This window comes from Brachycentrus maculatus, unplaced genomic scaffold (assembly GCF_059751285.1).
Source record: "Brachycentrus maculatus isolate JH-2025_06_01 unplaced genomic scaffold, ASM5975128v1 h1tg000210l, whole genome shotgun sequence".
In the NCBI taxonomy this organism is placed as follows: Eukaryota; Metazoa; Arthropoda; class Insecta; order Trichoptera; family Brachycentridae; genus Brachycentrus; species Brachycentrus maculatus.
Window position 1 is genome coordinate 439747 of NW_028280961.1, and position 56520 is coordinate 496266.

At 32.9% G+C, this 56520-nt stretch overlaps 1 protein-coding gene across 1 annotated transcript; it reads right to left on the minus strand.

Annotated features, from left to right (window-relative positions):
• Nucleotides 1-1170: 1170 nt before the first annotated feature.
• LOC148307098 (uncharacterized) lies at nt 1171-48589 on the minus strand. The gene is made up of 3 exons (XM_088263941.1): nt 47384-48589; nt 6257-6378; nt 1171-4576 (listed from the first exon to the last, which is right to left on the minus strand). The coding sequence occupies exons 1-3, from the start codon at nt 48461-48463 to the stop codon at nt 4573-4575; spliced, it is 1206 nt and encodes a 401-aa protein (XP_088120067.1). The 5' UTR covers nt 48464-48589; the 3' UTR covers nt 1171-4572.
• Between the last annotated feature and the right edge of the window lie 7931 nt (nt 48590-56520).

Genomic DNA, 56520 nt, shown 5'->3' on the forward strand with positions numbered 1-56520 from the left:
TTTCAGGAGAACTTTTTTAATAATAACAAAACCCTTACCGCACCCCAATGGTGCATAGGGCACTGCTTCATATAAACGCAGTGTTATCTCGATTGTTTACACATGAAGGAAAAGTGATCAGCCCTCCACTTCAGGTACCAGTCCAGTGTAATATTGAATAAATATTACAGTGAAAAAATCACTTATTTATTAAACCCCCCTGGGAATCGAACCCTGGACCTCCAGAACGGTAGCCGAGCATGGTGACCATTACACTACGGAGGCGTAGAACGTTTTTAATGTTTAAAAATACAGTACAACTTTTTAAAAGTAAATATCAAGCCACTCATTGATCTTTTTACTGTGCAACAGATATTTCTAAATAAAACCTGGAGGTTATTCTCCATTTGAAAAATATTTATTATATTTAAAAAAATTAAAACAATACCTTTTCTTCAAAATGCAAAGACAACACTTCCTGCCCTGTAGCGGGTAAATATTAAGTTAAAAATATGCCGCTTTTGCTGGGATATAGTACATTTTCTGGGCATTCCAAAAACATGCACAACTGAAAATTTACAATTTTTGATTTATGACATTCTTGAAAGGAGTGAGCGAAATGTCCAATATGTTTTGCATTCGTAATGACTGCCGGTAGGAGATGTTTTGAAACGCTAGAAGACTCATGGTACATCAACGGAATAACGCAAACCAACGACATTTTACAAGATTCAAATTTTGTACTGATTTTTCTTGGCGGAACTACGTTTTATATGATAAAATAAGTACACAGTTCATTCCTCATTTATTTTATTGGACCAGTGACCGGGTTTCATCGTTACCTACATCATCAGACCGATGGGAGGCTACATAAAATTCTATGTTATAAACACAACAAAGCAGGGGTTGAAAACTATGATTTCATATTATTTTTCCAAAAATTTAAATTAAAATTCATCTTTTCAGACCAGTCCGATGACATTGGTAATGACGAAACGCGGTGAATGATCAAATAAAATATGTGTGGAGAAAACTAAATAGTTGTTGTTTTATTATATAAAATTCAGTTTCCTTATACTGTTTTAACCCATCTAGGAATCGAACAGGGACAAACCATTATTCTGATAGGGAATTGTTACTTTTTTCGGTTATTCAAATGGGAACGTATTCGTTACTTTTTCTCGGTTTACATTGCTTTACAGTTATGGACGTTAAATATATGGAGCCAGTAGTACGCACAAAAGGCATAATAGAGGGTGGAAGGGGTGTGGGCAGAAGGCAGATCTCCTGGCTCCGGAATATATGAGATTGGACGGGGATCAGGACTGTCGAGGCGCTGTTTAGACCTGCCCAAGACAAGGACAATTACCCACAAGTGAAATACGACATCAGGGGGACCTGACATGATACGCACAAAAGAAGAAATACGCAAAACGCAAATAAATTTATGCACTGATTGGTGTGTTCAGCTTTACATGATCGAATCTAGAAACCAATATAAGTAACATTAAAAAAAAAGTTATTTAAATCGATCACCTATGCGTACTTTAACCTTTTGACCGCATTAACTTTGTTCCTAAGAGACGCCCGTGCGCGTCGTGCGCACCGTGTGGTGGTATTTTGCCGTTTTTTAAATGATTAATTTTATCACATATTTAGTTAAAAAACGATTTATTTTCCTAAACAAAAACGTTCAATGGGATTCATTGTGCCTTTTTGGTACTCTATAATACACTTCTGTCACATTATTCTTGAAGTATATCGTAATATAAACAAATAAGATCGTAACATAAATAAATCAAAGCACCGTGTGTCACTCTTACCCACTGGCGATGAGACAGATATAGGGCATGATTATGGCGTGGACAATTACCAACCGCAAGAAAAATCAGGGATCTGTTCTTTTATTTGTGATGTTACAAATTATTAGTCAGATAATTCAACAGATGTCATAAGGCCAAGGATTGACGTATTATTTTTTCCAAAGTTACACACCATGAAAAAATCCCTCCAAGTTGAACTGAGGTTCGAAACTTGGAGCAAAGTAAAAACACACACGCTTATGTCAGCCGCGTATGGGGCATGTTTTGTGAAAACACATACGATTATGCGAGCCGCGTGGATCCGGTTAAGAACATTTCAAGTTTCATTTTGGCCACCCCTAATATTAATTGAAGCTTTAAGAATAGCGATGAATACAAATTTTACACGGTGTCCTAATTATTTTTTACACGCAACATACAAATTTGAAGTGTGCGGTATATATTTCAATGTGACTTCATCCATAAACACAATGTAAGAGCTATCCACTCCGTTTTATGAATAATTACCGGCACAGTAATTGAAACTTCCATCATCCATTGTTGGCAAACGGCTATATGTTACAATGCTGATAAATATTCATGAATCCCATATGGCCAGGAGATATGGTACGTGGTACATCTTACAGCATCTTAATTCACTCTTACGACTGTGGGAGAGAAATTCCTCTCAAAACTAATGCACATCTCATTATGTAAATTTGTGAAAATTTAAGGACATGCATATTAACATATACTTTCAATGGAACAAGGTTATATTATTATATTTTTTTTTTACATCTCAAAATAGATAATATGGATAATAGAATAAAAAATATGGAAGTCTGGGTATCTACGGGGCTTACGTCCTTCAGAGGCTGGTTTAAGTTATCACTTTACACACGTGTAACATTCACCAATTCTACCCATGATTGACAACCATACTACTCAAATTCTTTTAAGTTCTGTATAGTATAGTATCTGTATATTCTTCTTCATCTATGTTGAGATGTCAAAAATAATCAAAAATAACTCCTATAACACTGGCCAACACTTTACAAGTTTTGTTTTGTAACTTGTTAACGATCAGTTACCTATGCGCCATTGGGTGCGTATAAGGGTTAGAAGAAGAAATTTATTCGATATTACCCTGGACTGGTACCTGAAGCGGAGGGCTGATCATCTTTCCTTCACGTGTTAAACGGATCATGATAACACTGCGTTTATATGATGCAATGCCCTATGCACCATCGGGGTGCGGATGAGGGTTTGAAACAGTGAAGAAGACATTTATACCGAAAACTTTACACAGACTTAACTGTAAAAAACACATTTGATATTGATAACTGTATGAAAATTCAAAATTAGACAGGCAAGGGTCTACGGAGAGCAACAAAATTGACAAGCGGTCTATGCGGCAAAAAAGTTTGGGAATCTGTGATTTAAACCAAAGTGTTTATTAATAATTTTCATATGAATTACACAACATGTCGCTTGTATCTTGTGTTTTAATAGCCGGGAGTACTTGGTGACCTTAACACGAGATATAAAATTGGTCTAATTATACACGTAGCTCGTGTGATAGCTTCTAGGCATTGTCTTTTAATATAAAAAGAATGATTGAATGTGAACACCATCTGTCGGTTGGCACTTTTCATAAAACGTTTGAATATTTAAGTTTTATACCGACATTTCTTGGTGGAACCCCAATTTATATACAATATTGACACACTAAGGACGGGAAACGTATTTCTACCCATCGGTCGATTGATGCTTAACCTTTTAAACGCGTTAACTTTGTTCCTAAGAGACGCTCGTGCGCGGCTGTATTTCGCCGTTTTTTAAATTATTACTTTTATCATGTATTTAGTTATGAAACGATTTATTTTCCTAAACAAAAACGTTCAATGGGATTCATTGTGCCTTTTTGGTACTCTATAATACACGTGTGTCACATTATTCTTGAAATATATCGTAATATAAACAAATTAGATCGTAACATAAATAAATCAAAGCACGCATCGTGTGTCACTCTTACCCACTGGCGATGCGTAGCGTCGAGAGTGAGACAGATATAGGGCATGATTATGGCGCGGACTAATTACCGACCGCAAGAAAAATCAGGGATCTGTTGTTTTATTTATCCTTGTGATATTACAAATTATTAGTCAGATATTTCAACAGATGTCATAAGGCCGAGGATTGACGTATTATTTTATCCAAAGTTCCACACCATGAAAAAATCCCTCCAAGTTGAACTGAGGTTCGAAACTTGGAGCAAAGTGAAAACACAAACGCTTATGTCAGCCGCGTATGGGGCATGTCTTGTAAAAACACAAACGGTTATGCGAGCCGCGTGGATCCGGTTAAGGAGAGCAAGGGTATTTTTACCTTCTGCATTATCATTTCAAAGCCTCGTTTCAAAGTCAGAAAGAAAGAATTACATATTTATTGTTTGTTTATTAATATTAGACTACTGGGCAGACCACCAAATAAATGGTGGTTAACGATTTTCGAGTTAACGATTTTTGCCAGTACACCCACAATATATAATATTTTAATAATGTGTGCTTGTAATAATATTTATGGGTTTTCCCAATTAAATTCTGGAGTGATCATTGCCGCCCCAAAATTAGACGCTCTCCATTCAAAGTGACCTTATATTGTTGAATATATCAGTGAATTCTTGATCCGGGAGATGTGTTCCAGGATTCTTGATCCTGATGACATGAATGACGGATATTCTATAGCTGCCCCCTTTCCACTACACCGTGTCTGTCTTGACTCCACCAAATCATCTGAAAAAAAATCAGTAAAATTTTATCTAAATTGAAAGGCATATCCGTTATATTGACTCTTTTTTTCAAGTAAAGTGAGTACAGTAGAATTCTCCCTTATCCGTCCTCGGCTGGTCTACCACTTCAGTCGATTTCGCCATGCGTTAACTGACTATAACTGACTTTTGAAGTTATTTTTTACTATAAGCTACCTTAAACTTTCACATATCGCTCACTCCTTTCAACAACGTCATGTATCAAAAAACTTGATTTTTCAAGAGATCGTTTTTAAAGTTTAAAAAATAATATAAATGTATTAAAAATAAATATCAAGCCACTTATTTAACTTTTTACTGTGCAACAGATCTTTTTAGGTGAAACCTAAAGGTTCTCCAATTGAAAAATATTTAGTATCTTTAAAAAAAACAATTAAACAATACCTTTTCTTCAAAATCCAAAAACAACACTTTTTGCCCTGTAGCGGGTAAATATTAAGTTAAAAATATGCCGCTTTTGCTGGGATATAGTAAATTTTCTGGGCATTCCAAAAACATGCACAACTGAAAATTGTCAATATTTGATTTATGACGTTGTTGAAAGGAGTGAGCGATGTATATACACGCTAGACCCTATTTTCAAAGTACAAAAACTTATCCTAAGAATAATAAATAAATGCAACTCGACACACCCATCCAATGAGCTATTTACAAGCTATATGGTACTAGACGTACGGCAACTGTTCGTCAAGGAAGTACTGATTCACTTCTGGAATAAAATGGAAAAGGTTAGAATGCAACAAACTATTCGAACCCGGGCAGCATTAAATAAAAACTACATTGGCCCAGCCATTAAAACAAGTTTTGCCCAAAAAAATTTTTCTTTCCTCGCTCCAAAAATATTTAATTTGCTGCCCGAAACCATTAAGATTTCCAGGAGTGATCAGGTCTTTAAGAACAGTGTCCGTCGATGGTTACTTAACATTGGAAGGGACAAGGTGGAAAGTGAATTAATTAAAGTCCAGGTGTAATTATCACATTGAAAAACCTTAAAACATAAATTATTTTTGTATCTCCTGTATGTTATGTTTATAATCTAATCATTAAAAAATAAATATATATATTAAAAATTAAAAAAAATATATATAAACTTTGTATTACCATGTTAGTATTCGGCTCAATACAGGCCATGCCTAAAGAGCCGTAATACGTATAATAAATGTGTATATGAAATGAATATGTATATTGAATGTATCTATGTATTATGAAAATAAATAAATAAAAATAAAATAAAATAAAATATATTAACTAAAAAAAATAACAAACTAACCATCATGTTGCTTCTACGCAGGGAGGGCAGAGTGAATAGAACGCCACACCAATCTGTATTTGAAAACAATCTCCGCCTCTTCCACATTCATGCATCACTTCATACATACACGCCAATGCTATATTTAAAGATAAATATTTGTGTTTCTATCATTTACAAAAAATACTTCAATTTCATATTTCTGTGAGCCTAAGCGGCTAATTATTAGAAATAGGTATCAAATAGTGGTAGGTAGAGTGGGTTTGAACCGAGAAACTCTGACTCAAGAGTACGCGACACTAATCACAGGACCACACATTGGCAAATTGGTTAGATAGCATCTTAAGGTTAGTAATGTAAGGTTAGGTTAGTTTGCGTCACTCCAGGATTCTTTACCTCGGTAAGCGGTACATTCCCGGTGGGACTTCCCTTCTGTCCCCATCGTCACCAAGCCCCAAGCCGGCCACCATTTGTAGAATTTCCCTCTCTTTCTTCAGTTCTTCTCTCCCGCTTTCTACCTGGAATTCCATAAAACAAAATGTTTATTAAAACTTCATATACAGAAAAGAAAAAAGTACATAGGCGGGCTTATTGCTAAAAAGCAATATTTTCCAACCAACCAAAAACAGACTAGTGATATTGATCAAAACGTTTGATACCATATATAGCTGTTTACAATCAGAGGGTAAATAGTACTGGTCTTCATGTCATTAAGAAATAATAATAATAAAACCCTTATCCGCACCCGAATGGTGCATAGGGCACTGTGTCATATAAACGCAGTGATATCTTGATCGTTTTACACATGAAGGAAAGGTGATCAGCCCTCCGCTTCAGGTACCAGTCCATGATAATATTGAATAAATATTACAGTGAAAAAATCTCTTGTATTTATTTTACCCTTCTTGGGGATCGAACCCGGGACCTCCAGAACGGTAGCCGAGCGTGCTGACCATTACACTACGTAGGCGGATTAAGAAAAGTCTCATTATTTATTTAAACTTCATGTACAGAAATAAATAAGTACATTGGCGAGCTATATTATATACATTATATATTGATTATATATATATGTCCGCCTCCGTAGTGTAATGGTCAGCACGCTCGGCTACCGTTCTGGAGGACCCGGGTTCGATTCCCAGAGGAGGTAGGAATAAATACGAGTGATTTTTTCACTGTAATATTTATTCAATATTACCCTGGACTGGTACTTGGAGCGGAGGGCTGATCACCTTTCCTTCATGTATAAACGATCAAGATAACACTGCGTTTATATGACGCAGTGCCCTATGCACCATTGGGGTGCGGATAAGGGTCTTAGTATTATTATTAATATTTTCCAACTAACCTAAGATAGACTAGTGATATTGATCAAAACGTTTGATACCATATATAGCTCGGCTGTCCAAACTCAAAACACAGTAAGGGACATTTTTATAGTGCGTTTTTTTGCATTTTTGAACTAATTAGAATCTACTTAGTCCGAAAATGCAAAAAAAAGTACTACAAAAAAAGTCCCTCACTGTGTTTTGAGTTTGGGCAGCCGATATAAAGCTGTTTAAAATCAGAGGGTAGATAGTGCTGGAACATATAAAAGAGCATATTATTACAAATTGACGATAATAAGGAGGGCAAAGGAAAAAGGGAGTTTAGGGAAGGAGGTAGAGGGAAAGACTAAGAGAGGAGGTTTGATGGACAGTTAGGATTCTAATGATAGGTAGTAATGTCTCAGACGTTTCTTAAAAGTTATTAGGGAAGGTGCATTTTTTACAAGGAAAGGTAATACATTCCATAGTCAAAATGTTCATTTGGTACAGGAAAAATTACATAGCAGCATTGGCCATGGCACCTAGAGGTGCATACCCGCAATCATAGTAGCTTATAGTATAATAAGACAATATTTCAATTTTTAATTTGAGTTTTACTTAGTAAATACCACTATTTCTTAAAATCTATTGTGACGCGTGCTTCGATGCAGCCATATCATTTTCATTTTCAAAATTCGGTGTTTGAAAATGACCCAGACTTCCATACTCTTCTTCGTCTATGTTGAGATATCAAAATATAAAAATAACTCAAATAATTGGAAAAAATCCAGTATTTGGACACACTCAAAACGTTGTGAATAAATACTAAGTGCAACATTTTTAGTGTGTCCAAATACTTGTTCACAAATCTGGATTATCTGGAAAAATCTGGATTATCAATCACTGCGTTTCGAGTTTGCTCAATGTATCTTAGAAGTTCCAAGAATTTGTGTAGTGTGGTTGTCAATCATCAGAATGGTGAATATTGAACGCGTGGTAAGTGATCACTTAACCAGCCTATGACTTGTCATAATCCCTGTAAATATTCCCATATTTTCCTTCATTTATGTTTAGTAAAAAAAAAAACCCTTATCCGCACCCCAATGGTACATAGGGCACTGTGTCATATAAAAGTAGTGTTATCTTGATCGTTTATACATGAAGGAAAGGTGATCAGCCCTCCGCTCCAAGTACCAGTCCAGGGTAATATTGAATAAATATTACAGTGAAAAAATCACTCGTATTTATTCCTACCTCCCCTGGGAATCGAACCCGGGACCTCCAGAACGGTAGCCGAGCGTGCTGACCATTACACTTTAGATGTCTTTTTTTATTTATTTTTTTATAAAAAATATAAATATTTGTGTTTTTATTATTTCTACAAATATTTCAATTTGATACTATTTCTGTGAACCTTTTTCTAATAATGAGCCGCTTAGGCTCATTATTAGAAAAAGGTATCAAATTATGGTAGAGTGGGTCCGAACCGAGAAACTCTTACTTGAGAGTCCGCGACACTAACCACGAGACCACAACTCGACACAAAATGTAAAATTAATTCCAAAGTGGAGAAAATCCATTACATATATGGACAAATTCGAATTATTGTGACTCCTGAGTGAACAAAATCCAGGTATCGCTCACTCCTTACAAGAACGTCATAAATCAAAAATCGTCAATTTTCAGTTGTGCATATTTTCGGAATGCACATAACATGAACTATATCCCAGCAAAAGAGGCATATTTTTAACTCAATATTTATCCGCTACAGGGCAGAAAGTGTTGTTTTTGCATTTTGAAGAAAAGGTATTGTTTAATTATTATTTTTTTAAATATACTAAATATTTTCAAATGGAGAAAAAACCTTCAGGTTTTACCTTAAAAGATCTATTGCACAGTAAAAAGTTCAAAAAGTGTCTTGATATTTATTTTTAATACATTGTATTATATTTTCAAACTTTAAAAACGTTCTCCTGAAAACTCAAGTTTTTTGATTTACGACGTTCTTGAAAGGAGCGATATGTGAACAACTATTCACTCATAATGTTGTGAATAAACTGTTAACATTTTAACAGGTTGATGTCGCATCCTCACATTGTTTTCGTAATCAGGTAGGTACCCCATTCATTAGTATGCGCGGCCCTATTCTCGACTCGCGTGCAGTGGTCGGCATCGATAACGAAAGTCGACATCCACAAATATTTGGTGAATGGAATGTCAGGAATGTGTGTTACTATTCCACCTGTCTAGAAGGCAATGATTCTATCGCAGTGCCACCAATAGATACTTCGATCATGCTTATCGCCGTTTCATTTGCTCTTGGACAGTCTTTAAGCGCGTGAAAGAGCTAGCGCGATTCGGAATTGGTTTAGGAATGTTCTTAATAACGGTTCAACATAATAATAATATTGTTTATATATATATATATATATATATATATATATATATATATATATATATATATATATATATATATATATATATATATATATATATATATATATATATATATATATATATATATATATATAAATATATATATATATATATATATAAATATATATATATATATATATATATATATATATATATATATATATATATATATATATATATATATATATATATATATATATATATATATATATATATATATATATATATATATATATTATATATATATATATATATATATATATATATATATATATATATATATATATATATATAAATAAATATATATATATATATATATATATATATATATATATATATATATATATATATATATATATATATATATATATATATATATATATATATTATATATATATATATATATATATATATATATATATATATATATATTTATATATATATATATATATATATATATATATATATATATATATATATATATATATATATTTATATATATATATATATATATATATATATATATATATATATATATATATATATATATATATATATATATATATATATATATATATATATATATATATATATATATATATATATATATACCTGGATTATATAAGCCTTTCCAAATTTCAAACCCTTTTTCTGAGAAAGGTCCCTAATTAGTACAGGTAGACAGATAGTTTGAAAGTTCAAAAAATAGTCCTGTCTCATTTATTAGTGAAGTTTCTTGAGTTCTGGTTGTTGTTTTGTTCAGAGAGGTTATATAGTTATCGTGTCTTGTAAAAAAAAACCTAATTTTTAATTTTAGTTAATAAAGTATAATTTTTTTTTGTAAACACAAGTGTTTTTTTTGAAAAGGACAAAATGGGAAAAAATAAAGACATTTCTGAGGAAAAAAAGTCTAGTGTTATAGTGCTACTGAAATTAGGAATACTATCTAATAGAGAAATTTCAAAAAAAGAAAACGTTTCTCGTCAAACAGTGGACAGAATTTCAAAATCAATAAAAAATCAGTCACCCGCCACCAGCAATCGGCGAAAGAACTGTCGTAGGATTAGAAAAACAACACCGAGGACTGATCGAAAAATCGTTCAAAGTGCCTTAGAAAACCGTAGTGCATCAGCAAAAACATTAAAAATAAAATTGGAAGAAGAGGGTATAAATATATCGGTATCAACACTGAGGCGACGTCTTTACGAAGTAAATTTGAAATGCAGGCGCCCTGTAAAAGTACCAAAATTGACACCACGAATGAAAGCGGATCGATTAAAATGGGCCAGGCTACATCGAAATTACTCGGTAGATGATTGGAAAAAGGTATTTATTTAAATTGAATTTTCAACATATCATTTTAGTAAATAAACTTATATATTTGAATTAAACTTAAATTTCCATTATTTTTCAGATCATCTTTAGTGATGAGTGCCGGTTAGAAGCCGTGACAGAGAGCCGTCGATTCGTCAGGAGAACACCAATGGAACGTTACAATGAGGCCTGTGTGGTAAAAGTTATCAAACACCCCCCTGCAACAATGATATGGTCATGTATTATTAACAATTTACCTGGGCCGTTGTTTTTTGTGGAAGGAACAATGAACCAAAATTCCTATAAGCAGGTCCTCGAACGAATTTTATTGCCCTTCTACCATACACTCGACCCAACAGAAGGTCCATACACCTTTATGCAGGTTTGGGCACCTTGCCACCGGGCTAAATCAATAATAAAATTTTTGTCTAACAAAAATCTGCCTTTGCTCCCCTGGCCTGGAAATTTTACGGACCTTAATCCTATAGAAAACGTATGGAGCATGTTAAAAAATAAGGTATACTCATTTCCAAATCCGACAGTAGACTGTCTAAAAAAAATATTCAAAAAATTTGGTCAGAAGACGAAGAAATAAAAAACATGATAAAACAGTGCATTTTAAGTATGCCAAAAAGAATTGAGGCAGTTATTTCTGCCAAAGGTGGAAATACTAAATACTAGCTATATTTATATGAAAATATATGCATTATTTAAGCGTAGTAAAGTGTTCATGTAAATAAAATTCAATGTTGTTTTATTCAAGGTTTTCTCTGAGTTATTCCTGTTTGAATTGAGAAATTGCGCGAAATTCTGCGTGGCCCTAATTCATTGAGTAGATACTGTATATATATATATATATATATATATATATATATATATATATATATATATATATATATATATATATATATATATATATATATATATATATATATATATATAACGTGGTAATATTTTCCTTTTGAAAATTAAGTGTAAATAATATGTAAAGTGGGTGTATAATAATAAAATAAACAATGTGTTGCTTTGTAATTAAAGTTTATTCTTAATTTATCTTTATAATAATTTTTATATCTATCTATCTATCTATCTATCTATCTGATTCTGACAGTTATTTTTTCCTATCGGATCTCTTTTGTTTAATTCTGTGCGACGCATGCGGCATCTGGTGGTAGAACTGTTTTATGTAGGTACTTTTTGTAAGTACTTAATAAAATGTATAGGTAGGTACCTAGTTATTTTATTACATCTCCCCCCTTGGGGAAGAAAATTCATAGTAAAATTTTCACTCGTCCTCCGGATCATCTCCTTGAAGTGAAGGGACTGGTATAAGTTTAGTGATATGATAAAGGTTTGATTTTATTTTTTTGTGACCTGTATCAATTCTGTATATTGAGTTAGAAATTTTTTCAATAATTTTATAAGGTCCAATTTTTAGTTCATCCAATTTTTTTCTGTTTAGCTTGTTTCCATTTTCCACATACACCATGTCTCCTACGTTGAATTCGCAGCCTATTCTATTTTTGTCAAATAATGTTTTATTGTAATTATGTGATTTTATTGTATTTTCAAGCGCTATTTGCCTGTCTCTAATCCAGTCATTATTAGATTTTCCTTGTTTTAATTCGTTGGGTAAAATATTTACATCTGTACCATATAAAAGATAACTTGGGGAAAAGTCAGTGACTGAGTGATTAGTATTATTATATTTACTAACACATTCTTGAGCTATTGTGGTCCATGCTCTTCTTTTCCCTTTTTCATTTATTTTGCATCTGATTTTGTTCACCAATGTTTGATTCAGCCTTTCATTTAGGCCATTTGAGAATGGTGCATTTACTGCAGTGAAGATTATTGGGATCCGCTTGTCATTTAAGAATTCCTTGAATTCTTTCGAGTTTATTCCTGGGTATTGGTCGGTGAGAAGCATACCAATATCCTCGGTTTCTGTTATTTTCATGACTAGTTTTATAAAATCATTTGCATTCTGAGTTTTCGAGGTTAAAATAAATGCGTATCTTGTAAAGTGATCCACTAAGAGATGTAGATATTTTTTTGTTGATCTTGAACCTCCTAAACCTCCAATTGTGTCTAAAGATATTATTTCAAAAGGCTTTGTGGCCGGGCCTAGATGAGACATAAATCCAAATTTCTTTTGTCCTCTTGATTTATTTTTAATACAAATTTCACAATTTCTACAAATTGTTTTTATGTTTTTCGTCAAATTTTTGGCTGCGTAATGTGGACTAATAGTCTTTTGCATTTGTCCAATTCCAATATGGCATAGGTTTTCATGTATGTCTTTTATGATTTCGATGCTAAACGGTTCTGAAAGAATTATTTTTTCTTTTTTCTTGACCTTTTTAAAATAGACATTGTTTTTTTCAATCCATTTGTTTTTTTTCTGTTGAATTCTTTCATTTTTATTCTGATCTCTTAAAATATCTTCTAATTTAACCAAATTTACAACTTTTAATTGTTCATCTGCATTTTCCCTCGATTCTAATACTGGATTCCTGCTTAGACAATCTGCTTCTAAATTCTTCTTTCCTGGATTATATTTTATTTCAAATTCATATTGCGATAAATAATATGTTAAATCACCTAACTCTTCATCGGTCCTAGATTTCAGATTCATATTTTCCAAAGGTTTGTGATCTGAATAAACCGTAAATGATTTACCTATTAACCAGTATTGCCAGTATCTTACTGCTTCCTTAATTGCTAAACATTCTAAATATATTGCTTTTTTTTTCTTCTGAGCTTCATTTAGTTTTTTTGAAAAGTATGCCACTGGTTTTTCTCTACCATCGGGCTGCTTTTGTTTCAAAATGGCCCCAACACCTTCTAAAGAAGCATCGGTATAAATGTTGATTGGTAAATCCTGATAAAAATTTCTAGAACGGGCTGTGAGCAAAGCATGCTTTTTGTTATTTCAAATGCTTTTTGGCATTTATCACACCAAATAAATTTTTGATTTTTCCTTAGTAAGTTATGCAATGGATCTAGTATTATTGCACTCTTTGGTATGTATTCATGGTAAAAGTTTATTTTCCCCAGAAATTGTCTTACATTTTTTATCGTTTTTGGAACAGGAAAATTCTTTATTGAAATCAAATTATCCTTTACTGGTTTTATTGAATTATTTTGAATTATATGACCTAGATATTTTACCAAGTCTGACGCAAATGCGCATTTTGTAAATTTTAACCTGAAACCTTCCGTTTCGATCGCTTCCAGCAACTGCGTTAGATGTTTAATGTGCTCAGCAAAAGTTTTAGAAAATATAAGAATATCATCTATGTAATTAACGGTGAAATCAGTAAGTTTATACTTTCTTAATATGTTACCTAGTATCCTTTGAAAAATTGCTGGTGAGGTCTTCAATCCAAATGGTAGGCAAGTCCATTGGAAATGTCCTTCTTGTGTAACAAATCCCGTCTTTTTTCTGTCTTCGATTCGTAAAGGAATAGACCAAAACGCTGAGTTTATATCTAGTGTTGAAAAAAATTTGCAATTCCTGGTCTTTATCATTAGGTCTTCAATTAAAGGAAATGGTTGGGCTTGAGGCACTACTATTTTATTCAAGTCTCTGAAATCTATACACAGTCTGGATTTTTTGTTTTCCTCTTTTTTAAATGCCAATGTAACAGGTGCAGCAAATGGACTGTAGGATTCTTCTATTAGCTTATTATCCAGTAATTTTGCAATTTGTTTTTCTATCTCCTTTTTATCTTCTACAGTACATCTGTAAGGCCTCTTACTGCAATATCTGTCTACTAGTAAGTCTATCCTCGCTTCGTATCCACTAACAGTGCCGATATCATATTTGTCTTTTGCAAAAACGGATTTATATTTGCAAATCAGTTCATTTATTTTAGATTTTTGAAATTGATTTAAATGATTTATTTTTATTTCAAAATCTTCTTCTTTTACATGTTCATTATAATTTATTTTGCATTCCTCGCTGTTATTATTTTCTGTATTTTTAAATTCACTATTTTTAATTTTATATTTTGTAGAAATTTTTTCTACTTTCTTTTTATTTTCATTTTTCAAGCATTGTCTCTGTGTTATTTTTAAGTCTTCATTTTGGATTAGTTTAAATTTTTTTATCATATCTAATCCTATCAAAAAATCATATTTGAAATTTTCTTCATCAATAATATATACATCAACGTTTTTTTCCAATTCAAATATTTTTATTTTCAAAGTCGTCAAACCGTTTGTCTTTTTAACACCATTAATTGTTACTAAATCTGCTTCATTCATATTGTTTCCTTTTCCTTTTAGTTTTAATAACTTAGAATTTATTAGAGAAACATTTGAACCTGAATCGTAAATTCCAAATATTTCAATTTGATCATTTAGTAATAGTTTGACATTTATTAATGGTGTTACTATTCGTTTTTTTGATCGGTTTCGTTTAACTTAGCTTCTATAACTGAATTGTTTACATGTCTGATAGTATTTTTATTATTAAACTTATCATCCTCCTTTGTTCTAAACCAGCACGTTACTTCAGGGTGATATCGAGTTCCCTTATTTAATTTTTCACAAATCTTACATGGACTTTTATCTTTAATTTTACCACTAGTTCTTAGATTTCCATATCTTCTTTGATCCGAAAACCTTTTTTTATTTACAATGTTTTCGTGTTTTTTTACTTCATTGAATAAATCGACTGTATCTTCTAATTTTTCTCTATCAATCTTATTAATTATAAATTCTGGTAAACCAGCCACAATAAGATCTACTAAGGTACCCATGTCGATCGTTCTTCTCATCTCCAACAAAAGTTTTTCCTTCCTTATGGCATAGTCTAACAAGGAACCGTCGTTATATTTAAAAGATAATGCAAACATTACATGGTTCCATCCCTTGTTTGTAAATGTTTTACAAAAGTTGTTTTTCCATACTATCCATTCTGAGTTCATGGAAAATTTTATCATCATCGAACTGTACCAATCTTCACAACTTTTATCCATAAACAATCTTAATATTTCAATTTTTTTCTCATCCGTTGTCACCTCAAAACGTGTACATTCTTTTTCAAAAATATCCATCCACTGGTTTGCATTAGGATTTTTGCTTGTAAATTTTTCAATGATGAACTTCTCTGAAATATCTTTTAAATTTTGATGTTTGCTTACCTGAGCATTTTGTATTAATTTTTCTAGTAAGTTTTCTAATGTTTGAGGAGCAGTATCCATTTTATTTTTATTTTGTTTCTTCATTTTTGATTAACAAAATTGTCGTTTTATAACGTGGTAATATTTTCCTTTTGAAAATTAAGTGTAAATAATATGTAAAGTGGGTGTATAATAATAAAATAAACAATGTGTTGCTTTGTAATTAAAGTTTATTCTTAATTTATCTTTATAATAATTTTTATATCTATCTATCTATCTATCTATCTATCTGATTCTGACAGTTATTTTTTCCTATCGGATCTCTTTTGTTTAATTCTGTGCGACGCATGCGGCATCTGGTGGTAGAACTGTTTTATGTAGGTACTTTTTGTAAGTACTTAATAAAATGTATAGGTAGGTACCTAGTTATTTTATTACATATATATATATATATATATATATATATATATATATATATATATATATATATATATATATATATATATATATATATATATATATATATATATATATATATATATATATATATATATATATATATATATATATATATATATATATATATATATATTATTTATTATTATTATTTTTTTTTTTTTTTTTTACAAAAATACATTTTTGAAATACATAATAGGTAAATATACAGAACATCTTATATATAACGTTTCTACCTCTCTAATAAAGTAAACTTCAATTTTATTCTATTTCCGTGAGCCTAAGAGGCTTGTTATCAAAAACAGGTGTCAAATTGTGGTAGAGTCGGTTCGAACCGAAGGCAGTGAAAGTATTTTCAATTTAAGTAAAACATTTTTTTTTTATATACACATATTTTTATATTTGAAGCAATAACTTTGTGATTTTCAGTCTTGAAAAAGAAGCGGTTAGCTTTGAAACCGGTAGACATTATAATTAAGTTACAATAAAATATTTATAGTGATTTTAAAACAAAGTTATACTTTAATTGGAAAAATATTTTCACTGTCTAAAAAAATTCCCATCATGTTTGATGGCTGATAGTATCAGACCGCCATAAAAGATAAATAATACCCCCATTAATATGAGTAATTCTCTACTTTGCGCATGGCGGTGTGGCATACAAATAGTTAGACTGAATTGAGTAATGACGTAACGACCATGAACTTGGTTCCTTATTAGGAAACCGTAGATTGAGGTTCATTGAACAGACTATAATATTATAATTTGCCCACAAAAAATCATTATTTTATGAGATTTATATGTTATCTTTCATGAAGATAATAATAAATGTACAACCCACGCCATATTTTTGGAATCTCGTATTCTTTCGTTGTTTTTCTTCGAAATAAATAGAGTGGAATCTCTTATAACGAGCAATTCGCATAGCGAACTAAAAAAATTATAAATCGCTCTCTTAACGATTCTTATTATCATTTTCTATTATTATTTTGTTTGTAAATAAAAATAATACTTGTGACACTGACAGAAACATCCTTTTACGGGGTGACTGACACATAAATAAAATTAAAATAATACAAAATAAAATATACATTCTACAAAAATTGTGCGCGAACGACAAGAGCGGCTTATCGCTCAGCCGGTCGCATACTGACTTTATATATTTTAGTGTACACACTTTATATATTTGAGAGTACACACTTTATATATTTGAGAGTACGAACTTTATATATTTGAGAGTACACACTTTATATATTTGAGAGTACACCCTTAAAGTTACATGCTTACGGGGAACCATAATTAGTTTAGAAATGCATTTAATTCGAAATCATTCAGATTAGCGAACTGATAATGTTTTTTTTTTTAAATATGTTTGAAAGGCTTAACGAAAATCGGCCGAGATTTCAGATAAATGGAGGGGTTATTATAACCCATTTGTGGTGGGTTGATGACCCTTAGCGCAGCCAGCCGTGCGCTCCCACGGATGTGTGATCTGCGCGCAGAGATCAGGTGAAAGAAGCCGATGGTTCCGGCGATTCAGTCACTGAATTATGACATAAACACGTTAAATCATTGTTCAATTTTCGCATACGTGTGAACGGAGCCTAAGAAGAGGCGGTACCCCGTCTGAAAAGCCAGGAGATATATCAAAACCAACGGGAACAGCATATAAAAAAAATTACCATATTTGTGGAGGTCCTCACCAAAAGGTTACATTTCCATTATAAATGATTTTAAGAAATCAGGAATTTAATGTAATTTATATTTGAAGCACGACTCCCAGGCAGACCACAAAAGAGATGGTCTGACTGAGCTGGGAATCGACATCGCAGGAGGCTAAGCCCTCTTAAGAAACAGGCCACAAGGTTTACACCAAGCAGAAGCAGAAGCAGAAGAAGAAGAAGGTTACTTAACCACCGATAATCGGCGGGTTTGTATGAGGAGATGCATGAATGTGGAAGAGGCGAAGAATGTTTGCAAAGACAGAGTGGTGTGGCATTCTATTATACAGGGCCTACTGTATATTAAGTAAGTTTCATGTATGTATTATATAAAAGAGGTAAAGCTTATTTTAAAATATTTTTATAAAATTTATATTTGAAGCACTAACTTTGTGATTTTCCATTTTATAATTAAAATGTGACTTTGTTTTAAAATCACTATGAATATTTTATTATAACTTAACTATAATGTCTATCGGTTTCGAAGCTAACAGCTTCTTAATCAAGACTGATTAATACTAAAACGCTATCTACTGAACAAAATTGAAAATATTTTAGCCGCTAGGCAAAAGAGCTTTATTACGTTTTGGTGAGACGAATAAATGATGAGATGTCAAAAAATAACTCATGTAATTGGAGATAATCCAGATTTGTGAACAAGTATTTGGACACACTCAAAATGTTGTAAATAAATCAAGTGGTCAAATTATAAGCTAAAATAATAAAAATGATGTTTTCTGGCGTTTCTCATGTATGTGATTATAATCCAGAATTCGGACTACACATACTAATAAAAGAGTTTCTGCTCAGTAAAAATCTTCTTTTCATCTCACCAACAGATGTCTCTAGTGAAGTTCTAGTGATTCAAGAACAATGTTTCAAAATTGGTTCATACATATATATATATATTTATATAGAACTTCCAAGAATTTGAGTAGTGTGGTTGTCAATAATGGGTAGAATTGGTAAATGTTACACGTGTGTCAAGTGATCACTTAAACCAGCCTATGACAGTCGTCAGCCCCGTAAATGCCCAGACTTCCATATTCTTCTTCATCTTTGATGAGATGTCAAAAAAATAACCGTTCATTCCTTGGTCGAGAGTAAACTCCCATGTTGGTGACCTAGAAACGGATACATCATCGGTTCCCATTGTTCTAAGATAGCGTTACACATTTGTGTAGAATTACAAAAGTGAACAGACTTCTATTGATAAACCTTTGGCGTTCCCAGTCAACTCCGTGGCACAGTGGTTAGTACATGAACCTCCGTGCGAGAGATCTTTCACAAATGCTTTGCCGAGTTTTACACAAGTTTTACATTTGCTGGAACGTATATCGCTCACTCCTTTCAAGAAACGTCATAAATCAAAAATCATAAATTTTCAGCTGTGCATGTTTTCGGAATGTCCAGAAAATGTACTATATCCCGGCAAAAGCGGCATATTTTTAACATAATATTTACCCGCTACAGGGCAGAAAGTGTTGATTTTGCATTTTGAAGAAAAGGTATTGTTTAATTATTTTTTTGAATGCACTAAATATTTTTCAAATGGAGAAAAAACTTTCAGGTTTTACCTAAAAAGATCTGTTGCACAGTAAATAGATCAATAAGTGGCTTGATGCACTCATGTAACGTTCACCATTCTGCCCATAATTGAACCAAATGATGACTCACTCCTTTCAACGACGTCATTTTCAGTTGTGCGTGTTTTCTGAATGCCCAGAAAATGTACTATATCCCAGCAAAAGAGGCATATTTTTAACTTAATATTTACCCGCTACAGGGCAGAATGTGATGTTTTTTTAAAGGTATTGTTTAATTTTTTTAAATATACTAAATATATAAATGGAGAAAAAACCTTCAGGTTTTACCTAAAAAGATCTGTTGCGAAGTAAATAGTTCAATAAGTGGCTTGATGCCCTCATGTAACTTTCACCATTCTGCCCATTATTGAACCAAATGATTTGCGGTGTTGCGTAAGCCGTAGTAAGGTTTTAGAGTCACTTGGACGTTAGGTAATTAGAAAATGGCTACCTTTGAAACCCGTGTCACGCTACTGTTATTACTAATCACGCGACGCGTGTTTCGACAATTCCCCGTTTGGTTATTCAGAACGTGTTAGGACGATGTCGCGAATCAACGAACATACGTTTTTTCATGTTGAATTTAATGTTTGTGCATTTCAAATAACGTATCACTTATGTATGCAAACACATTGTTAATTTTGTAATGAACTAACGTGTTAAACATGGATCTAGTTCAAACGCATTTCAAATTGAAAAAAAAACTAACTAGCTAACCAAAACGCCGCTTCACGCAGGGGTAGGCCTTGTCCTTGAAAACAATCTTCGCCTCTACCTCATTCGTGAATCTCCTCATTAAATTAAGAAAGGTGTGTTGAGATGGTTTGGACACGTGGAACGACTGAGCGGGGAAAGAAAGAACGGCTAAACAAATTTATTAAGCGAGCGTAGTTGGAAAAAGAAGCAGACTACGACCGAGGAAAAATTGGCATGATAAGGTATGTCAAATGTTTGAAGGCGGCTTTCTCTCTCTCTCACACACATTTGTTAATTTGTGAAAGATCAAAGCTCAAGACAAATTATATGAAACTAGGGACACACCACAATATAAATGTCGAGTTACAATATTAGTGATCTCAGCGCTGACTATGCCGAGTAGAACATATCAAAATCCTCATATTCATCGTTAACCAATTTAGATAAGCGATAAATATAGGAACTCTGTTTGGAGTTTGTTCTACTCGTGGGAAGCGCTAAAGTGTCAGTTGCCTGGTGATCCGACTGGGAACTCTAAGACATATCGCTCACTCCTTTCAAGAACGTCATAAATAAAAAAAACTCGATTTTCAGGAGAACGTTTTTAAGTTTAAAAATATAATACAATGTCCATTTGAAAAATATTCAGTATATTTTTAAAAAATACAAAAACTATACATTTTCTTAAAAATGCAAAAACAACACTTTCTGCCCTGTAGCGGGTAAATATTACGTTAAAAATATGCCGCGTTTGCTGGGATTTAGTACATTTTCTGGGCATTCCGAACACATGCACAACTGAAAATTGACGATTTTTATTTATGACGTTCTTGAAAGGAGTGCGCGATATGTCAAATATGATTGACGTACGATGCAATTTTCAAAAATTATAACATCATCCGATATAAGGTGTTTAATTCTGCGCCACCCTGTATAATAATTTAATAGAGTAGAAAATAAAAATATTGCAGTATAATTTGATCGCTGATGCAATCAAAGTCAAGCTTTTTTATTGAAGTAGGCGTATTCATAGTTGCATAATTATTGTTTTCTTTACAATTGTGAATCATTGAATTAAATGGTGCATCACGGATGTTTTGATTATGCAAATTTACACTTGCGTTGTGTCCAATCATGTAGTTAAATACCAAAACGAACGAACATTCAAAATTTGCTCAGTTTACTTACATATTTCATATTTATATTTATAACTAGCTGCGCCTGGCCAAGCGTTTCTGTGCCTTAATCTGGTTTAATGAGGAAAAAAATTAAATTTTAAATTTTATGATTTTACGGAGTGTGTGGAAGTTTTTGGTGCGAGTGTTTTAATGTTTTTAATATTTTTTAATTAAAATAAACCCTGATGATGACAAGGTTCTTGTCGAAACCGGTAGGTTAAATCGTATTAATATAAGAGTTTCTGCTTAGAAAAAGGCTTCTTTACATCTCACCAATAGATGTCTAGTGAAGTTCTAGTGATTCATGAACAAGGTTTCTAAATTGGTTCATATATATAGAACTTCCAAGAATTTGAGTAGTGTGGTTGTGAATAATGGGTAGAATTGATGAATGTTACACGTGTGTAAAGTGATTACTTAAACCAGCCTATGACGGTCGTCAGCCCCGTAAATGCCCAGACTTCCATATTCTTCTTCATCTTTGATGAGATGTCAAAAAAAAATAATATAAAAGTGGTTAAAACTAAGTTATTTAATTTTATAATGTTTTGATAGGGTTCAAGGCGCTGTTGTAAGTCCCCCCCAGCATCCAACGTATTGTGACACGTGTCTCGATGCGTTCCGACGACAGGTTTTGAATGCCTTCGTCTTGAATCTAAACAGTTTTCTGCTCGCTCAATGTGTCAATCATCCAATTTCTTTTTTGAATAATTTATCTGGATCCAATATTCATGATTGATTAGTTATATTTAACGAGCGACCGTGAAAGAAAGTCATCATCGCCTTGTTAAATCTGGTCGTGAAGCAAGATATAAGAAAAATATTGACCACATACTTCAATTCAACCCAAATTATATCAACAACAAAAAAAATCTAATCTTGTTCAGGGTTTTAAAAAATATATTTGAAGAAATACATATTGCTCACTCCTTTCAACAGCGTCAAATATCAAAAATCGTCAATTTTCAGTTGTGCATGTTTTCGAAATGCCCAGAAAATGTACTATGTATATCTCAGCAAAAGCGGCATATTTTTAACTTAATATTTACCCGCTACAGGGCAGAAAGTGTTGTTTTTACATTTTGAAGAAAAGGTATATTGTAATTATTTTTTTAAATATACTAAATATTTTTCAAATGGGGAAAAACATTCAGGTTTTACTTAAAAATATCTGTTGCACAGTAAAAAGTTCAATAAGTGGCTTGATATTTATTTTGAATACAGTTTACTATATATTTAAACTTTAAAAACGATCTCCTGAAAAATCAAGTTTTTTGATGTGATCACCTTGCCTTCATATAAGTATCGATCAAGATAGCACTGCGACAATACGATGCAGTGCCCTATGCACCATAGGTGTGGATAAGGATTAGAGAATATTTCTATAACCCTTTCTAAATTATTTGAACACGCGTAAAAATCTATTTCAGAATGTTTGAAAAAAATCATTAAATAATGTAATCAAGTATAATCAAGCAGATACCTACAAACCATCAAGCAGAGTGCGCTGATGTACTTCGGACACGTCATGAGAAATGAAAAATATCCTCTTCTCCACCTAATCATACAAGGAAAGATTGAGGGGCGAAGAACTCAAGGACGCCGAAGGACGTCATGGCTGAAAAACCTACGTCCATGGTTTGGCAGAAGCACCAAATCTCTGTTCCGAGCTGCAGCATCAAAAGGGAAGATAGCCATGATGATCGCCGATCTTCGTTACAAGTGGCACAGAAAGAAGAAGAAGATAATCAAGTATAATACAAGTATAATACAAATATTATGTTTTTACATAATATTTGGATTATACTTAGTTTGAATGATTTTTTTTCAAATATTCTGAAATATATTTTTACGCGTGTTAAAATAATTTAGAGTTTCGGCAACCCTGTTTTGACGACAGCGAAGAAAGACAAAAAGTCGCCGAGAACTTTCGTTACCGCCGACTCGTCGATAATTTACCATAAACGATGTAACATCGTTATTATCATATCGTTTATGGTGAACTGGGCTAATATCGGTGAAAGTCGATGGTATGAAAGGCCTGATTTTTTTCCAGCGCTTTCCGCACGCACGAATCCGAATAAAGATTGATTTTATAAAATTTATAATTTGATATTGTAATATCCCAGTTTTGCAGTTTCCACACAGTTAGTCAGTTGCATAGTGGTCGAACACGAAATCAGTATAATAAATTTCATATTATTTTTTGACATCTCACCAAAGATGAAGAAGAATATGGAAGTCTAGGCATTTACGAAGCTGACTACGTCATAGGCTGGTTTAAGTTATCACTTTACACACGTGTAACATTCACAAATTCCACCCATTATTGACAACCAAAAATTCTTGGAAGTTCTTTATAGTTGATTTTGAATTACATTGAAGTTCTATGAGTTGTGTGGTTGTCAATAATGGGTAGAATTGGTGAATGTTACACGTGTGTTAAGTGATCACGTAAAACAGCCTATGACGGTCGTCAGCCCCGTAAATGCCCAGAGTTCCATATTCTTCTTCATCTTTGATGAGATATCAAAAAATAATATCAAAAAATAACTCTTATAATTGGAGATAATCCAGATTTGTGAACAAGTATTTGGACACACTCAAAATGTTGTAAATAATAAATTTATTTATTTATTTTAACTACGTTTACAGAAAATAAATAAGTACATTGGCGGGCTTATTGCTAAAAAGCAATATCTTCCAACCAACTAAAAACACACTAGTGATATTGATCAAAACGTTTGATACCATATAGCTATTTGCAATCAGAGGGTAGATGTACTTGAACATTTAAAAAAAACATAAATAACAAATTGACATTAAAAAACATACATAAAATGATTTAAACGAATTTTAATAACAATTTACAAGAATTTCTCTGAAAATTGGATATTCTACTTTGTATATATTTGTTGAAAGAAATTTCTGAATGACGTCAAAACAAAGTACAGTAAAACCTCGATACAGCGGACTAATTGGGGGGAGGGGGTGTCTGTTAAAGCCGAAAGTCCCTTATATAAAAATAGGTTTAAAACAAATAAAATACCATGAGCGTAAGTCCCTCTCCAAGCACAAGAGCTCAGTCTCTTTTTGGAGAGGCACAGCGAATCCAAAACTAAAAGTATGCCATATGTATAAATGTTTAGAAAATTTATTATCTTGTACTTAAAAATGTAACTATATTAAATAAATAAAATTAAAAAAATTAAAAAATAAACTTTTTTTTTGAAAATCTGAAAACTGTATCTGGATATAAAAAAACAACGCAAAGAAAATTATATTTGTGATTATCATGGCAGATAAAAATTGTTTACACGCGGCGACACTTGAATTTAAGTATGTATAATATTAACAGGACATTTCTATGGTACGTATGGTATGGACGTTCAATGGTATGCGCATGTGAGGAGAATGGAACCATCTAGACTCTCCCACATTGCGCTGCACGGCCAACCCTAAGGAAGATGACTCCCGGACAGACCACTAAAGAGATGGATTGACAGCTGGGAATTGACATCGCAGGAGGCTAATCCCTCTTAAAAACAAGCCACAAGGCCTACAACATGCAAAAGAAAAAGAAGAAAACGTTTTTTATCGTAACTGCAGACAGTTGGTAGAATTCCATATTGAATTGTTGGGTAATATATCCAAAATTAAACAAGGTTTATTGGATTGAATTCTACATTTATTTATGTATATATCAATACGTGACGCGTTTCGTCTTATGAAGACATTATCAAACACTCAACATATACATAAATAAATGTAGAATTCAATCCAATAAACCTTGTTTAATTTTGGATGTATAACCCAACAAGAAGAAATTTATTTTTCTTCATTTGACCGGATTTTTTCCTTTTTTAGACTGAATGCAGTCGAAGTGCGATCCCACAGACGAATGACACATACAATGTGTTCTTTTGGGTCGTAATACATAATTAGCAGACATTATGAGTATAGGTGCAGGTACGTAAGTTAGTCAGAGGTGACACAAAGTTTCTATTTGTAGAGATTAACAAAACGGAATTACATACGAGAGACGCGTTCTAGATAACCGTGCATACTTCTGTACGAATGCATGAAACCACCCACATGTGATAGCGTTTCATCTTCAAAAAATCTCTGTCATTTCTTTAATTTATACTAAATATAAGAATTCGATTCTAATTCATATATTTTTACATATTAAATTGTTAACGATCGGGTACTTTATTGTTTAACAAAATAAAATAACTATGTAACTATATCGCTCACTCCTTTCAAGAACGTCATAAATCAAAAATCGTCAATTTTCAGTTGTGCATGTTTTGAGGAATGCCCAGAAAATGTACTTTATCCTAGCAAAAGAGGCATATTTTTAACTTAATATTTACCCGCTACAGGGCAGAAAGTGTTGTTTTTGCATTTTGAAGAATGGGTATCGTTTAATTATTTTTTTTAAATATCCTTAATATTTTTCAAATGGAGAAAAAAACCTTCAGGTTTTGCCTAAAAAGATCTGTTGCACAGTAAAAAAGTCCAGTAAGTGGCTTGATATTTATTTTAAATACATTTTATTGTATTCTTAAACTTTAAAAACGTTCTCCTGAAAAATCAAGTTTTTTGATATATGACGTTGTTGAAAGGAGTGAGCGATGTGTACAAAGTGATCGCATAAGCCAGCCAAATGCCAGGTCGTAAGCCCTGGGATTCTCAGACTTCCATCTTCACTCAAATAAAATATAACGATAGATGCTTCATATCAAGTTGGGACACCCATAATATGTTTTATCTAAAAAATAACACTGCGCTATTTTCTTGACATCAACACCGTCCATCTTTAATTGATTCAAAATCGGATTACGTAATCGAAACAAAAGAATTACGATATCGCGTTTTTTTGTTTGCATGACTAGACTCTAAGACTCAATTCCGTTTCAGCTGAGTTCGTTGAAGAAATTCGCTACAATCAAGGTTGCCATCATCACGCGCCTACTTGCCCAAGTGACCTCACTACCAGCGTCGCAACTGGCAACACTGAATGTCGAAGGCCCTAATCGAATGTCAATAAAATAAAATAAAATATGTATAAAATGTTGAATCAAACACTGATTTTTTGAGTCTACTAAGTTGCATTTTACTGTTGAAAAAACACATAAAAATCAATTTTGTGACAATTGTTTCGCCAAGTTATGGTATTTTTAAACTAATGTGAAGATTAAATGAACTGACGGTCCTTATATAATAATAATAAAAACCCTTATCCGCACCCCAATGGTGCACAGGGCACTGCATCATAGAAACGCAGTGTTATATTGATCGTAAACACATGAAGGAAAGGTGATCAGCCCTCCGCTTCAGGTTCCAGTCTAGGGTAATATTGAATAAATATTATAGTGAAAAAATCACTCATATTTATTTTACCCCCCTGGGAATCGAACCCGGGACCTCTAGAACGGTAGCCGAGCGTGCTGACCATTAAACTACGGAGGCGGACAGACATATATATATTTATATATATTTATATATATATATATATATATATATATATATATATATATATATATATATATATATATATATATATATATATATATATATATATATATATATATATATATATATATATATATATATATATATATATATATATATATATATATATATATGTGTGACTTTCCCTTTTAATCCATTTTTAGCTTTGAATCGAGGACAAAATATGCATAAATTTTATGCTCCACTAATTTTAAAACTAGCAGTATCAGACTTATCTATTACTGCTAGCAATGCGACCGCAGAAAACGATAAAAGTATTGAAATGGATTTATGAGAAGTTCACTTCACTAATAATTACATTAAATATATATAACACAGATATTTGTCAAGCCTGCCACGAGTCTGATGATGTTGGTAACGACAAAACTGTCACTGGTCGTTTGTCAAATAAAACAAATTTTAAGTGGAAAAAAACTATATACTAATCATCTTCAAACCCTTACCCGCACCCCGATGGTGCATAGGGCACTGCATCATATAAACGCAGTGTTATCTTGATCGTTTACACATGAAGGAAAGGTGATCAGCCCTCCGCCTCAGGCAACAGTACAGGGTAACATGGAATAAATATTATAGTGAAAAAATCACTTATATTTATTTGACCCCCCCTGGGAATCGAGCCCGGGACCTCCAGAACGGTAGCCGAGCGTGCTGACCATAACACTACGGAGTCGGACAAAATATATTATAGTTGTACATTTTTGACATCTCAACATAGATGAAGAAGAATATAGAAGTCGGGGCAATCACAGGTCGTAAAACCGTCATAGGCTTGGTTACGTGATCACTTTACACACTCGGAACCCCTGGATATATTGATCAAATATGTTGTTAACAAATTATGTGTAACGTGATCACTTAACCAAGCCTATGACGGTCGTAATCCATGTAAATGCTTAGACTTTCATATTATTCTTCATGTTCATACTCAAAATGTTCTATATACTTAGTTGTTATTTCATTATATATTTTTTTTATATTTACATCATAATTTAAAACATATTTTACATATTCTTTGCAGAGACCCACCAAGCCATCTTGTGTGTCTTGTTGGTGGAGTTCTTTTTACATACATTTTTTATTGTTTTTATCCATTTTAACCTACCATACACATAAAAAAAGAGAGAAAAAATTAAGAATTTAAACTATTTTTCAATTAACTCTTGATCATTTTACCCATTCCTTTATTTTGCCTTTGCTCCATATCTTATTTTGACCTCTAACATCCGTCGGCAACAAATTAAAAATGTTAGGAACGATATACTGCAGTGTTAGACTCCCGTTTTTATTGTTAATTCTTGGGACTATCAAACCTTCGTTGTGTATATAAAATGCAGTTCCATTGAGATATCGCTCACTCCTTTCAAGAACGTCATAAATGAAAAAACTCGATTTTTCAGGAGAACGTTTTTAAATTTAAAAATAAAACACAATGTTTTAAAAATAAATATCAAGCCACTTATTGAACTTTTTACTGTGCAACAGATCTTTTAAGGTAAAACCTGAAGATTTTTTCTCCATTTGAAAAATAATTAGTTTATTTAAAAAAATAATTAAACAATACCTTTTCTTCAAAATGCAAAAACAACATTTTCTGCCCTGTAGCGGGTGGGTAAATATTAAGTTAAAAATATGCCTCTTTTGCTGGGATATAGTACATTTTCTGGGCATTCGGAAAACATGCTTAACTCAAAATTCACGATTTTTATTTATGACGTTCTTAAAAGGAGTGAGCGATATGTTAAATACAAATCATAAGGCATAGCTACCCAGAAATACAGTATTACTGTTACAACACTTTTTTATATCTGCGACCCGCATTGCATGAAATAGCTGCGCTATTGGATTGCATTCTTTATAGCTGATATTAGAATTATCATATTTACTATTAGTAATATTTAGGTCATATAATGACATCGACGAAGTGAAATCAATCATAGAAATAAGTAATCACGGATATTTTTTTTTTATTATTTGTTCAAGAATTGTACAGATTTACATTAAAAAAAGTATATAATAAAAAATAGTTACATTAACAATAATAAATATTATTTTTTGACATCTCATCAAAGATGAAGAAGACATCTCACTTGTTCACAAAATCTGGATTATCTCCACTTACAGGAGTTATTTTCATATTATTTTTTGACATAAGAGTTTCTGCTTAGTAAAAAGCTTCTTTACATCTCACCAATAGATGTCTCTAGTGAAGTTCTAGTGATTCAAGAACAAGGTTTCTAAATTGGTTCATATGTATAGAACTTCCAAGAATTTGTGTATTATGGTTGTCAATAATGGGTAGAATTGGTGAATGTTACACGTGTGTAAAGTGATCACTTAAACCAGCCTATGACGGTCGTCAGCCCCGTAAATGCCCAGACTTCCATATTCTTCTTCATCTTTGATGAGATGTCAAAAAATAATATGAAAATAACTGCTGTAATTGGAGATAATCCAGATTTTGTGAACAAGTATTTGGACACACTCAAAATGTTGTAAACAATAATAAACATTACACTACATTAACGAAAATAGTTACATCAATAAAAATAAAGCCAACTAACAATTTCACATTTATGTTATAATAACTATTTAAAAAATATTTAAGAGATAAAATAAATATGTATATAAGAGTGGGTGGGTGTGTGTGTGAGGAAGGGAGTAAGAGGGTAAGGGTATGATATAAAAAATAGATTTTGCAGGAAGGAAAAGCAAAGGAGAGGAATTAGTGAGAGTGGTTAAAGGTTTTTTTACGTATATATATGTATATATACATATATATATATATATATATATATATATATATATATATATATATATATATATATATATATATATAAATATATATATATATATAATATATATATATATATATATATATATATATATATATATATATATATATATATATATATATATATATATATATATATATATATATATATATATATATATATATATATATATATATATATATATATATATATATATATATATATATATATATGTATATATCCCTCTTTGCAAACAATCCTTGCTTCTTCCACATTCATACATCTCCTTATGCATACCCGCAGATTATTCAGTCTCCTGACCTGTCAACGCTCAAGTAAATAAAATTCTTGATCATGTCAGGTTTTCCTCGTTCTTCGTCTGCTTCAATTACCAACTACACACCCAATATGTTCATTTATATCTAGTTTCCCTGGCATACAGATATATCCCACCCAAAACGTTACTAAATTATAAAATACTTTTTTTTTATGAAATATAATAAAAAAAACGGTGTTCATATGGAATATACATTGATAATATATAATCTCCATCATATGTTGGATGTCTGAATGCATTAATACGTGTATTATGATGTTCACACTCCAGAGATTCTGTATGCTTTACACTTTAAGAGCACATCCGATAGTATCGCGATGCTTATCTCTTGTGTCATTAGCACTTTTACTACGTTTTTTGTATAAATTAACAGACCCAACGCTCATTCATCACGAGTAACAACAGAATTAATCGAATCAACTGCTCAAACACTCGTAAAATATAATTCTTAAGTTCTCATAAATATTTCGAATATTGTTTTCATCTGTAAGATTCGCATGGCGAGCGTTGCATAGGACACTGCGTTAAATTGATGCAGTGTCAAGGTAAACGGCCATAATACTGACCTTGTTTGTGTCTTAAGCTGGTCCATATTTTTAACATATTCATTTAATTTTAAAACAGCTCGATAATTTTTTTAATTTTTTTTTTTAATGGAATAGGTTTATCCTTAAAAAGTTAAAAAAAAATAACAGTCAAAAGTCAAGTGCATATATTAAAATCCACGCAATAAACAGTTTAAGGTTTTGTATTCAATACTGACCTATTGAAAGTGGATTATTTCCTAATACTGACCGGTGTCGACCCTATTACTGACTATGAGTGAAATAATTCAACTCAATTTATATTTTATTATATGTAAACTGGAGTTAGATATTTGTCATGGAAATAAGTGTAAAAGTAAGTACTTATGTGACAATTTATTATTTATTAAAAAAAGGCATATTGGTTGAAATAACGTATTGTTTATGTATTTTTTTAAGCCCTCTATAAATTAGTATTTCTGGAATGGAATTAATTTCTCTAGCTTTTAGTAAAACAAAACGTACAATATTTAGGAGTTACATGTCTGGGTATAAGAGTATAATACTCAATTTGTAAGTGCTTTACCAAAAAATACACGTTTTTCTGTTTTTTTTATTATTATTTATATTAAACATATATTTTTTACAACATTTTGAGTGTGTTCAAATACTTGTAAAAATCTTCTGGTCAAATTATATGCTTAAATAATAAAAATGAAAATTATATTTTCTGGCGTTTCTCGTGTGTGTAATCCAGGATTCAGACCTCACATACTAATATAAGAGTTTCTGCTTGCTAAAAAGCTTCTTTACATCTCACCAATAGATGTCTCTAGTGAAGTTCTAGTGGTTCAAGAACAAGGTTTTTAAAAATTGGTTCATATATATAGAACTTCCAAGAATTTGAGTAGTGTGGTTGTCAATAATGGGTAGAATCAGTGAATGTTACACGTGTGTAAAGTGATCACATAAACCAGCCTATGACGGTCGTCAGCCCCGTAAATACCCAGACTTCCATATTCTTCTTCATCTTTGATGAAATGTATAAAATAATATATATTTTTTTATTCATTTATTCCAAGGTCCTATGACGGTCGTCAGCCCCGTAAATGTCCAGACTTTCATATTCTTCTTCATCTTTGATTAAATGTCAAAAAATATTTTTTTTATTTATTTATTTTTTCTAAGGTATTCTAACAGCGTGTAATACGGACTCGTGTGCTTGACAATGACAGTGGAATTCCGCGATTTAGTGGACGTTTAGCCTTAGTGTCCCACAGTGCGTGGCACATCGGAAATAACAGTTTTACTTGTTAGCACAAAAGCACATGTAGGTACTATAGACCAGTGGTCGCAAACTTATCGGCCAAAGAGCCGAATAAGCACATTACAACGATTTGAAATTCTTGAGATCGAAATCTGTTTTCAATTATTTTAATTTAAAACTCATATAATACTTAATGATAACTTTTTTCAATGTCATTTTTTGTTTTTTCTTCTTCTGTTTTCTGTTAAAATCAAATATTTGTAGTTTATATTAGCACTCTATCTATTGTATTCTTTCCAGTGCCCTTTATTATGAATAACCTTTAACAAAATGTATACCCACACAGGCCATGCCTTTGTGGGATCTTTTTTTGTATTAATATGGTAGAATATGTTTGTACTTGTAATTATATTATAATATAATATAAAATCCTTATCCGCACCCCAATGGTGCATAGGGCACTGCGTAATATAACGCAGTGTTATCTTGATCGTTTACACATGAAGGAAAGGTGATCAGCCCTCCGCTTCAGGTACCTGTCCAGGGAAATATTGAATAAATATCACAGTGAAAAAATCACTTATATTTATTTGACCCCCCCTGGGAATCGAGCCTGGGACCTCCAGAACGGTAGCCGAGCGTGCTGACCATTACACTACGGAGGCAGACATTATATCAAATAGGGAAATTTGAAAAAACTGAAAGAAATAAATAAAAAAAACTTGAAAGATTTATTAATAAAAATGTTACACCCTTAAAACTACATTATTAGTGAATTTTTTGTTGTTGGATTCTAGATGATAATTTTTCATCGGGTTCATAGCTCTGTCTTTGTCCGCCTCCGTAGCGTAATGGTCAGTATGCTCGCCTACCGTTCTGGAGGTCTCGGGTTCGATTCCCAGGGGGGTTTAATAAATATAAGTGATTTTTTCACTATAATATTTATTCAATATTACACTGGACTGGTACCTGAAGTGGAGGGCTGATCACCTTTCCTTCATGTGTAATCGACCGAGATAACACAGCGTTTCTATGAAGCAGTGCCCTATGCACCATTGGGGTGCGGTAAGGGATTTATTATTTATATTATTCATAGCTGATAGGTTTTAAAAGATATCAAGCAATTATACATTCTTCTATAGGCCTATTTCTTATATCTGATTTAATATAGTTCATTGAAGAAAATAATGATTCACAGTAATAAGTCGAGGAATTTTTTTTTAAATGCCTATTGTTTCATTCGCGTGCCACGCAAAATCCCTGTGCCATTGGTTCACCATCCCTGCTATACACCATTATCCATATATACCTGCATTCTACAACTGGACGCTAGCGCTGGACACATACTACAATATATACGAATAAACGGTACATTTATACCTCGCTAAGTAAACGAAATCATTCTACCAGAGAATTCTATTTGTATGTACATTTATTCAGGCACTAAGAATATTTACAACATTTTGAGTGGGTCCAAATATTAAAAATAATAATAATAATAAAGTATTTGGACACACTCAAAACGTTGTAAATACATCTTCTGGTCAAATTATAAGTTTAAATAATAAAAATGAAAGTGATATTTTCTGGCGTTTCTCACGTGTGTGATTATAATCCAGGATTCGGACCTCACATACTAATAAAAGAGTTTCTGCTCAATAAAAAAGCTTCTTTTCATCTCACCAATAGATGTCTCTAGTGAAGTTCTAGTGATTCAAGAACAATGTTTCAAAATTGGTTCATATATAAAGAACTTCCAAGAATTTGAGTAGTGTGGTTGTCAATAATGGGTAGAATTGGTGAATGTTACACGTGTATAAAGTGATCACTTAAACCAGCCTATGACGGTCCTCAGCCCCGTAAATGCCCAGGCTATCATATTCTTCTTTATCTTTGATGAAATGTCAAAAAATAATACTAGGAATATTGTTGATAAACATTTACAAACTGGGAAAAGGTCTCTTATAATACCTGTTATATTGCGTCCCAAATATTATACGAATACTGTTCAATTAAGGGGATACAACGCAAACAAAGAATTCAATCACCAGCCGACCACCGGAGATCCACACGTCTTTTAACGTAACATTTTTTTTCTTTGTGTTTATAAACATATCGCTCACTCCTTTTAACAACGTCATATATCAAAAATCTTCAATTTTCAGTTGAGCATGTTTTCGGAATGCCCAGAAAATGTACTATATCCCAGCCAAAGCGGCATATTTTTTATTCAATATTTACCCTCTACGGGGCAGAAAGTGTTGTTTTTGCATTTTGAAGAAAAGGTATGGTTTAATTATTTTTAAAATATACTAAATATTGTTTAAATGGAGAAAAAACCTTCAGGTTTTACCTAATAAGATCCGTTGCACAGAAAAAGATCAATAAGTGGCTTGATATTTATTTTTAATACATTGTATTATATTTTTAAACTTTAAAAACGTTCTCATGAAAAATCAAGTTTTTTGATTTATGACGTTCTTGAAAGGAGTGAGCGATTAGAGACTTACACACTTCACTAAATAATGTAGAAAATAAATACTTTAATACGTTATGAAACATGTCATAAAGAATATTTCTTCAATATAAATCATTTTCCAATTTAACAGCACTTTCATATTATTCACAGTCAACAATTATGAAATGTCCATTCAATTCGTGAATTCTCTCTCTCTCTCTTTATCTGTGTATTGTCCAAATTACATACAATATCAATCTTTATTCCTCATCCTCGACGCTTGATTACCCAGACGTTCGTTTTGACGGGTATTGCGTAACGTGTAACGTGTAACATCGCGTTACGGTGTACGCAGCTCACGTAATGGCGTGTTGCGGGCCTGCCGGGCGACACCTCGCGTGCGACCGCCTTGCCTGGTCGTGACAGCGAGCCGGTAACTCACATTCCAGCGCACTGACCACTTTTGCCATAGATTGCGAAATAAACCAACAGTCAGCGAATACGTTATCAATGATTTTGGCCAATGAAGTGGAATCGATAATGAAAGTTGTGCTAAGAATTTCAAGACAGACTTCGACAGAGTCAAATCAAAGGTATTTTTTTCATTCTCATATTTATTTAATATTACCCTGGGGTGCCAAAAGAAGCGCAGGACTGATCGCCTTGCCTTATAATGCAATTAATGATCAAGATAACACTGCGTTGATACAATACATTGACCTATGCACCATTGGGTGAAGATATGGTTACAAGTAAAATATGTAGAATACATAAACTTGCTATAATTAAGTATTTCAATTACTTGAAAGTGGGTAAGTCGGAATAATCGGCGGGTATGTATGAAGAGATGCTTGAATGTGGAAGAGGTGAAGATTGTCTGCAAATACAGATTGGTGTGGCGTTCTATTCCTTTGCCTACCCGTGGCTAAAGCGGCGTGATGTTTATTTAGTTAGTTGATAACATTATAAACATCGCATAAATGTAATTCAATAATAATATAATAAATGGATTTTTGTCTTTGCTTCTTGAGTCTTCATATCAGGCAATTTAAGAAATAGAAGCATATAAGGCAAAAGTCTTCGAGATAGAATAAGAAACGCCAGGATCGGGGAAATATGCGAGATCGAAGATGTCGTTAGGTGGGACAGGCAACTAAGGAGACAGTGGTATGCGCATGTGAGGAGAATGGAACCATCCAGACTTCCCCACATTGCACTGTACAACCCCATGGTAGACGACTCCCGGGCAGACCACTAAAGAGATGAATCGATAGCTGGAAATCGACATCGCAGGAGGCCAATCCCTCTTAAAAACTGGCCACAAGGCATACACCAAGGAGAAGAAGAAGAAGATTTTTGTATATCGTAATATATTATATGTACAACATTTTGAGTGTGTCCAAATACTTGTTCACAAAATCTGGATTATCTCCAATTACAGGAGTTATTTTCATATTATTTTTTTAAATGCCCAAACTTCCATATTCTTCTTCATCTTTGATGAGATGTCAAAAAAATAATATATTATATGTATATCATTTTCTTGGTATGAGACGAATATAGTTGGTAATAAAAGCAGAGGAAGACCGAGGTAAACTTGGCATGATCAAGTATTTCAAATACTTGAATACGGTCAGGTGAGGAGTTGGAATAATCGGCGGGTGTGTATGACGAGACGTATGAATATGTAATTGGCAAAGATTGTTTGCAAAGACAGATTGGCTTAGCGTTCTATTCTCTCTGCCTACTCCTGCAGAGAAGCGGCGTGATGGTTAGTTGTCTAGTTTATTTAAAAAAAATTAATGGCACTTAGTAAGTCATTGTGAAATCCGTAAAATGTCATTTTGTTGATTTCTCTTGCAAATAGTCGATTAACTTTAGACAACGCGAGAGTTCGTGATTTGAGGCCTATTACGCGAGCCTTGGCTAATGTCTTTACTACTGCATACACGATTTTTACAGACACCGAGTGTGTCCAAATATTTGTTCACAAATCTGGATTTTCTTCACTTGGGAGCTATTTTTAAGTTTGATTGACATTTGACGTTTTTTGAAATAACTGGTCAAAGTCGAATAAAATTGTAAATCATATTTTCAGACGTACCCCCCAGTATGTAAAATAGTCTTAGTAGTTAATAATAATAAAACCCTTATCCGCACCCCAATGGTGCATAGGGCACTGCTTCATATGAACGCAGTGTTATCTTGATCGTTTTACACATGAAGGAAAGGTGATCAGCCCTCCGCTTCAAGTACCAGTCCAGGGTAATATTGAATAAATAATATTGTGAAAAAATCACTTATATTTATTTGACCCCCCCTGGGAATCGAACCCGGGACCTCAAGAACGGTAGCCGAGCGTGCTGACCATTACACTACGGAGGCGGACTTAGTAGTAATAAAATAATTTCAGTATGTAAAGAGAAGGACTCACACCTAAGTATTTTTAATTGTTTATGTTTGAATGCCCAGACTTCTATATTCTTCTACATCCATACTGAGATGTCAAAAATAATAAGAAGTGGTTTTTTTAATAATATTTAATGAATTCTATATGTATATTTTATTAAAATTAAACACTTGAATATATCACTTCATCGAGTTTTATTTTTATTTACGACTAGTGAAAACGACAGTTGTTTTCATCTTCTGGTACAAATTAAAACTAATTAGTTGAGTTTTAATTTGTACCAGAAGATGAAAACAACTGTCGTTTTCGAAACTAGTCGAAAATAAAAATAAAACTTAATAAAGTAGTATATTCAAGTGTTTAATTTTAATAAAATAATCATGTCATTCCACAAAGTTAATGCCGAATCAATAAATAATAGAATTCTATATGTATTATTGAATATTAATTAGTTTAAATTCGATCAAATATATTATTTAATATTCAAGTGCCATTCCAACTCCCTGGATCATCGTGCAGCTGTTCAGCTGTAGAACTATTAGTTTTTTCGTTTCCTCTTACGAAAATTTGCATTTTTCCTTCATCAATTTATTGACATTCTTATTCATTTCGTTTGGCAAAGAACCAAGATAAATGGATAATTTTAATAAGTATATATCGAAGATATATTATTCTACACATTCCAACTTACATACGACATTTTGCGGATGTATAAACGTATATAATTAAGCAGAAAATATATTATTTTTGAGAAATAAAAAGACTTATTTGATCCACTCACATTTTTAATAACAACCAACTAGTTTCGGCAATTACCTGTTGCCCTCTTCAGGGTTTAATTTATGACTTATTAATGAATATGATCCATAAAGTTAATGCTTTCAATATTGAAAACATTAAATAGAAAATATTATAAACATTTTTTAATATTTAAAGCATTCATTTTTCCTTTTTTTACAAAAACGTTGGTATTGTCAGTTTATACCCACTCACCGAGATTTTTGTATGCCGATTTCGAAACGTGACCGTCTCTTCGTCAGGATTATCACTACACCAGCATGCAAACAATACTACGCGGCACTACCATAGCACTATTCACACACTTACAAGTACACAAAATATTGATCACATGCGAATTTTGGTCGACCCGAGGTGAGTGTAGTTGTAAGTTTATGTAGTTGTATGTATTTGAATGGTGCTATGCTAGTGACGCGCAGTATTGTTTGCATGCTGTTGTAGTGATTGTCCTGACGAAGAGACGGGTACGTTTCGAAACAGGTAGACAAAAATTTCGGTGAGTGGTTAAATATTACTAACATTTTTGTAAAAATAAAATTGAAAAAAGTAAGTAGAAAAGATTGTTTGCAAAGATATATAGGTGTGGTGTTCTATTCTCTCTGCCTACCTTTGTGGGGAAGCAGCGTGATGGTGAGACTTAAGGTAAATAAGTTTTGAAAAAATACAACAACAAAAACCATATTTTTATAGTTAATTCATCCTAGTGTTTAAGAAAGGAATATCGATTTAAATTTTTTCACAAGTCATTAAAAACTATTAACTAACTAACCATTAAGCCGTTTCCCGGGGGTATGCAGAGAATTTAGAACGCCACACCAATCCGTCTTTGCAAACTATCTTCGCCCCTTCCACATTCACGCATCTCCTCATACATAGCCGTCGATTGTTCCGACTCTCGACCCAACCGCGCCCAGGTATTTGAAATAACTAACTAACTAACCATCACGCCGCTTCCCCGCAGGGGTAGGCAGAGAGAATCGAACGCCACACCACTCTATCTTTGCAAACATTCTTAGCCTCTTCTACATTCATACATCTCCTCATACATACTCGACGACTATTACAACTCCTGACCCGGCCGCTTTCAAGTATTTGACATACCTGATTGTGCCAAGTTTTCCTCGATCTTCCTCTGCTTCTTTTTCCAACCACATTCGCCTCATAAATTGTAGTTGGAAAAAGAAGCAGAGGAAGACCGAAGAAAACTTGGCACAATCAGGTATATCAAATACTTGAAAGCGGCCGGGTCAGGAGTCGTAATAATCGTGACTCGTATTTGAAATAACATTCTTTTATCCTTTTTATTATTTCTATGTCTTTTATTTGTAAGAGACAAAATATAAAAATATAAAAAAAACACCAAAAAAACAAACATTCTTGTTTTATTTTTACATACTTTTCATTCATAAATTTTACGTAAATTTACTTATATCTCTGAAGCCAATTATTGGTTAGTTTATAGTTGGCCACCGCAGTATTTCTTGCCTGTATTTTGAGGCCAGCGAGTTATCAAGGATACATTCTTCAGCACTATAACGTTTCCCAAATTATATTCAAATATTTTAGATTGTAAACACATAAAAATTCTTGAGTATGGCCATAGCAAATTTGCGAAGAAAATAACGTACATATTCGCATTTTATTGTAATATATAGTACCATACACAATTTTTTTTCTTCATGAATTTGTGTATTACAAATTCGAAGTTGTATCGGTGAAATATCTTTAAACCAATAAGTACTTACAAAAAAAAACTAAATATAAAATATGATTTCTCTTCCGTGATTTATTTTATTGTTTTCGAAGCCTTGTCCGCACCCCAATGGTGCATAGGGCACTGCATTATATAAACACAGAGTTATCTTGATTGTTAACACACGAAGGAAAAGTGATCAGCCCTCCACTTCAGATACCAGTCTAGGGTAGTATTGAATAAATATTGAAGTGAAAATATCACTTATATTTATTAGACCCCCCCTCCGGGAATCGAACCCGGGACCTCCAGAACGGTAGTTGAGCGTGGTGACCATTACACTACGGAGGCGGACAGAACTAAATTTTCTTATTTACGAGTGTTTATTTATTAATCGTTGTTGAATATTCGATATTTATAACTTAACTAAACATCACGCCGCTTCTTCGCAGGGGTTGGCAGAGAGAATATAGAATAAAATAGAACGCCACAGCAATCTATCGTTGCTAATAATCCTTGGGTCTTCCACATTTATGCATCTCCTTATATATACCCGCCGATTGGTTATTCGCCGCATTCAGGTATTTTAAATTCTTGATAATGCCGAGTTATCCTCGATTTCCTTCTGTTTCTATAACCAATCACAATATTTTTACCGTTCATTCTTCACACATTCGATTTACATGGCCAAACCATCTGAATACAACTTTCTTGATATTATCGATAATTCTTATCTCAGCATTGCATTCTTTTCTTATTTTACCATTCGAACAAGTAACATACAACGTTTTGCCGCCCATTCATCTGAGGGATCGCATTTTGACTGCATTCAATCTACCTTTGTCTTACCAATCTGGTAAAAGTGTCAATAACCGGGGTATTTACCTTATGACTATTTGTGTATATCGCTTACTCCTTTCAAGAACGTCATAAATAAAAAATCATCAATTTTCAGGAGAACGTTTTCAGGAGAACGTTTTTTAAGTTTAAAAATAGGACACTGTATTAACAATAAATATCAAGCCACTTATTGAACTTTTTACCGTGCAACAGATCTTTTAAGGTAAAACCTGAAGGTTTTTTCTCCATTTGAAAAATATTTAGTATAAGTATTTAAAAAAATAATAATTCAATACCTTTCCTTCAAAATGCAAAAACAAAATTTTCTGCCCTGTAGCGGGTAAATATTAAGTTTAAAATATGCCTCGTTTGCTAGGATATAGTACATTTTCTGGGCATTCCGAAAACATGCACAACTGAAAATTGTCGATTTTTGATTTATGACCTACTTGAAAGAAGTGAGCGATATTTGATCGCGAAATGCCGAGATGATCTTACATTACATGTACGAATTTTAGTATTATTTTTTGACATCTCATCAAAGATGAAGACAAGTATTTGGACACACTCAAAATGTTGTAAATAAATCATCTTATCAAATTATAAGCTTAAATAATAAAAATGAAAATGGTATTTTCTGGCTTTTCTCATGTGTGTGATTATAATCCAGGATTCGGACCTCACATACTAATATAAGAGTTTCTGCTTAGTAAAAAGCTTCTTTACATCTCACCAAGAGATGTCTCTAGTGAAGTTCTAGTGATTCAAGAACAAGGTTTCTAAATTGGTTCATATATATAGAACTTCCAAGAATTTGAGTAGTGTGGTTGTCAATAATGGGTAGAATTGGTGAATGTTACACGTGTGTAAAGTGATCACTTAAACTAGCCTTTGACGGTCTTCAGCCCCGTAAATGCCCAGACCTCCATATTCTTCTTCATCTATGTTGAGATTGATACAAAAAAACGTTGTTGATACAAAAAACGATGTGAAATTTGAAAAAAGATAGATTATACCACAAAGTGACTGCCGAATCAATTATTGAAGTGTTACAAAAGTAGTTTTGTTATTCAATGACTTTGTGGATAATGGGAGCAGCGATTTGACGAAATTTAGCAATTTGCTTGGTTACAATTTGAAATTTTGCCAGAAACAGGTGTTAATTCGCCTTTGATGATATAACAAAATTTAATTTAGACCCATATTTATATTATTGGACTTTTAATGAAAGTTGTTTTAAATCACTTAATTTTGATCCATATTCTTCTTTATATTTGATGAGATGTCAAAAAATAATATGAAAATAACTCCTGTAATTGGAGATAATCCAGATTTTGTGAACAAGTATTTGGACACACTCAAAATGTTGTAAGAATTTTAGATTATTTTTTTTATTAATATTTCTTTGAAAAAAAACACGGTTTAACGGTGTTTATTTATTAATTATTACCATAACACGATTGCGATCAGGCGAGCCGGAATTTCCGGTTTTCGCGGAGCGAGCCTGAGATTCAAATAACTAAAAGACGAAGAGTTGGAAGTAAAATAAACGATATTTCAATATTTTCTTACTACACATATCGCTCACTACTTTCAAGAACGTCATAAATCAAAAATCGTCAATTTTCAGTTGTGCATGTTTTCGGAATGCCCTGAAAATATACTATATACCAGCAAAAGCGGCATATTTTTAACTTAATATTTACCCGCTACAGGGCAGAAAGTGTTGTTTTTGCATTTTGAAGAAAATGTATTGTTTACCTATTTTTTAAAATATACTTAATGTTTTTTACACGGAGAAAAATTAATTTGAATTATTTTTTAAAGGTATTTTTTAATTCTTTTTTAAAAATACTAGATATTTTGCAAATGGAGAACAAACATTCAGGTTTTACCTAAAAGATCTGTTACACAGTAAAAAGTTCAATAAGTGCCTTGATATTTATTTTTTATACATTTTATTATATTCTTAAACATTAAAAAAAGATCTCCGGAAAAATCACGTTTTTTGATATATGACGTTGTTGAAAGGAGTGAGCGATATGTCTTTTTACAGTCCATAAATTAACATTTAAAACGCTTTAATTAGACGATAACATGAACACACAATTACAATATAATAATAAATCATTTATACAAGACCACTTTAGAGTTCATTAATGTAAACACGACTAGTTTCGAGAAATATAGATGACGAATTTTAATATTTAGGCTGAATTCGCAAATAGCCAATTCAGAAAGCAACCGGTTGCGCAAGAGACCACATATGTATTCTGCGCACGTTTTTTTAGAATATATATAATATAATTGTTTTACCGTTCTTACCTCACTCATTCGTTCTACATGTCCAAACCATCTCAACACACCTTTCTTAATTTTATCGATAATGCTTATCTCAGCTTTGCATTCCTTCCTTGTTTCACTATTCGTACATCTATCATACATCGAACAAATTTATGAGGCGAATGTAAGTGGAAAAAAGAGCAGAGGTATACCGAGAAAAACATGGCACGATCAGGTATGCCAAATACTTGAAAGTGGTCAGGTTAGGAGTAACCAAGTCATGAATAATTTAGAAAATTTAGAAATACATAAAAATTTAAATTCAGATAAAACAATAATTAATAATATACTGTTTCAAAATACGTCACCATTATTATCAATGTTTCCCTTTACAAAAAATTTTGTTTTTTAACCCCCCTACCTATATTAACCTACATATACACTAAAATATATTATTGTTCGTTAGTTTTAATTTGTACCAGAAGATGAAAACAACTGTCGTTTTCGAAACTAGTCGTAAATAAAAATAAAACTCGATTAAGTGGTATATTCAAGTGTTTAATTTAAAAAAAATAATCATGTCATTCCACAAAGTTAATGCCGAACCAATAAATAATATAAAATATATAATTTTATGAACAATAGGATTTCATGAAAAAAACAATGCCATACGTTCATTCCAAGAAAGGTAAAATCCACATATGTATTTCGAAGTAATAACCTTGTTATTGTATTGTAGTAATTACTGAAATGAAAAAAGGAAACACAATTGTTGAACATTTTTGCGATGAAGAATTGAATGCTATTTAAAACGATGAAATGATAAATATTGTTGAAAAACAAGATGAATTTTTAATCATCATGTTATTTTGAAAAATACAACAAATAAACAATATCAACATTTTTTGGCATCTCAACATAGATGAAGAAGTCTATGTATTCACAGGGTTTATGACCCGTCATAGGTTGGTTAAGTGATGACTTTACACACGTGTAACATTCGCCATTTTCTACATATGATTGACAACCGCACGAACGGATCTTCATGGTATTGATCATATCGCTCACTCCTTTCAAGAACGTCCTAAATCAAAAATCGACAGTTTTCAGTTGTGCATGTTTTCGGAATGTCCAGAAAATGTACAATATCTCAGTAAAAGCGGCATATTTTTAACATAATATTTACCCGCTACAGGGTAGAAAGAGTTGTTTTTGCATTTTGAAGAAAAGGTATTGTTTAATTATTTACAAATACTTTATCAATATGTATTTGAAAAAATCATATGCCTATATATAAATATGTATATATATATATATATATATATATATATATATATATATATATATATATATATATATATATATATATATATATATATATATATATATAAATAGATATATACCCATTTTCTTAACAAAAAATTAGGTGCGGAGACTGTCGCATACTGAATTTTATATTTGCGATTACCTATTTAACGATAAGTTCACTCCGTTTCTAAGGCATAAGTGCCATTTGTGAAAATGCAAATATAGCACTCCATACGACCAAAGTCATACTGAGAACTAACTACATGTGAAAATCAGCTGCTTTTAAAATACATAAATACGTTTGCACACAGACGTAATAATATTTGCCTGTGGGTAGCGGCCCACACTGTATGTATAGCGTACATACTCGTACTCGTATCAAGTTAGCCGACTGATAGAAATTTTTAACGGTACAGACCAGTTGTTAGCTCAGGGCTATTTTCACCAAAGAATATTATCTGATCGGCACGGCTTTCATAAAAAGATACCGAATTATTTATTACTTTCATTTCGGGCATTTTGCCGAACTCAATCAATGCGGAACTTCTGATCAAATTATTTTTTTCCTCAAAAAAATTTATAAAACACATGGAATTGTAAGTATGAGGTGAGGAATTGTATGCATGGGTATGCATACAATTCCTCATATATATATATATATATATATATATATATATATATATATATATATATATATATATATATATATATATATATATATATATATATATATATATATATATATATATATATATATATATATATATATATATATATATATATATATATATATATATATATATATATATATATATATATATATATATATATATATATATATATATATATATATATATATATATATATATATATATTTTTTTTTTAATATATATTTTGACATCTCATTAAAGATGAAGAAGAATGGGGAAATGTATGTGATTATAATCCAGGATTCGGATCTCACATACTGATATAAGAGTTTCTGCTTTTCATCTCACCAATAGATGTCTCTAGTGAAGTTCTGGTGATTCAAGAACAATGTTTCTGAATTGGTTCATATATATACAGAACTTCTAAGTGTAATTACACTACTCAAATGACAATCGTCAATAATGGGTAGAATTGGTAAATGTTACACGTGTGTAAAGTGATCATTTAACCAGCCTCTGGCAGGTCGTATATGACACCCTGTAAATGCCCAGACTGTGTTCATTTCCTTTCTGTGTTTACAAATCTGGGTTTTCCCTCTTACGAGTTACTTTAACATTTTGTAATCTCAACATAGATGAAGATTATATTTCAGAAAAAAAAGTTGTGTGGTTGTCAATAATGGAAAGAATGGTTAATGTCAAACGTGTGTAAAGTGATCGCTTGAGCAGCCTATGACAGGTCATAAGCCTTGTAAATGCCCAGACTGTGTCCAAATCCTTGTTCTCAAATCTGGGTTTCTCCACTTAGTACTTACTTATTATATTTACATTTTGACATCTCAACATGGATGAAGAATATTTAATAAAAAAATGAGTAGTGTGGTTTTCAATCATGGGAAGAATGATGAATGTTACACGTGTGTAAAGTGATCACTTAACTAGCCTATGACAGGTCGTGAGCCTTGTAAATGCCCAGACATCCATATTCTTCCTCATCTATGTCGAGATGACAAAATGTAACAAATACATATTTCGAGTTTCGTTTATGACCGCGCGTTGATGTCTAAATTCACCCCGTATAAAGCTTTGAATCCTACTTCTCTTCTGACTTATATTCGGGTCCGAGTGGTGTATAGGGCATCTTACCTAATCGATGCGTTGTTATCTTGATCGGTAATAATACCATACAATACCATTTCATTTAAATGAGAAAGGGTGATCAGTCCTGTGTTTCAGATTCGTGGATATACGAATGGGAAATCGGCTGTCCAAACTCAAAACACAGTAAGGGACATTTTTTTGTAGTAGGTTTTTTTATGCATTTTGGACTAAGTAGAATCTACTTAGTCCAAAAATGCAAAAAAAACGTACTAAAAAAAAATGTCCCTTACTGTGTTTTAAATTTGGACAGCCGATATGTATGTTTGATAGTTTAAGTGAAGGAAATTGCTGCTATAGGGGAAAGTAACTGAAAGAAAATGGGAAGAATGGCAGACATGGATAGGGTACTCAGGGTTGCATGCATATTTTCGTGGAATTGTGTTGTATGCAACGAAAGGAAGTTTGTGAATATAGGAATCTCAACTCAGACGAATGTGTGGCAAAACGATGTTTGATAGATGTTCGAATGATGAAATAAGGAAAGAATGTAAGGCTGAGATAAGCATTATCGATAAAATTAAGAAAGGTGTGTTGAGATGGTTTGGACATGTGGAGCGTATGAGTGAAGAAAGAACGGTTAAACAAATTTATGGAGCGAATGTAGTTGGAAAAAGAAGCAGAGGACGACCGAGGAAAACTTGGCACAATCAGGTATGTCAAATACTTGAAAGCGGCCGGGTCAGGAGTCGTAATAATCGTCGGGTATGTATGAGGAGATGCATGAATGTAGAAGAGGCAAAGAATGTTTGCAAAGACAGAGTGGTGTGGCGTTCGATTCTCTCTGCCTACCCCTGCGGAGAAGCGGCGTGATGGTTAGTTAGTTAGTTTTTTGCTATATATACACATACTCGTATATTTGATTTTTCATGCTATTTTCGTAGACCCAAGCAGCTCATTATTGAAAATAGAAATCGAGTTGTATTAGATTGAGTTCGAACCTAGAAACATTGATACGGAGTCAGCGACACTAACCACGGGACCACAATCGAACACTATTCGGCTGTCCAAACTTAAAACACAGTTAGAGACATTTTTTTGTAGTACGTTTTATGTGCATTTTTGGACTAAGTAGAATCTACTTACTTATTTATTTTTTTACAAAAATGTTAATAAAATTAGTATATAACCACTCACGGTGAGTGGTTATATACTAATTTTATTAACATTTTTGTAAAAAAATAAATAAGTAAAAATGACTAACCACAAAGTAAATGCTTTAAATATTAATAATATTGAGAATAGAATCTACTTAGTTCAAAAATGCAAAAAAAAGGTATTACAAAAAAAATGTCCCTTACTGTGTTTTGAGTTTGAACAGCCGTATTACGCTTCATATTGTTTTGGAAAATGAGCTGCAGAGAAATGCAGAGAAGCTCAAGTTCACACAGCGATTCATGGAAAGATCCATGCTTGATCGAAGTCTGATGTAAAATGAGCTGCTCGTAATGTGGGAAAATGATAAAGGTGTTTATTTTAAAGGTGGAGACTGACCGGAGCATTTCGACGTAACGTAACACGCTACGATGCGAGCATTCAGGCAGTCAGTACACCGAGTCGAGCGCTCCATCCATAGTTTCGGATGCTCGCCGATGCTAGCCGCGAGCGATGTTACGACGAAATGCTCCGGTCAATCTCCACCTTAAGGGTTTGACTTACATCTGGAGGGGCAGCGAACTTGAGGCTCGCGAGGCTGGCATGCGAGCGGGCCCTGTGCTCCTGGCGTATACTGTAGCTGAAGGCCCTCTCGTTGAGGTGCCCCCTTCTTCCTGCGGAGCCGCCCAGATGGGGGCCGTCCAGCGCGGCCAGCGAGCGCGCCGCCCGCAGCGGGCGCGGCTCCACGGTCGCGTACTGCGGGCGCAGCCGCGGCGGGGGCAGCGTCGCGGCGTACGCCACCCCGGGCCCCATGGCCCACCCCCCCCGGGGAGGCGGCAAGGTCCTGGTATCTTCCCTCATCATTCCGTTAGAACGTCTGTGCTGGGGCTTTTTCACCTTTTTACCTGTGTTCGACTGCACTACAGGCGGCGGAGGAGGTACAGGCGCTGGGCGAGTCACTTGACGAGGCCGAGGCGTTTTACCTCGACTCCCTGTACCGTACAAATCGTAAGGCCCTTCGTCTAATCTTTCCGTAGATCCTGCCCATACTTTGTGATTCTCATCCCCGTCATATACGTCTTCCTCTTCCTCTTCTTCCGCTACTCCTTTGGCGGAATCCTTCACGCTACCGTTGGCCCCGCCGGCTGCCCGCGCGTAGGAACTATCGGCGTACGCGTGAAAGCAACATCTCACTAGAGCGTTCGCGGCCATCTCTTTTTTGCAAATAAACGCGTGACATTCCAGGACTTTTATGCCCGTTGTCCTGCGCAGGATGGCAGCGAACAAAGGAGGATGCGCGGGCGATGGTGCTCTTGCGAATGGAGAATCTAAGGGCAGGAATCTCGGTACTCCGTTCCCGCCGGCTCCGACGTGTCGGACGGCGGCGCAGTAGTGCAGCGACTCGATCGGGAAGAATCTAGTGACCTTCTTGTGGTTTTCGTCTACGTTTTCTAGCAAGATCCCGTTGGACCACACCGAGAGCCAGGAGTCTATCCCGCGGGCGTGACACGCCTGTCGGGGCGCCTTGGACGGGTACAACTCGCGCAGCGGCTCCTGAATCCCCTGCAAACCATCCTTCGTCTGCTGAGGAACGGCGCTGCCCAGCCACAGGACGCGACACCGACATATGGGCGTCGCCTCCATGTCAAATTAATAAATAATAATAAAAAACACTAATATTTTTCACTCTTGCACTGACACTACCACTCCCTGCGCGCGCGACGGCCGCGGAATTTACACTATATGTGTCGTGTGCTGCTCAAGATGGCGGAAGCCCCTCCGCTGTCGGTAAAACAGCGAACTGCGTTTACCGACCCGCCAAAACACCTTGCTCCTCGAGCAGGTAGTGGCCCGAGCAGGTGCACGAAAGGGGTCGATCAACAGGTAAAATAAACAACACTCATCAAAAAATCCGATTCTCGCTACTGCGTACTACTTTATCGGTAGTACTTTCTTACTAAACGCCAAAAACACATTGTTAAAATCCAAGACGATTGAAATCGAGGTGCAGACACGTTAGGTCTATCCTCGTAACTCCTACAATAACACTAAGCAAAAAAGACACATCATAAAAAATACTCTTTCGACACTTAATTAAAATGAGTTTGTGAATGATTTGCTTACTAGTGCGCTTGATTTATTAACCGAAAAATTAACTGATTGTGTGATGTATCCACAGGTGGGGTACACAAACCGGTCAGACAAGCGAAAATAGCCTATGCTGCCATGAAATTTACACCGGTTTTTGAATGAAATCACATGTCGATAAAACAGATTTCCGCTTACCGACGCCCCGAAGGCCTTTGACCACGATACTTGTATGACATTCCAACGGTGGTTGCTTAACGAAAAAGACACGTAAAGTGAAATCCGCTAAGGATCATTATGGCTCGCGGCGCTAAGGACGGGCGGGCTTGAAATTCCGTGCTGGCTACCTGCCAAATTGACCCGTATTGCATGTTGTATATGCCAGGTATTTGGGTGATTGCTTCAGCGAGCGTACATAGTATGCGTTTTGGGTGGGAAATGGGCTCCGCAAATTAGCAGGTGGATCCTTCAGCCATTTCGGCTTTTCGCACGAGCAGTTAAATGATTATAAAAAAGCGTAGTTATTATATAAATCAAATTAAAGAATTTATATTTAAGACAAGGAAAACTGTTTTAAAATATGTTTTATTGAGTCAATAGTTTGAAGTTTGAGAAATTTCTTTCGGATTTTCACGAAGGTTTACTAAAAATTGAACAAATAGGCACTGGAATAACCACAAATCTTTATATATCTAAACTAACCACCACGCTGCTTCCCCTTAGGGTAGGCGGAAAGAATAGAACGCCGCTCTAATCTGCATTTGTTAAGATTATTCGTCTCTTCCACATACCCACCGATTATATCGCTCATACTTGACCACACCATCAACTGCATTCGCCTCATATCTTTCCTCAAATATTTGCTCCACATGTCCAAACCATCTTAACACACCTTTTTTTAACTCTATCAATAACGCTTATCACAGCTTTGCAATCTATTCTGATTTTACCATTCTAACATCTATCATACATCGATTTGCCGTGCATTCGTCTGAGAGAACATATTTTGACTGCATTCAGTCTACTTTCATCCTTACATTGATAATTCCACACTTATCATACATTAAAGTTAAAACTAGGACTGTTGTGTACTACCAGTTTAGCTATCAATAATAGGTTTTTATTTGCTATAACTGATTTCAGTGCACCATTCACTCTATACTCAACATTTACTCTAGTTTCTTAATCTTTACCAATCTTTCCATCCCTAAAAAACATTCTTCCCAAATATATAACAATAAAAATTTTGCCCCATTTCACTGGTTGAAATATAAATATGGCTAAAACAACATTTTGAGTGTGTTCAAATACTTGTTCACATATCTGGATTACCTCCAATTATAGGCGTTATTTTTCATACATATTATATTTTGACATCTCAACATAGATGAAGAAGAATATTGAAGTCTGGGCATTTACGGTATATATATATATATATATATATATATATATATATATATATATATATATATATATATATATATATATATATATATATATATATATATAGAACTTCCGAGAATTTGAGTGGTGTGGTGGTCTATCATGGATAGAATTAGTGATTGTTACACATGTGTAAAGTGATAACTTAAACCAGCCTATGACGGTCGTAAGCCCTGTAAATGCTACAGATTTCTTTACAGATACTCTTTTTCATATATTTTAAAAAGTAAAATAAAAAAAGGAATATGGCTTACGCTACAAGCTGAAATATCGGGTTTACAACGTTGGAATGCGCTTTCGTTGGCTCGCTATAGCCTTCCGCCCTCCATACTATAGCCTTCCGCCCTCCCCACCCCCACCCCTTACCCCTCCCCCTTCCTCGACACTTCTAGGACTATCAACGTAACTGATAAGAACCTCAGTACTTACACAATATTATATTACCTGCAATAGAAACATCGACTATACCCAGTAAATAATTATTTATAACACTTTGCACTCAAATACGGGTAGTGTAATGGCAAAGGGGTATATCTGTCAAAATTTTCATTTTCTAAGTTTGTTCCACGAAATTTATTTATTTTATTTTACAAAATTTTGAGTGTGTCCAAATACTTGTTCACAAAATCTGGATTATCTCCAATTACAGGAGTTATTTTCATATTATTTTTTGACATCTCATCAAAGATGAAGAAGAATATGGAAGTCTGGGCATTTACGGGGCTTACGACCGTCATAGGCTGGTTTAAATGATCACTTTACACACGTGTAACATTCACCAATTCTACCCATTATTGACAACCACACTACTCAAATTCTTGGAAGTTCTATATATATGAACCAATTTAGAAACTTTTTTCTTGAATCACTAGAACTTCACTAGAGACATCTATTGGTGAGATGTAAAGAAGCTTTTTTATTAAGCTTCTTTACATCTCACCAATTTTATTTTATTTTATTTATTATTTTATTTTCATAATACATAGATACATTCAAAATACATATTCATTTGATATATACATTTATTATACGTATTACGGCTCTTTAGGCATGGCCTGTGTTGAGCCTAATACTAACATGGTAATACAATTTTTTTTTTTTTTTTTTTAATAATATTTTTTTTAATTATTAGATTATTAACATAACATACAGGAGATACAAAAATAATTTATAGTTTAAAGGTTTTTCAATATGATAATTACACCTGGACTTTAATTAATTCACTTTCTACCTTGTCCCTTCCAATGTTAAGCAACCATCGACGTCAAAATGTTAAAATAGTGTATTCCATAATCTAGCAAAAGGATATAGCTGTAGTTGCAATACTTATTAAGTTTTTTTAAGATATGTACATATGCCATCCGAATAAAATATTTAATTTCACAAGTTTGTTTTTGCTCTCCTGTAAAATTTGGTCTGAGACAGATATACCCCTTTGCCTTTACACTACCGATACTTGTTCACAAATCTGGGTTTGTATTTGTGAACAAGTATTTGGACGCACTCAACCCAGTCATGCGTTTGCGGCAAATCAATCAGGTTAAACGTAAAAAAAGAAATAGCATAATTTCATATATCGCTCACTCCTTTCAACAACGTCATATACTTATCGAAAATCGTCAATTTTCAGTTGTGCATGTTTTTGGAATGCTCAGAAAATGTACTATATCCCAGCAAAATTTACAGGGCAAAAAGTGTTGTTTTAGCATTTTGAAGAATTTTTTTTTATTATTTTTTAAATATACTTAATATTTTTCAAATGGATAAAAAACCTTTAGGTTTTACCTAAAAAGATCTGTTGCACAGTAAAAAGTTCAATAAGTGGCTTGATATTTATTTTTAATACATTTCATTAAATTCTTAAACTTTATAAACGATCTCCTGAAAAATCATTTTTTTTGATATTTGACGTCGTTGAAAGGAGTGAGCGATGTGTCAAAAACAAATAACATCAAAATCCGAATTAATCTTCGCCTACAAAATTGTCACCAAATATTGCAAAAATATCAACGCACGGACAGTACAAGAACCGAAATATATTGCAGCAAAACCTCTGTGTATATAACGGACCGCTTTGGGTGCTTTGCCAAGAAATAAAATATTAAAAAAATAATAATAACGAACCGCTTTTTAACGAAATTCTGATAAAACGTACACAAAATCCTATCAAATGTTTAAAAAAAAGTAAAACGTGCCCAGTATTCGTAAGTCGCTGCTTAATTTTTTTTAAACCCGGGTAACATTTGAAAATTACATTGGGAATGTAATTAATTTTGAGTATTTTAATATTTTTAATGTTTTAGAATTTAATGAACCCTGATAATGACAAGGTTCTTGTCGAAACCGTAGGTTAAAGTGTACTAATAATAAAAAAAGTGGTTAAAACAAATTTGTTGAATTTTATATAGTTTATAAAATGTGCCACAAAGTATCTGCGAAAAACCTTCAAGAAATAATAATAATTGCCTTTAGTATTGTTTTTTTAACATCTAAAGGCAATTAAATCCAGCGTTTGTATTTTTTAAAAACATTTTATTTTTTATTTTAAACCTATTTTTATATAACGGACTTTCGACTTTAACGGACACTATCTCCCTCCATTATGAACAATATATTGAGGTATTACTGTTTCGTAAAAATTTCAACGCATGGTCAGTGTAAGAACCTAATAAACCCGCCTATAAGATTGAGATAAAATGGGGGTAACGTTATAGAGAATTAATTTTTTAAAATTATTATAACTAATTAAATCTTTTTTACTGGTAAAATAGTTTAAAAAATAACATTTAAAAAAATTAACCTCTCATAATGCGGTACCCATTTAAACGTTATAGGGGGTTTAATGTATATAAATTCATTTTATTTTTCACGACATCTAGTGTTAATTTATCGAATTACTTATTCAGTTGCGATTGCGGAGGATTGTAAACAGAGCCAGCAAAAATGTTCTAATCGTTTCATGCGTTTTCCAACACACAATTGAGTTTCACGATTTCGTCGGCAGATGGCAGTAGCTAGCATGGAAAGTCGACCATACATCCGGTATCGTTCACTTCTTTCAACAACGTCATATACGATTTTTCAGGAGATCGTTTTTAAAGTTTAAAAATATAATACAATGTATTTAAAATATATATCAAGCCATTTATTGAACTTTTTACTGTGCAACATATCTTTTAAGGCATAGTACATTTTCTGGGCAATCCGAAAACATGCACAACTGAAAATTGTCAATTTTTGATATATGACGTTGTTGGAAGGAGTGAGCGATATGTTGCTGTTACTTATTGTTATTACCCAAATAATAAATAAAGAAAAACTAAATGATAATAAATTTAAATAAATAAATTTAAATATATATAATGATATATCCTTAAAAAAAATGAGCTTGGAGACACGTGCAACCGATTGTTTACTGAATTGTGTGATTGCAAGTACCCCCTTAATAGTATGTATTATATGGCGTTAGTGTGTACCCTAAGTGAAGTAGTTTGTATATTATTGGATTACAACCAATATTTTGAGGTTTTTTTTAGACCGGTACCAGTCTGATGATGTCGGTAACGACGAAACCCGGTCGCTGGTCAAATAAAAATAAAGTGGAAAAGCTAAAAATATTGGTTTTAATCTAATAATATATTAAAATGTAATTCCATCACGAAGTGTCAGTGGATAATATAAATCTATTATGAAGTAGTTTGATCTGTCATCCCACAAGGTATAATTATGATATTTGGAAATACCAGGAAAAATGGTAATAAAAAACATTGTTTAAAACAGACAATACTTTATTTTCAAACAAAAACAAATTTCAGAATATATTCATAATACTCTTACACAAAATGGCTACAAAACACAAGTATGTTATGTATTAAGTGGTTTGTTTTAATTATAAATTTATTAGTTACAATTATTTATTCACAGTAACACGAAACACGCAAACACTTTAAACTATGTAGGAAAACGGGGTGATTTTTATTTACAACATAAGTGCGGCCAAATACTTGTTGACAAATCTAGATTATCTCCGCTTTTGAGTTATTTTTTACATTCTCGACATCTCAAAAAGCTTTTGAACTCACATGTATTGTGGTCACGAGATTTTGAGTAGTGTGGTTGTCAATCATGGTTAGAATTGGTGAATATTACGCGTGTGTAAAGTGATCACTTAACCAAGTCTATGACGGTCGTAAGCCTTGATGTTAAAAATAGTGATTTTTGTTTATTTTTAATTTAAGTTTTGCTTGGCAAATACAACTATTTCTTAAAATCTGGGGGAGTTATTTTTTTAGTTATTTTTAATGAAAGGATTTTTTTAAGTTAAAAGCTTTCTCTTTCCACCCATAGATGGGTCCCGTGAACTCAAACATTTATGAGATTTATGATATACGAGTATGTATGAGTACAAAAAATCTAAGTAGTGTAGTTTTCAATCATGGGTAGAATGGTGAATGTTACACTTGTGTAAAGTGATCACTTAACCATCTTTTGATAGGTCATAAGCCCTGTAAATACCCAGACTTCCATATACTTCGACATCTATGTTGAGATGTCAAAATATAAAAAAGACAATTAATTACATTCTTCAAAAAATCCGAATAAAAATCACCTCGTTTTAAATTCACATGTTTTAAGACTATAACAAAATATAAATAAAAATTATAATTGCAAAAATTCTAAGAAATTAAAATATTTGGTGCCGGTCATATAAGATTTTAGCGTAATATGATATTATTTAAGTCAGAACATCGGTTTTAATAGACCATAATAAACAAACGAGAAAAATGACAAATGTGATTTTGTTAAACCTGCCGAGGACTGATCCAATATTGTGCGTTGAATTTTTATTCATTATTTTAAGTTATTAAACTACCATAGAATTTTATGAAAATGGTGGAGAAATATAATAAAAACATTTTTAAAGAACAAGTCCCAACTACCAGCCCTGAGGGATATTGCATGTGAATCATATGAGTACTTTGAATCAGTGTTTTAAGACTATGGGACTACGGTGAGTATTATTATCTAAAAACATATGGAATATTCACTATATTACACAAGAAGATTCGTAAAACTAAACAACACAACTATACAAGAAAGCACAAGTTACAATACAGTAGAACCCCTGAAATCCGAACTTATTGGGGCTGTAGCCTGATCGGATTTGGAAAGGTACAGTACATACATAATGTGGTTTTTCTTCTTCATTCAGTTCTAATGTTAATAAAATACTATATGACGTTGTTTATTTTAAGTTATATGTATATTATTTGCAACTTTTTACATTTCAATCAAACCACGGTAACGGATGTGGCTCTAAGAATAGCGGAACTAAAATGGAACTGGACAGGTCAGGTGACACGTATATCTGAAGATAGATGGATGAAAAAGGTGCTTGATTGAAGATTTGAAGGTGGTTCATTGGCATTAGGAAAGTGGAGGGCCTGCACTGGAAAAGTGTCGCGTGCAACAGACAACTGTGGAGTTCCAAAATGGAGGTCTTAGTTCAATACTGGACACAAGAAGAAGGCTGAAGTAAGTATAATTCAATAAAATAATACAGTACTTATCTAGCAATAAGGTACAGTATTGTACTCTTTATCAACTTTTCAATAATTTAAGATCAAAATTAGGTTATATGTAATAATGTTATGTAATAATAATTTTTTTTTTTTTAAAGTTTTCCAACAAATGTTTTTATTCAAAATCTTGTTCGGATTTTCGGGCTTCATCTGTGCATTGTTTCAAATTCTAACAAGCGACAATATACAAGTAAAAAGCCAGGAAGTCAACCGCATTTTTCAAAGAGATAAAAATGGGCGTTTCGAAGGCATTTTGCTTCACTAATTTACAAATAATTGTAAAATTAAAGACAAAAATACATCATGTTAAACATATCCTAATGGAAAATATTTCAAAATGTTTATTTATCTATATTCTACGTAATACAATGTTGACTATTAATCATTTTGACTCCTTCTTTTTCTTCTGTGCGTGTCATGTCAGGTCCCTCTGACGTCGCCTATCATTTGAGAGTAATTGTCCTTGTCTTGGGCAGCTCTAAACAGTTCTGATCCCCGTCCAATCTTATATATTCCGGACCCAGGAGATCTGTCTTCTGCTCACACCTCGTCGACCTTCTATTTTGACTTTTATAATTAAGTGCAATA

Excerpts from the sequence above, each read along its gene's own strand:
- LOC148307098 (XM_088263941.1), bottom strand. The coding sequence starts at position 48,463 with ATGGAGGCGACGCCCATATGTCGGTGTCGCGTCCTGTGGCTGGGCAGC. Across the intron at positions 6,379-47,383 it reads AGTTCGCTGCCCCTCCAGAT|GTAGAAAGCGGGAGAGAAGA; the intron begins GTAAGTCAAACC and ends ATGGAATTCCAG.